This window comes from Physcomitrium patens, chromosome 16 (assembly GCF_059467195.1).
Source record: "Physcomitrium patens ecotype Gransden chromosome 16, ASM5946719v1, whole genome shotgun sequence".
NCBI lineage: Eukaryota > Viridiplantae > Streptophyta > Bryopsida > Funariales > Funariaceae > Physcomitrium > Physcomitrium patens.
In genome coordinates, this window is record NC_143425.1 from 15,865,756 (window position 1) to 15,932,948 (window position 67,193).

At 33.0% G+C, this 67,193-nt stretch overlaps 4 protein-coding genes across 22 annotated transcripts in view; 2 read left to right on the forward strand and 2 right to left on the reverse strand.

Annotated features, from left to right (window-relative positions):
• LOC112293365 (uncharacterized) overlaps positions 1 to 1,229 on the forward strand; it is a 1,342-nt gene extending 113 nt beyond the window's left edge. Inside the window, exons 1-4 of the mRNA XM_024542671.3 lie at positions 1 to 88; positions 215 to 276; positions 447 to 516; positions 756 to 1,229. The exon at positions 1 to 88 is cut by the window's left edge and continues 113 nt beyond it. Coding sequence (XP_024398439.1) covers positions 58 to 88; positions 215 to 276; positions 447 to 516; positions 756 to 928 — 336 coding nt within the window. The 5' untranslated portion in view covers positions 1 to 57 and the 3' untranslated portion in view covers positions 929 to 1,229. The remainder of the gene's footprint in view (positions 89 to 214; positions 277 to 446; positions 517 to 755) is intronic.
• A 13,393-nt stretch (positions 1,230 to 14,622) lies between these two features.
• Positions 14,623 to 28,900, forward strand: LOC112293106 (uncharacterized). Of its 13 annotated transcripts, none has more exons than XM_090243504.1 (22): positions 14,623 to 15,092; positions 16,068 to 16,198; positions 16,358 to 16,557; positions 16,673 to 17,070; positions 17,186 to 17,672; positions 17,855 to 18,032; positions 18,204 to 18,246; positions 18,483 to 18,623; positions 19,039 to 19,202; positions 19,309 to 20,865; positions 21,224 to 21,400; positions 21,560 to 21,644; positions 22,099 to 22,422; positions 22,655 to 22,915; positions 23,135 to 23,245; positions 23,462 to 24,421; positions 24,763 to 25,719; positions 26,302 to 26,403; positions 26,658 to 26,850; positions 27,120 to 27,287; positions 27,532 to 27,702; positions 27,847 to 28,900. In XM_090243504.1, the coding sequence occupies exons 3-22, from the start codon at positions 16,380 to 16,382 to the stop codon at positions 28,356 to 28,358; spliced, it is 7,167 nt and encodes a 2,388-aa protein (XP_090099630.1). In that variant the 5' UTR covers positions 14,623 to 15,092; positions 16,068 to 16,198; positions 16,358 to 16,379; the 3' UTR covers positions 28,359 to 28,900. The 13 variants fall into 13 exon arrangements, with proteins under 13 accessions (XP_090099630.1, XP_090099631.1, XP_090099629.1 ...); XM_090243503.1 differs by having other exon boundaries at positions 14,674 to 15,092; positions 16,081 to 16,198; positions 18,486 to 18,623; positions 21,209 to 21,400; XM_090243502.1 differs by having other exon boundaries at positions 14,952 to 15,092; positions 18,486 to 18,623; positions 21,209 to 21,400.
• An 8,002-nt stretch (positions 28,901 to 36,902) lies between these two features.
• On the reverse strand, positions 36,903 to 40,685 carry LOC112293198 (uncharacterized). The gene is made up of 9 exons (XM_024542365.3): positions 40,521 to 40,685; positions 39,607 to 39,702; positions 39,347 to 39,430; positions 38,907 to 39,004; positions 38,601 to 38,741; positions 38,184 to 38,446; positions 37,840 to 38,095; positions 37,350 to 37,560; positions 36,903 to 37,084 (listed from the first exon to the last, which is right to left on the reverse strand). The coding sequence occupies exons 1-9, from the start codon at positions 40,554 to 40,556 to the stop codon at positions 36,980 to 36,982; spliced, it is 1,290 nt and encodes a 429-aa protein (XP_024398133.3). The 5' UTR covers positions 40,557 to 40,685; the 3' UTR covers positions 36,903 to 36,979.
• A 1,657-nt stretch (positions 40,686 to 42,342) lies between these two features.
• Positions 42,343 to 49,614, reverse strand: LOC112293882 (uncharacterized). Of its 7 annotated transcripts, none has more exons than XM_090243509.1 (10): positions 49,187 to 49,614; positions 48,059 to 48,381; positions 47,640 to 47,743; positions 47,283 to 47,435; positions 46,696 to 47,093; positions 46,278 to 46,521; positions 43,938 to 46,105; positions 43,340 to 43,759; positions 42,887 to 43,158; positions 42,343 to 42,739 (listed from the first exon to the last, which is right to left on the reverse strand). In XM_090243509.1, exons 2-10 carry the CDS (start codon positions 48,238 to 48,240, stop codon positions 42,700 to 42,702), a joined length of 3,981 nt encoding a protein of 1,326 aa, XP_090099635.1. In that variant the 5' UTR covers positions 48,241 to 48,381; positions 49,187 to 49,614; the 3' UTR covers positions 42,343 to 42,699. The 7 variants fall into 7 exon arrangements, with proteins under 7 accessions (XP_090099635.1, XP_090099633.1, XP_024399592.1 ...); XM_090243507.1 differs by having other exon boundaries at positions 47,283 to 47,453; XM_024543824.3 differs by having other exon boundaries at positions 47,274 to 47,453.
• Positions 49,615 to 67,193: the final 17,579 nt, after the last annotated feature.

A 67,193-nucleotide genomic window follows, 5' to 3' on the forward strand; every position in this document is an offset into this window, starting at 1 on the left:
CGCTGCCGTGCTGCCGGTCTTTGGGTTTGTTTGTTGTTGTTGTCCACCAGGAGCAACATGGGCGCCTGGGTGAAGCTCGCCATCCTGTGTGAGTCATGGCTTTGATGTTGTCATGGATTATGCATCGGATCTGTTCTGAAAGAGCCTTTGTGATGGAGGAGAATGGTGATGTAAAAATTCAATGGAAAACTCACTGCCGCTTTTCTGGGTCCAGGTCTCATGGTTAATTTCATGGTCGCGGCGTCCATCTCCGTAGAAACTCCCGACAACGATAAGGTGACTACCCAATTTTGAGGCGTTCGTTTTTCCAGGATTGGAAATCATGGGAGTGATGGGTCCATGATCAGTGCAGTGCTCTTGATTGTGTTCTAAAATGGGAAAGAGTGCTTACTTCTGTATTTATCAACAGGGGTTGTGTTAACCGTGTGTGGAATTTGACGGTGCAGGTGTGTGGTCCACGACTACTCAGAACAGAAGCTCCACAGGCAAACCCACGACGAGCTGTCTATCGGCCAGGTAAGGACCAATCAGACTCATGTTGGTTTAGCTTATCTTTTTCGAATGCGTGAATTTCGCGGGGTATCTTCTGTGGTACCTGACTGCAGGGTAAAATTACCGAGCCAAATATTAGATGTCGAACCAAGGGTTTGCATATAACTATAAGTTCCATCGAGTGTGGGTTTAGCATATGTAAGCGTTTGTTACTTAATTATGCCATATCAGTGGATAGACTATCTGGATGCTTCGGGCTGCAGGCTGTTCCGTTGGACCCGTGTGCCCTCCAAACAACACCATCGTATGCGAGAATGATGCTGAGACAGGAGAAACTGGTGGATGTATATGCACTTTAGTGCACATCTGCCACCCAGAAAGAAAAAATTGCACCTACTACGTCAACGGCATGGCTGAGACGACTTGCGGCTTTTGAAGCCGACGTCACTGAAACTTGACAATGCTTTGCCATTTCAACGATGAACTCACCGATATCTTTCCTTGCTGATATTCTGAAGAGAAACTCAACTCTCTCCAGCTGAAAATATTTGGTTGAAATACATATTTGTTGAGGAGGGATGTTACCCTCACTCTCTGTATAGGAAGCTTGTAGAGTTCATTGGCTTATTTCTGCTGAATTCTGCCCATAAATGTGTATTTTTTAAACAAGACTATCCAAGATCATGCAATAAATTCTGTGAACATAAGCAAACGAGCTGCTTTCAAAGCACAGAAAAGCATCGCACTCTTTTCCATGAACCTTGTATGGCATGATATATGAGCCTGTGACTGCATGGTCAACTGGGTGGTCAAAGCATGAGGATGACTAGGCTGATGTGTGAAGCCAACAGCAAAAGAGTTCAGTGGTGACCATCTTCTACCCAGATGTGATGATTGAAGTCTCACATTGAAGATCTATGGTCTATCTACTCTGAGATGCCAAGTCAGCTGTAGCCACCTTTTCAACACCCTTCCATAACAACACAAGCATCAAAGCAAGAAAACTTGAGACATAAACAGGAAAAGCAACAAAAGCCACATACATCATATTCTATCTCCACTTCAGAGTGGTCACCAAGCTTCTGCAGCTAAAAACATTCTCCACAGCTAAGGCAGCACACAGTGGGTTTGAAAGAATCCTGGATTGCATTGACTAGAGGCTGAACTGAAATCTACAAGGGCTTCTTATTCATTGTAATTATGGCTCTGCATCACTTTGAGTGGTTATCAAATCAGTGTTGCAAGCTCAGGATTACTGCTGCAGTGGCATACAAAACTTGCTAACTGTTGTTGCTTACCTGATTTCTTATTTAATGTGGCTCTATGAATAACAGTTTAGTAACTTGCATTGTAACTTACCTTGATAACTTCTTATTGTTGCTGGCATACACATGTAAAAGTTATAGCTTATTTTTTTTCCACATTATATGTTATATATAATTATGTAGTAACTTCAATGCATGTCTCTAAGCAGCATATCCCATCAAGTCCTCATTGAGCCTATCTTTCAAACAATCCATGGATCACGTGGATTGTGGATTACTAGCAATACATTGTGGATCAGTAGCAAGAAATTGTAGATCAGGGATAATGGGCTTGATGGGTTCTGTACCATGTAACCTAAATTTTATTCATAAGAACTAAATTTAATAAATTTGAATATAAACTATTGATTTAATATTTTCAAATTTCATAAACAATAAAACTTCACTCATCTATATAGTATTATATAGTATGCTATATTATCTTAATATAGCAGTTTTAGGATATGAATAATAAAAAAATTATATCATATGCATGCTTGTGTGTTCAACACAAAATCAGTGTTATTTATTTTGTGAGTTACCAATAATTTACTACTGGATTTGTAAATAATATTGTAAACATATTGATCCTTTCATGGAAAATATATGTATATGTATATATGTATATATATATATATATATATATATATTTCTGAAAAGTTTTTTTTACCTTTAATCTTCACTTGTTATAATGTTGAATAAACACAGTCTGTTGGAATTGGTAGCTAGGAAAATATGCAGTTTGCAAATTGTGGTTAGAGAGTGTATTTATCTTTTCATTTAAAGATTGAAATAAGTACTTGTGATACAACAAGATTAGTGCCTAACATGGTGCTTTAAAACAAATTGTGTCTCTTTTAAATTGCTTACTTATATTTACAAGATTCATTTCTTTCAGCACAAGTGTATAAAACAATTCTTCTTTTTTAATCTTCTTTTTTAAAATAATAATGATAAAAACTTACAATATAAAATTATTTGATTAATATGTATATATACATACATATACCAAAAATTATTATACCAATAACTTATACAAAAGAATCAATACTAAATTTAGTTATTTAAATATAATAAAATTTATTACGAAATATCTATCTTAATAAAATATCAATTATTAATGATATGCATCTTATATATAAATATATATATATATATATATATATATATTTATATAATATGAGAGTATATACAATTATTTTATCTTGTATTTTTTTTTGCATTAATATTTTATTTTTTTATTTATTTTAAGAGAATTTTTGTTGTTATATTAACACAATATTTTAAAGAACTATTATTTCTTCTACTTCCATACAAATAATTTTGATTATGTCAACTATCAAATATAGATATTTAATTCAATGTACAATTTTTTTTAAATAATATAATTTTCTTAAAAAAAATTAAAATTAATTTATAATAATATTTATAATTAGTGATTATTACTTTATTATTTTTATCGACTTTATATAAAAAAGATGTTTGTCTCTCTAAACAAATCACTGATTGGTTGATGTTAGCATTGTTTAAATTTATGATTGGCATTACATAAAATTAGTTTAAAATCTCGTATAAAATTAGTGATTCAATATGCACTTTAATTTCACCATTTTTTTGAAGCCAATCCAAAGAAGTGGAGTTCATAAAATTTCACTATTTTTTAAAGCAAAATCCAAATAAGTAGTGTTTATAGAAAAAAATTATTATTAGTTTATTTTATTTTATATTTTTATGCTCTTTGTATCAAAGGCATGGAAGATTGGGAGGATGGAGGAGAGGGAGAATTGTGACTATATTCTATGACTACTTTACAGTTCTCTACTTCTTGCATTTTATAGTAGTTCCATTACTTTGGCTATTCTAGAACTCTATATGCAATTTGATCAATGATCAATAATTGTAGAAGTCATGATCAATAAGTTTATGTCATGAATTCTCTTGCATTGCATTCTTACAAAGTATATATCATACTACCTCCATTCATCTATTTTTTAACTTCCAAACATGATGATTGCAAAGATAAAATAAAATAAAAATAATAATAGTTTTTTATAGAAAGGTGGAAAAATAGAATACTACAATGTGGTTAAGACAAGAACATAATAAAGATAAATAAACAACTGAGAATTCTCTCATAGCAAGATGACAAAATAGAAATAACTTCATATATATATATATATTAAAAAAGAAACTCAAATGGCTATTGCCAAAAGCCAAGAAAACTACAGACCCTTGTAACTAGACAAGAAGCAAGAAAGGAGTTGATAAGAGTGAAGAAGGCTTCACTCATGTCTCTATATATACTATCTAACTAGAGGCTACGTGGCAACGTTCTGTAGGACCTCCAATATGTGTTGACTTTGTACGACACATGCATTGACTTACAAGGCAAGTTTTTCTATGTGTGGCCTACATAGTTAGCTTGGTCTTCAAGCTAATAACATGTGTGGCACATGGCCAACTTGTTGACCATGTTTCTAATCAAAAAGTCAATTAAAGACACCTATAAAGTCAAAGCAGCGTCTAGGAAGCTTCTAGGAAGCTACTATATCAAAAACTATAAAATTAACTTATTTTTACATACTTTTACTTATTTCTATGTATTTATACATGTAATTATTGATGTATATGTGTATGTCCGTGACAATACCCCCCCTTCTAGGGACGAGTTCCACGAGGAGCGGTAATCATAAGTTGAGGAAATCTATGATGCGACAAATTGTATTTGCCACATATTCTGATCTTCGTTCTCTTCGAAGATGATTGATAGGGCCTCTCAACCATCGGTAGTGTCTCCATACTAAGGCGGAAAGACCACCCAATTATCTGATTATTGTTGAGGCCTTCATAACTTCCTTCAAATAAAACAATAAGAACACTGTCAAGAGTTGTTCCTACTTCTAGTAAAATTACCAAACATTGTCAATTCCTTCTAAGGTCGTGATACCAAACGTATTATATTTTACCATCTATTTGAAGAAGAACATATCATTCTTAAAGACCTTCATCTCGATTGCGTCGTCTTGAAGTTTGAGACAATCATAATGTCTCGTCTAGTAAGTTAGCAAATAAAGGCTCTTCAATTGAATCCGTTGGTTGTTGGTTCTATATCTCCTGAGCATCACAACTACAAAGAAGCTACAAAAAAGGATTGAAAGTAGAATGATATCTTGCCTGGATCTTGTTTCTTTTATAAAGAAGGTTTTCATCTTGATTTTGATGGATGTCGTCAATAAAAAGCCTCCACCGCCTTTACAACATTTATAAGATTCTTTATTAGCTTCCATGTGCGTTCACTACTATCATATCCGCACCAATGGACAAGATATTCTAATTTATTTTGGCGTCGCCTTGAATCTAAGACTTCTACCACTTCAAACTCTTTATTATTGTCCACTTCTATAGGATGAGGTAGAACTTGTCTTCTTTTTGGTATGTCCACTATCTTGTATGATTCAAGAAAAAACACATAGAATAGTGGATGGATTTTTATTAACTTCGATAGATTTAAACGATATACAAGTGGATTGATTTGTGCAGAAATAGAAAATGGTTCAAGCCTTTGATAGTCCAACTTGTCACAAGGACGAGTGGTCTTGATATTGCGACGAAGTAACCATACCTTATCACCCATGTAGAATGGTGGTTGTTCGTTTTGATAGACATCTGCATTGACTTTTTGTTGTTCTTGAGCTTCTTTTAACTACGCCTTCATTATTGCATGAAGCTTTGACAAATAAATTGCCAAATCTTTCGCAGCAAGATTATCAACTTTTGAAAAGTCAAAAGTATCAATTTGTGGATGATAACCATAATTAGCAAAGAAAGGTGTTTGTTTTGTAGAAGAATGTACCGTGTTATTGTAACCAACTCTACCAATGGCAAAAGAGTTATCCAATCATCTTGTTGGTAGTTAATGGTACATCTTAAATACTGCTCCAAAATTTGATTAACACGCTCCATTTATCCATCAGTTTGAGGATGGAATGTCGAACATAGTTTTATATCCACTTTTAGAATCTTAAAAAGAATCCGCTAAAATCTTGATACAAATTGAGTTCCCCTATCTAATATAATATCCTTGGATAATCCATGATAGCGATAGATATTGTCAAGAAAAAACTTAGCTGTTTCTTCACCTAAGATAAAATTTATATATAGTACAAAATGTGCCATCTTGATAAAATGATCTACTGTCACGAATATAGAGTCATAAGAACCTGAGATTCGAAGATCCGTGATGAAATCCATAGAAATAGAAGACCATGGTTGTTTTGGAATAGATAATGGCTGAAGAAGTCCGTAAGATCAATGACGAGGAGTTTTTGATTTCGAGCAAACATCATAAGATTATACAAAATCTTTAACTGCTTTCCACATTTGGGGCCACTAAAAGTCCCTAGATATTAGTTCCACAGTTTTATTGTATCCAAAATATCTTGCTCCTGAAAAGTCATGACGAGCTTGAAGAATATGTAATCGCGCTTCACCTTCTAGAACATATAGACATCCCTCAAAATATAGTAGATTCTTCTTGAATTCAAACTTGGAAGTATCATGAGACTTTGAAGGATTTTCTTTAATATCACGAATAAGAGGATCAGAAGACATACTTGACTGAACTTGCTTAATGAAAGTTGAATCAATAGTTAGTATTGATCTCGACTACTGAAAATTTTTTGGAATAAAAAGCTATTAGATGAAATTTATCATCTATTCCCATTTGTGACAATATGGCAGTCAAAGCAAAGTCTGATGCATCTATTTCCATAAAAAATGGCTTAGAAAAATCGACGCGATACAAGATTGGTGCAAAAACAAAGGTTCTCTTCAAAGCTTCAAATGCTACTTCTGCTTCTTGATTCCATTGAAGTTTGTCTTTGCAAGTCAAACATGTAAGTGGAGCTCTAACTTAAGAGAAGTCTTTGATGAAGATCCGATAGTAGTTGGCAAATCTCAAAAAGCATTGGACATTTCTTACCGTTTTTGGAATCTTCCAATCCATAATAGTTTGAACTTTCTTAGGATCCATCATAAGTCCATCATTTGAAATGATGTATCCTAAGAAGTCGACTTGAATAGTGTGGAATACACACTTTTCTATCTTGGCATAGAGTCTCGCATCTCTTAGTTTTTGTAATACATGACGAACCTGAAGTACATATTTTTCTATGTTCTTAGAATAGATTAAGATGTCGTCTAGATAACAAACAAAAAATCATTTAAAAACTCTTGAAAGACATCATTCATTAGATGTTGGAATAATGTTGGTGCATTTTTAAGTCCGAAAGGCATGACATTGTATTCAAAATATTCATACCTTGTTCGAAACGCAATCTTCCATTCATCTCCTTCTTTGATGCATACCAAATTGTATGCTCTCCATAGATCTATTTTTATATAAATCTTAGCTTCATTCAACTGATCAAGAAGTCCAGATATCAAAGGTAGCGGGTACTTGTTTTAAATACTGATTTTGTTGAGTCCTCGATAATCAACACACATCCGCAATGATCCATCTTTTTTCTTTACAAATAAAATTGGAGCTCTTGTTGGAGATTTGGAATGGCGTATGAAGTTCTTGGCCAAATTCTCTTCAATATACTCCTTGAGTTCAGCCAACTCATTTTGAGATAAATTGTAAATTGATCCAAATAGCGGTTGTGCTCCTTCTTGAAGGTCAATTGAGTAGTCATAGGAAGGATGTTCTGGAAGAGTATCCATATTTTTTTTCTCAAATACATCTTGAAAATCTTGATATTGGCTTGGAATGCTACTTGAAGTCTTTCCACCAGTAGAAACAAATGTGGCATAAATGACACAAGGTGATCTTTCTTTTGCAGTATGGAAGAAAGCACTTGCACCTACAAATATAGGTTGAATTATACTAGACTTATGACTTTCTACTTGATTAACTACATTCTTAGTTCTACTTTCAAAAAATTCAAGACTACAAGAAGTTCAATCTATTTTAGGGTTATATTTTTTTAGCCATGATAAACTTAAAATGACTAGATTAGAAGGAGATCTAATGATATTAAATATTATAAAGCTACTATGACTATTAGTTGCTATTTCTATAGGAAGGATTTCATGAGTAACATCTCCTGAAGACAACGGACGACCATCTAGGACTTCTACATGAACATGTTTAGTTTTCTTTTACTAAAAATATGCTATGTCTTTTAGCAAATTTTTCATCTAAGAAACAAGTTGAGGCTCCTGAGTCTAGCAAGGCAGAGGCTTTGAGATGTTTAGGTCCTAAAATAATATCTATCGTAAAACATGGAGAGGATTCTGAGGAGAGGATAGGACCTTCACTAGGCGTTGTACAAAGTTCCAGCCGCACGGTCTCTATTGTAACTGGATAAATTTATTTTCTGACATGCTATCTTCTTTCATTACCGTACTCCTCATTTTATGGTTGTGTTGCTTCTTTGGACAATATTGAGTAGTGTGCTTAGGTTTTCCACAATATAAGTACACTCCTTCTTGATGACGACGAGTCTTTTCTTGTTCAATAAGAGGTTTGAAATGTACTGCATCAGTTTGTATATCCTCTACTTCCGAATGTATGTGTTGAAGAGATGTTGGTATTGCTATTGAATTATAATTACGTTGAGGTCCACTTGTACGGTTCTCAAATCGAAATTCAAAAAGATGATTGTCACACTTCGCAACAAAGTTAATTGCTTGACGCAATGTTTGAAGATCAGATAAGTTCAACATTAATTTTTTACTTCATATTGTAATCCGTAGAGAAATTAGCTAATAAGTGCAGCATCATCCCACTTGATATCATTTACAAGTTATCAAAATTGTGAAGCATACAATGTTATTGATCGATTGCCTTGTCAAAAAATATGGATCTTATTGGTTGCAACACGAATTGTATCATATTCTCCATACATGGATCAAAACTCTGCCAGAAAAGCCTCTAGATTATTCAATATTGGATCTCGTTGTTCAAGAAAAGATGGAAACCATGATAGTACTGAACTTGAAAGAAGCGTATCAATGAATCTAACTTGCGATCTTGGAGTTGGATAGCTTTGGGGTTGAAGTTCAATCACAAGTTGTACTTGATTGATAAATCCTCTAAACTTTGTTCTGGTACCATCAAACTTCTCAGGTAGGACAATTCTTAGTTCTCTAACATTGGAAGAGCGTTCTACCATAGGAGAAGGAACATGATTTAATGCAGATGTTGAAGTAGCTCCAATCATTTCAATATCTTCACTTCCTGCCAATCTTGTTACTCCTTGTGGTGGTAAATTGAGTTGATGCATTGCAAGCATTAACTCCCTCAATTGCTCTTGCATTTGTGCAATTGCACTCTTCATTTCAACGAGTTCTGCCATGATAACACTTAAAAAAGAGGAGATGTCTAATATCACTCAAGACAAATAGAAGAGAGAACTTGAGAATAAAGAAAATACTAAGGACAATATCAGTTTAGAAGAAGGTAATTTGCAACTTCTAATATGCTTGTGTCTTATCAAGAAAAAGGGATAATGCACTCTTAATCAAGATTAGACAAAGCTCTGATATTATAGGTGTATTCTTGTCAATCTGTCAAGGTCAAGAACATAATAAAGACAAATAAACAAGTGAGACTTCTCTCATAGAAAGATGACAAAATAGAAATAACTTGATATATATATTAAGAAAGAAATTGGAATGGCTATTGCCAAAAGCCAAGAAAACTTCAGATCCTTGAAATTAGACTAGAAAGTAAGAAAGGAGTTGACAAGAGTGAAGAAGGCTTTACTCTTGTCTCTATATATACTATCTAACTAGAGGCTACGTGGCGACGTTCTATAGGACCTCCAATATGTGTTGACTTTGTAGGACACATGCCTTGACTTACAAGGCAAGTTTTTCTACGTGTGGGCCATATAGTTAGCTTGGTCTTCAAGCTAACAATATGTGTGGCACATGGCAAACTTGTTGACCACGTTTCAAATCCAGAAAGTCAATTAAAGACACCTATAAAGTGAAAGCAGTATCTATGAAGCTTTTAAGAAGCTATTATAGCAAATATTATAGAATTAACTTAATTTTACCTATTTATACCTGTAATTACTAGCTTACATGCATACGTCCATGATTAAATCTCTTGGTTATATTCAAATTTTTATTTTGTTTTCAAAATTTTTATAAATATTAGAAAAAATGTACAATTCAAAAAGAAATTATTGATGTTTTAAGATTGACATCAAGATTGCAAATTGAAGACAACTAATACTTAATGGATTAGGAGTTTTTTTCCTTAATTTTTAAGTTTGATGTTTTTTTAAATTATGCTTATTTTCAACTAATAGATTTTAAATTATAAATTTTTAAAATAAATATTAAAAATTATAATAATAATAATAATAATAATTAAGTTTTTTAATTTGTTATAGAATTTATTTAAGATTTAAATCGAGTTTATTAGATGTACTTAAGATTTGATTACAATTCAAATATGATTTTAAAATAATTTTAGAATTTATTCATAATATTTGTATGATTCTATTAAGATTTTAAAGGATAGGTTAAGATTTCTTTGAAGTTTCTATTGATTGGTTGAGATTTCTTTAAAATTTTATTTGGATTTTTGGAGATTGTTGAAGGTTTATTAGAAGTAAATTGAAGTATTCAAATATATTTTTATGGTTTTTTCTAAGGTTAATAGATATATTTAGTTTAATTAAAGTCTTACTTATATTATTTAAAATTATCATATAGATATTTTTAAATATATAATATAATATTTTATTCTAAATATAAATTCAAAGTAAAATAAAATCTTTCTACAACTAGATGCAAAGTGCATTTTTAGGCCGATTTTTGAATAATTAAATCATGATTTTTATACATTACAAACATTTTTATTAATTTATTCCAAAGCTTTAATATTGTATATGGATTCTTGTTAATTTGTCAAAGATAAAAACTCAAAGAATGTAATTAAATATTAAAATGTATATTAAATAGAAATAAATATATGGAAATAAGGAAGTTTGTATATTTAAGAAAAAATTGGAATGGCTGTTGCCAAAGACTTTAAAATTAAAGACTTTTGAAACCAAATTAAAAGCAAGAATGGAATTTACAAGAATAACAAAGGTCTCACTCTTGCTTCTATATATACAATTTAACTAGGAGCTATGTGGTAACATTCTATATGACCTTTAATACATGTCAAACTAACAAGATACATGTTTAAATTGAAAAGAAAAATTTCTATATATATGCTATATGGCCAATTTATTAGCCAAGTTTTCAACTTATCAATCACCATAAGTACATATAAAATTCAATATTTTTCTACCCAATTTCTTTTATATATATATATATATATATATATATATATATATCAATGATATAAAGATCTTATTAGCTAATACAATATAAAATTTTAAATAAAATATTTTGATAGAACTGTTAAATATAAAATTCTACTCAACATTTTGATATTTGGTATATTAAAGCCGAGTTCTTTAGAAAAATAGAAAGTAGTGAAAGAATTCAAAGAAATACTTAAAAAACTCAAAGATCCAATTTTCATATTACAAGTTATCTTGCTTTTGCTAGAAGAGAAATAAATATTAGAGATTAAGATTTTAGAAGGATTAAGAATAATAATTCTATTAGAATAAGACCTAAAAGTTACAATTACCTCAATAATCCAAATTTTTCTTAAAGTTGATGGATTGGTTAAATATTTGAGCATGAAGTTTGAATACCTTCCAATAATATCCTTTAAAATAATTAAATTATAAAAGATGAAAGACTAGAATATCACTTAAAGATGATATAATATTAAATTGCAATGACTATAATTAAAGGCAAGAAGACTAGAAAGTCTTGAAACAAGACAAGGACTAAAAAGGCATTGATAAGAATGAAGAAGGCTTCACTCTTATTTCCATATATACTATCTAACTAGAAGCTACATTGTTATAGTATGTATCTTCTTGTTTGAAAATGCACTAAGTATCTAGCTATGGAAGATAAGTAAAAATACAACAACAAATCCTACTAATCTAGAAGAGTCTTAAATAAAATTTAATAATCTTCAAAAACCTTCATCAAACTTTAACCAATGTATATTTTTTTTAAAGAATTAAAAAAAAAAAAAAAAAAAAAAAAAAAAAAAACACAAAGAAACTATAAATGAATCTAAAAAAAATAAAAAAATAAAAAAATCATACAAAACTAATAATAATCTTAAAGAAATATTTTAAAAATTAAAATTAATATTAAAATTAAAAAGAATCCTAAAAAATATAAAAATAAAAATCTTAAATTAATCCAAAATAAATTAAAATCAAATTTTAAATAAAATTTTAATAAATCTTAACAAAATCTTAGATCAAATCATAATTAAATCCTAATTAAAATCCTAATAAATTTTCATCAAAATCTAGATCAAATCCTAATAAAATCTTAATAAAATCCTAGGTCAAATCTTAATGAAATCCTAAATTTTAACCAAATCTTAAACCAAAATCTAATAAAATCCTGAATTCTTATTCTAGATCAAATCCTAATAAAATCCTATAAAAATCCAATCTAAATCTTAATTAATTATTATAGTTTTTTGAAACCTTAATAAATACTTAATTAAATTTTTGATCTTCACTAAAATTTTATTGACTTCAATCAACAAGCAATTGCTAAGCATATAAAATTTGAGAAGAATTGGTCATATCAATTACAAGAAAAGCTTCCAAAACCTCTTGGTTATTGGCCGCCTACCTTCTTCGACTTGAATATTGATCTTTTAACAAAGATTTATCCTTGTTAAACTAATCAATTGCTTCAAAAATTGAATTGTATGAAGGTATTTAAGTCTTAATTTCTTTCACAAATTTTTGCTTCAATCAAACTAGAAAATATTGTTAGATTGCAAAACCCCTTCCTAATCCTAAATATCAATTATCTAAGACCATAATTCAAAAAAACTAAAAATATTTTAATTTATCAAAATCTAAATCTATTGAGTAAATTACTAACTTTACAAATCCGTCAAAATCTCAATAATAATCCAAATGACATGAAATCAACTCTCAAAAATTTCTTGTTTTCTAGTCTTCCTCTCTAATTGACAAAAAAAACCTTCGAATTTTTGTAGGTATGTGATTTTGTGCTTTGGAGTTTGATTTCAATATAGGTTTATAATTAGTCTTCTCCAAATATCAATTTTTGATAATTTGAAGTAATATTTTTTTAAACCTATTATTGATTATTTTTTAAAAGATACCTATATTATTTATTTATCTCATTTACTTTGATATGAGATATTTGTAACCTTACAAAGTAAATAGAAGCTCCTTCTATAAAAAACAACATTAAGACTAAATTTTTTATTACCTTCTTATCATTTATCCTTATTTTTCTACTACATCTTTCTATTGGGCTATTCTATAATAACATCTATATTTTTATTTTTCACCATATAGTCGGGTTACTACACAATAACGTCACAACATCTTGTAGAATCTCCAATATATATCTGATTTCAAAGACAAGTGTCTTAACTTGCAAAACAAGTTTTATATATGTGCGCTATATAGTAAGCTTGTAATATAAGCTTCTAATACATGCAACACATAGCTAATTTGTTGGCCAAGTTTCTAACCTACCAACCAATTATAAACACGTGTAAAGTCAAAGTTACATCTATGAAGCTTCTAAGAAGATTTTCTATAAGTAAATACTATGATATATATATACATATATATATATATATATACATATATATATATATATATATATATATATATTTTTGACATTTATACATCTATAATAAGTACAAGTCTATTTAGAAGCTATAAAAGAAACAATATATTTTTTTAAAAAAAGATGATAAGATTAAAGATGACTTTATTCTTGTTTTTATTTACATTAGCTATAAAATCATAATCTATCATTTTAATTTATATTTAACAAAGTATTTTTTATAAAAATTTATATAAAAATTTAAATTTAAATTATTTGGTCATTTAAAAAAATTCTTAAAAGAACCTATATTTAAATCATTTTAACCAAATAAATGAAGAATTTTCAAAGAAGGTTTCTAATAAGAATTATATACCAAATTATTGAAAATATTTTATAAGATATTTCTTTAACATAATTGATTGTTAAACTATTTATTTGAAATTTCAAGAATATTATTGAAACTTTCTAAAATTTTATATAAGGCTTAAAAAAGATCTAAAGGATTTTGCATGTAGGAATAGTTATATATTGCATATGAAATGATTCCAATAATTACTTTATCAACTTCCATAATCTTAACAATTGCTTTAGTTGACATTTGAGCCACTTCTATTTATGACCACCTTTTGCTTGTAAACAATCAAAAATAAAAAATGAAGTTGAATATTCAATTAACTAAAAAGAAAATCAATTATTATAATCATGTAATGCACATAGTATTTGCAAGATTAAGAGTTCAAACAACTTATACTTGATTTTAAAACTAAACCATACTTCATTTGGAAAAGCAATACAAAAACTACAAAAAATATGGCTGCATGAAACTCATTTTATTGACTTAGCACACACAACCAACGAAATTAAAACTTGTTCACCCAATGGAATGAAAGTGTGTCTACATAACCCTACCAAAACTATATTCTCCTCCCCACATCAATAATAGCGGCTGGCTTTAATAACAAGCAATTGGGCCTTTCACCTTCTCTTACACACTCACTCACACATGGCATGAGGCCCAAGCCCGTTGCCCTAGTCGGCAGAGCTCCACGCCCACTGTTCGCAATACTATATGGGCAGGGATCGTGCATCGCATTGCATAGCATAGCATCGTGACTGATACTTTCGACGAACAAGTGAACAAAGACTCCCTCACTCACTCACTCGCTTGAGACTCGGTGCCCCTGCATCCCTAGACTCGCCATCGCAGATTTGCACCTAGCTTGACCGCGCTTGATGCGGGACTTGAACTGCTGCTTCCAAATTTCCTTAGGGTATAGCTCCATTTGCCAGGTGCCCCGGACTCGTCGTAGACATTGTGGAGTTTGGTAGGGAATCAATTCGCTTGCGTGCGGATGCATAAGCGGCGTTTAGTTGTTGTGGTGTTTCCCCATTCATCCGCTTAGTTGGTGTTATTTCAGGCGGCGAACCATTTCATCGGTTGGGCTTTGTTTTGTAGCGCGCGCTGTGACGGTCGTAAAATTTTGTTACATGTTAGGACGTTGATTGTCTCTCTTGTGGCGCCTTTTGGGAGCAACTTTGAAGGAGGCCCGAGCGGTTGTGAATGCGGTGATGGTGTTCCAGGTACTCGCGCTGCGATTATGTAGATTTTGGGGTGCTTTGGGATGGGGTGGTGGAGGAATGCGGGTAGTTGGTGCGTTGAAATTGTGGCAAATTTGGTTTTAGGGTTATAAAGTATAGGTGAGGAAAGAGAAGGTTTCTTTTGAGGGATGTGCGGACAAGCGAGAATGACGTTGTTTTTTCTTGAGAGAAGGTTTTCTGGGTTAGGGCACTGAACCGGGCTTTTCAGGTTGCTTCTTTATCAAGTGTTAGGACTGTCTATTGTTTCCTTTTAGCATCTTGAATTTTTCCTTGTGAAGTTTTCGTCCAGTGGTTTGATCCCTACTGTGAGAGCCTTTTCTGTGTGAAAATTGCATCCTTTGGGTTGGGTAATCCTCATCATGGCAGTCCTGGTAGATTCTGGAGGGGCAAGTCTTTGTAGGGGACCGACGTGGCTGTTTTTTTGTTATCTCTCAAGTTCCTCATGTGTGGACCTTCTCACTAAGCATACGCCTGTGCGCATCATGAAGACGCACATCGAAATTCTCTTGTCGGTTTGTTCCGTGTTATTTAAATTTCCAATATTGAACTGGGCGTCGATCCTAATATTAGACCTATCCTTTTAGGAAGAAACGCTACCATCTGGTGGCGATATTAATCCATTTTGTTGCAATTGTACTAATTAGTTGCGCATACCCTTGACTTTCTTGCTCCGGGATTGCATGAGAGTCTGAAGTTTGAAGAGTGTCTTTTCATATTGCATAATTAGAGCAGCCTATTTATGTCCTTATTCTCTTCTCCTCTATCCATGGAGTGCAATTCGAAGTCATTTGTTGCTCAATTCGGCAGCGTTATTCTTTGACATTGTCCGAGATTGTCAAAGAGCAACGTTGTCGAATTGAGGAGCCGAACGATACAGTGTACATATTTGATAAAATATTTTATAGTTAGAACGCGTTGTTGTGTTTGCTTCGACTGAGTGAAATGCATTTATCAAAGTGGCTGATGGCAGGTGGACATACAGCCTTTCATTTCTTTGGAGTGATGTCTGCCAGCTTCTTCTGGACTTCCGAACACGTGGAGACCAATTAACCCTATCATCTTCTGCAGAATATGCAATGTCCGATAATGTATGGTTAGAGCCTTTGTATTCCCCGGCGTCTGCTATTTTCTGCCTGGTGCTGCTTGCCAATCTTGTCGATATTTTCTGCATGTTTTCATACGGTAGGCTAGTATCCGTGTTGAGAGTTTGAAAGTTCAGATTTTCTTGATCATTTGTTGTTCTACAGGTGTCACGTAATGCGTGATTAGATGGATCTCGTAAATCCGTCGAAGTCCCGCGGCGGTCTAAATATCTTTCAGTATGGGGTGGGGGAGCTGCGGATTGGAGAGTTAGGGGACCAAGATGAAGAGGTGGACATTGATGACGACGATACTGATACCGGTTCTCATGCCGAGTTGAGCCACAAAAATGACACATCTTTGGCAGGTAGTTATCTGATGGTTCAGTTCTCGTAGTCACAAAGGTAAAGGCGTGCCTGTATGTTGCATATGATTTCAGCTCTTAATTGGTGGTTTCTCATGCATATGTAATCCGATTTCAGGTGTCAGTGTGGGGGAGAGTGAAGCTAAGTCGATGGCTGTGGGTATACCTACCGTTCGGGATGGTCTTGATGTGGTATCGAGTTCTTCGTCACGTGAACGGAGAGAGCTTGAAACTGCCAGATCATCAGCGGTTCGCCGATCCATCGCTATCGGTGCTTCTTTGCCTCAGCCGATTGTAGGAGTAGATAGCTCACCTAAATCCCCAAATGAGCTCAGTCCTAAGGCGTCTGAGAAGAGGACATCTAAGCGGCCAAATGCAAGAGAATTTCGGAGGCAGTTGTCAGCTAAAATTAGTACTGTTCGAATACAGTCAAGCGTTGCCCCGTTAGACAGTGTTGGCAAGTCCGTGGATAAGACAGATGAACGGGGAAAATTGAGTCGCGACAAAGATGAGCAGGTTTGTGTTTATTTTGAGGTTGACTAAGTCTACTTAAATTGCTGTATGAGCTACTATTTTTGTTTATTTTAGATTTGAGACTCATGGGCACACTATCTTTCTAAATTCGTTGCAGACCAACTTGAAAAGAAAGGAGTTGGAATCTAAGTCATCAACTTTACCACATGCTAAGCGTGTCAAGTTGCATGACGATCCTAGTGACTTAAGTGCAATGCCTTCAAAGAAAAATGAGGCTGAAGAGGCTCACTCTAGTTATGTCTCTTCGACCTTGAGTAAAGAAGTTTCGCAATCAAAGAGGAAAGCAAGGCTGACGAATGAAAGAGAGGATAAGGAGAAGGCCATGAAGAGCAATAGTAAGGGTACAGAGAAACGTTATCGGAAGGTTATTTCTGAGATTGAAGCAGAAAAGGAAATATCTGAGCAAAATGATCCTCAAGGAATAGAAAGCTTCAAACGTGATGGGAAGGGAGAGGAATCTCCAGGCGTAAAGCTTACTGAAGATTCTTCCTCGAATAAAGGTACTCGCGCTAATAATCTAGTGGAGGTGAGGCCCGCACCTAGTGAGGAAAATACCTTGGAGAATCAACTTCCGCCACCTGCAGGTAATGTTCTAATTGTTTTTATTTTATTTTATTTTATTTTATTATTTTTTAACTTTTTTTATACTTTATTTGATACTAGTATGTTTTTTTCTGCCAATTTTTTTTTGTCTATGGGAGATTCAAGGCATATATCTCAAGAATCGATAATATGTTTTTTGTAATAGATGTATCTTCATTTGCAGGTGAGAATGAACCTGTATCCTTTCGAAGTGCATTTCCCATGCACGCTAAGAAGAAGGCGAACGCTCAAACATCTGGCTGCAGCAAATCACATAAAAGGAGTGGGCGTGCGGCTCACAGTACAGATGAAAACATTCTTAATGCATGGGTCGCTTGTACAAAGTGCAGAAAAAGACGGAAGTAAATATCGCTTTGCTCTTGGTTGACATGTGTATCCTCTTCGATTAACGTTGTCTGGAACTTGCTATGTTTCTCAAGCATGATGAACATGAGTCTCTTGATTTCAACTTCATTCTTGGACAGGGATAATCCAGACGCAAATTTACAAAAATCAACTTGTTTTTGTGATAGGAGTACTCAAGATTCTAAGCATGCGAATTCCTTAGCACCTCAGGTACAGAGCACTTTTTTGGAGGATTCTGTATGTGCATGTGGGCATACGCTGGTCTCTAAGACGTGTCGGGCTCATTTTCTGCAATGCATGTGATTATTTTACTTGATTGTTTGATGACCTTGTTATATTTTCTTGTTCTTATATTTGAACCTCAGAATGTGAATTTCTTAATTTGAAATCTTCCTTGGTGGTCGAAGCGTATGTTCTTAGTTGTGAATTTTTTTTCATATACACAGCAGCATGATCAATTTCAAAAAGTGGAGGAGGTGTCTGCTGATGATAAGAACACATTACCAGAAAGAGAAGTTCCGACAGAGAAAGCAGAGTCGTTCAATCAGACCATCCAGATCGCTCAACGAAATATGGTTTGGGTCAAGGTACTTGCTGCTAAATAAATGCAAATTGCATCATTGTACCTTTGAAGCTATTTTCTTTTTCTTCAGAAATTGTGCGTGTGCGTGCAAGTTCTTGAGATTCGTTTTCGTTTTGTATGTTGATGATTTCGAGTTTTAATTCACTTAGTGTGTGAACTTTTTTGTCTTTCAGCGTAGATATTGTAGAATGGACATGATGTTAGCAGCGTGCGTGTGATACACACACACACACACACACAAACAAATATAAAGAAATTAAGACTATTTTTTAACGTTGTTTTATACTCATAAATGTAGGCTACGATAATTGTTTCTGTATTTTAGGTCCTGACCTTCGTGCCAATTTTATTTTTTATTTTTTTTTATTGACTTTTGTGCTGGGAAATGAAGTCTAGTCTAACCGGCCATTCTGTAACAGTTACAGGTAGATGGCAAGAATTGCCGGTGGCCGGGTTTGATAGTGTCAGAAGTTCCTCCAGCTATTCAGAAGAAACTTGGCGAATCTGTTGATACAGTAGTGAAAACTGTGCGACTTTTTCACCCTCGAAAAGATTTGGATGAATACCAGGTTGTGAGACGAAGGTGCGACGTTTATACAAGTAGTGTTGTCTTCCAAAGTCCACTGTTAGCTGAATCTCTCCTTGTTTCAAGAAGCTGACGATGGTTGATTGGTGTAATCTGTTCACAGCTCGATGCAGCCTTTTCATATCATTCCAAACTACAAGGACGGCAATTCTGATCCCGACTTTCAAGCCGCAGTTGCTGAGGCTGACGCATATTTTACTCAACCATCCATTTTGAAGGATGAATTTTCTCAACATGATATTGTCGACGATGATGGGTCCAAGCTTGATGTTAGTGATGCGGATGTTGGGTGTCTTGGAAAGGATGTACCTCATAATCAGATAGAATCCAACGAACCTAATTTACAGGTCGTTGAGATGTCTCGAGACAATCCTCATTGTTGCCAGCTGAATAGTGATAAGATGTCACTCGAAACACTTGAGTATGGAGGATTCATCGAAGTTCCAACTGAACAAGAAAGAAATGATCATTATCCTGAAGCCGGAAACATGTATTGTATTAGTGATCCTCAATGCAGTCATTTTGATGACGAGAAGGGTAGAGCAGTACTCGAAGATCAGGAAGTTATCCAACTTCCGAGTGCACGTATAGATTCCCCTGATGTTGTACATGGAATCGTCCCAAGAAATAACAGTGGTTCTCCACAATTTAGTCAAATCGAAGGTGATGAAGAAAGGATAAAGCTCCATGACGTGGAAGTTATCGAAGCTCCAATTAATCAGGAGATCGATGGAGCTTTTTCCGAGGCTGTTAATGAGTCTGGTTCAAGTTCTAAAAGAGATGATCCTCAATGCAGTCCGCCCCAAGCTGATGCGGAGAATCCAACTCTTGAAATTAAGGAAGTTGAGCTGGGAAAAGGTGAAGGTAGAAATTTGTTAAAACAAACTGATAAAAAAAATGAAAGTTCAAGTAATACTGAAACTGAGGTGGGAAGAACTGGAATACTTCTTACTGATGCAAGAACACCGGATGATGTGGAGATGAGTGAGAGAGCTAAAACTTCTGAGGCTTCTGGTTTGGAGGAGGCGTATGGGTACCTTGTGTTAGAATTGGAAATATCCTCTACAAGGAGGTTGTCTGCATATGATGACAGCACCCAGGTACTCTATTTTCAAGATGGTTCTGCAGTCAATATTGACGCCGAATCGCTTGGAAAGGCCTTTAACAAGAAATCTGTAGGACTGACGCTTCATGAATGCATTCATGAAGTTGGCAGAATGGCTATCAGAAGAAGATTTCCCAAAGGTGCCAGATCTTCAAATGGTCTCAAATACGATGCTTTAGACCGGAATGACGACTTTGCAAAGCGGCTCCGAGATACATGGGTGCGAGAGTACCAGGACGAACCCATGCCTACATATTTGAAGACTCGATTTGTGGCTGGGTGTGTACTGGAGGAAAGAGGTGAACCTGTGAACTGGGCGTCTGAGCTCACTCGCACTATTAGGTCGGAATTGAAAGAAATTAATATGAAGACTCGCAAAAGTTTGAGTCCCAGCGTTCTCAGGACAATTTTTCACTTGCTTGAAAATCAAGTTGATCAGGCACCTGTAGCAGCTGCATCTGTGCCGATTTTCAAAGCCGCGAAAGAAGAGAAGCAAGCGTACCTCACTGCTTACGATGGCTGCTGTCAAAAATGCAAGTGTGGAGGCGAGCTCTTGTAAGGAATCTGGTCACTGCTTTGTATTTTAGCCGGTTCAATGTCCGATTTCGTGTTTATGAAGAAAAGACGAGATCCATATATTATTATTTTGGCTTTTGTTTTTGGGCGATCATTTTTTTTTTTTTTCTTTTTCGCAAATTCGTGCTTTGTGAGGTTAAGTTCATTTTAAGGCATTGGAACTTTTGTGTCATTTCTACATGTCACAATTGAAGAACAAGCGTGATCTATTTGTATTCTAATGCCCTCTCCGCATTGGATTCTTGCTTCTGTGTTAAAATCTGTCTTTGGTCAATATTTTACGTTGGCATTACGTGATAAGATTGATGGAGCTCTCCTGCAGCTGTTGTGATAACAGAGATTGCAGAAAGACTTATCATTTAAAGTGCTTGAAACCCTCTCTTGAGGAAGTGCCGTCCACTTCCTTCATCTGTCCTAGTTGCTCAGAAGAAGTTTCCGGGCCTTGTGATAATTCAATCATCACTCGTTCTGTAGTGGAGGACGATATCTTACTGCATGTAGATGATGTATCTAGGTACCGCTGTTACTCTTGTTCGCTGTATGCGTGAAATTCTCACTGATTTTATGAACAGGAAACTAGTTTCTTTCATTTCGAAATTGTAAATGGTTAGCACTCTTGTTTTAAGAGTTTTATAATGTTGATTTGTTATTTTATTGGACATCTCAACATCAGGCAGAGACCTCTAGGCGTGGGTGAATCAACCACCTCTGACAAGATTTGCGCGTCATCCGGTGTCAACTCGAGGATGAACTTGGAGGTGGGTATACTGACCAAAAAAGCTGTTGGTGAGCTTTCTAGTAGTAAAAGTCATGAGAATAACTGCATGTTTAATGTTAACACCCCTGCTAATACCGTCACTATTTGTGAGGATGATGGTGGTGAATGATGTTTTCTTATTAGCTTTCAGTTCCTCTGCTCATGTAAATGAGCACGCTGTCTTTGTTGGTGGTTTTGGTACCTGTGGAATGGTTGTCAGGCACGAGATGAGAAGGGAAGGAATTATCAGGTGTTCTGTAACGTTGGTCTGTTGTAGATCTAGAGTGAAAACGGTTGTCAATTGTCACACGGTGGAGGGCACATTTTTTTCTTTCTTTATTGACTACAGATTTGTCTGTAGGTTCATTTGATACTCTCATACATTTGTTGTCTTTCATGAGAAGTTTAGTTGTGCAAAGTTTTCAACGTCAAGTAAGGTGCTGCTTTGTCTGCAGGAGAATATGCCAGTCAAAGGGCAGACAGGCAAGAAACACACAAGTGACGAAGAAGTTGCCATGGTTCCTGCTGTCTACACAAAGGATCAACAGTCAATTGATAATGAAATAAAACGACAACAATTAAGAAGCGACGAAGAGCAAGGTGTCGTCTCAGGATCATCTTCTCCAGTGATTCTTCAAGAATCGATTCCTTCTCAACCAAGCAATCTGGCTAGTCACAGCACTTTACCTATCATTTCTACCCAAGTCGATCAAGCATTGCCCTCTGATAGGGACCAACGGCATGAAACCAATGATAGCAGTCTGTTGCTAAGTACAGAGGTAAAGTTGTAGCATTTGCTGTGAATGTGAAGGAAACATAAATTTACCTTTTAATTTACGGTTTCAGTTTTTCGACGACTCCATATATAGTTCTGTTAGTTGCAAGACTGTACCTCCTGGTGGTGTATCGTTCAAATATGCTGGGTCTGCTTATCCCTTTGTGGTTTTCATTGACTAGCTTCGATAATTCTTTGAACTTAACGTGGCCTGCTTTGGTTTTTCTTATGTTTAGGTGTTGGAACCAACACATAGATTATTAGAACGTGACAATGCCTCCGACCAAAATGCTGGATCAGAAGTAAACCGTGACTCCAGGGGCAACATCTCACAATCTGTTGCACCAAATATTCCTGTGAATTCTGGTATGGGTATTATAGCTCCTATGGAAAAGTCAGGTGCTGCTGAAGGTAGTCGGCAGAAGGTAGCTATTCGAGATTACCACGAAAGATTAATGAAACACCTTTCAACTATTTGCTCAATTCTTGAGCTTCCCGTATGTTTCTTGCCTCCTTACTGTGTTCTTCCGTTTTCATAATTTTTTCATGAGTGCTTGAATTAAGTGTCTATGTTGATACTAATACCTGTCAGTTATTCATGTGGGTATTGATATTTTCTCATTTGATAAACATAATTTATTTTTGATGTCAGATTGAGTTTTCCTTCTTTTAGTACTCGTGTTTTCTAGTAATCAGATTTAATTTACTTCTCACAGGGATCAGTTAGTGAACGTGTAGATGCGTTGTTTAAGCACGTATTACAGTCCCAGAAGAACCTGCGCAAACCTCGTCCGCCACATGAGTTTATTGCGATTGAACTCGCAGTGGTACATACGATCACCTTGTTGTTCAATGTTGAAGCTTTTTCCCTATCTATGGATAGTTTTTTATTTAGTAAGAAACTCGTTCTTCTTTAATAAAATTTTGATCTTGTTGAAAATTTTGGTAGATTCGTACTGAAATTTTCGCGTACTGATATATTCGCCAGAGCAGGATACGTTGTATGATTTTGATATTAATCACATAATGAGATTGGGTCATAGGTTTGGTTGGCTGCCGATCAACTGAATTATGCAATTGATAAGTCGAGATCTATCACCAAGGTAGAGGAGGAATTCTGCGTAAGTTACGAAAATCGTCCGCAATTGGAAGGTCCTGTGTACAACAAGGTGCGGGATATTTGCGCAAGTTTCAAGCAGCAGCCAGCTCCCGCAGTGTTCACATCTGTTACATCAGAACCTGGTTTGGAACTTGAAATAATTCCTGCTAGAACCGCTGTAAATCACCCTTTCGAAACAGAGACTCCACCTCCTAGTGATGTATTCGTCCAGTCTACTGAAGGAGCGGAACCCACTACAACCGTGCCAGACCGCCCACTTTCAGTCGCTCAAGAGGAAGCTCAATGTGTTGAAACGGATGTACCATTATCAGATGTCCTCTCTTCAGCATCGCCATTAGTCCCTGTAACTCCGCCTGCAGATAATTCTCCAGCCGTAGAAGAATCTCAAGTGGCTCACCAAGGAAGCGATTCTCATGCAGCTCATGTGGTAGGTGAATTTCGTGTAGATGAAGCGAACGAGGAAGTTGTCCTTGTTGAGGCGGACCCTCGCTTTGTCTCTGAAGAACTTTCAGATGCACTTATTGACCACAATAGGTTAACTGTCTCTGAACCTGTTGGCACGGGGTTGTTAAGCGCTCCCATGGTGGAGCAAGGCTTAAGCTGGGTCCATGTTGACCCTCCTTCTAATGCGACTGTTACAGACGAACAAGACGCAATGCTGGATGATGTCACACCAGCAGGAGTTTCATCCTCTACTATAGAAGTCTTTGAAGCAGTAGGTTCTGGATGTTTGGGTAATTCACAATCTCACACAGATTCACTGCAAAATGGACACGCGGATGTGATTTCTAAAACACTGGGCGCCCATGCTGTGGGAGTAACTGCAAGTCCACTGTCGCAATCGCATGTGCAATTACCCTCCTCACTCTCGACTCAACCTCAGGTGAGGACTTGTTTTGATTATAGATAAATCATTTTTCTACTTAGATGCTTCGTAACGCTTGTGGTTGTAATAGTCCGCTGCATTACTTTGTTACACTGGATTATCTGTGGGTTGAAGATTTGTTCTTTTAGTGTCAAATCTGGTAACTGGAGCTTGTGATCTATTCATATGAAGTTGGAAAATAACAACTAGGGAAATGTTTGGAGTTCGTATTGTCGGCACTCAATGAATTATGTATCTTTTTAATCATAACTTGTTTCCCCCCGCCCCACTTTCCTTCTTTCTCTGTACAGAGCCTGTAATATTACTGAAGTTAACGTTGTTTTTCAACTTTATTTTAGGTCGTTTCAACAGAGCATGTGCATCGAACTAGACTAAATGCACAAGCTACAGCTGATACTCGTGCTCGTCTTAGGAAACAATCTTCGGCCGATGTCGTGTTTGTTACCCGTGCCCAGACAGTAGAGATGGGGCTAATTATGTCAAGGCTCAAAGGTCTCGAAAAAAGAATTGATGACGAGAGGAGAAGGCTCAGCGGTGGTACAATTGCAAACACTGCACAGTTGATTGCTGCAAACAACGAGTTGCATAAAGTGGATAGGAGGTCGTGGACGCGAGGTGAACAGGAGTTGAAGAGCCTGGAAGCTCGGCAACGTGCTGACCGTGACAAACTCAAAGATTTATACAAGCAACTTGAAGATCTGACAGTAAATGGTGTGTGTTCAGACGAGATCGAGTTGGAAATTAAGAGGCTGAGGGACTTTTACTCACAATTCCCCTCGTCTCCCGTTCAGCTGAGATCTTCTTTGGACCGACCTCCAGCTGAGAGATCTGTACCGTATATCTTATCAGGCACACCTGTGACTGAAGGCTTATCAACGAGGCTGGTGCAGGTGGATGGTCGCTCGGATGCTGGTGAATTGTTAATTTCAGGTAATCCAGCTGATAATCAACGGAGACATGTTGCCCTCTTTTCATCATCAGCTACTACAATACCTACGTCTATTCCACAAAATCGAGGTCGTTTAATGCAGGCCGTGACAGGCGAGGCAGCATCGAGTAGCCCGCGGCCTGCACCAGCGACGATTTCAACAGCTGCTGTGCACCCCAGTAGTGTGCAACTTCGTGGGCACCCGCAAAGAAGTAATACACCTGTACATTTTGGTCCAACGCCTAACCTGCAAAGAAGAGCAACTCTAGTAAGCAGAAGTTTAACTACTCCAGCGACTGTTCCTATTGTACCTCTTGGAATTGGAACTATGGCAAGACCCTCTACACCAGCTTCAGCAGCGCCTATGGTATGCATCCGAGCATCCACACTATACTTTTGTTCTCACCCTTTACGCAACCATTCAGGAACTAACAATGCTAGAACCTGGTAATGATAAGTAAACTTATTTTTGGTACTTGAAACGGTTATCACTTCCCTCTTTGTCGGCAACATCTTTATCCTCATCCTGTGTCCTTGCAACTTCATTGAACCGTCCAGAATATCTCAATTTTAAGAAATGTCATGTTCTGTTGTGAAGGTGTGCCTAATTAGAGTAAATTCGCTATGTGGAGTCTCTACTTAGGTCTCAATGCATGGCATTGGATTCGCAAATACCGCTTAATTCATTGTTATGCTCATGTTAATTCATACCAAAGTACTTCGTTAAGGGATTACGATAATTCACTACTTAGGAAGACAAAAGTTGCATTCTACATTACGGTCTTGTTAATTGTGTGCTTTCAAGCTATTGTTTCCGTTCGGAGTCAATATTAAATCATATTATGGAAAGGTTGAGAACTTGGGATCTCAAACGCTGTATTACTATCGAACAAGTCTCCTTTTCAACAACACTCATGTAGATAACAAAGTCTGGTGTTCCGGCACGCAGACTGGGAATGCGACTGGCCAGGTGTATCAGGATGTGCTGACAAAGGAGAAAGAGAAGCTGAATAAAGAGTTGGAGAAGACTAAGAATGCATATGAATTAGAGGTAACAACTTATCGCTCTCCCCTAGAAATTTGATTTTGAGTTCAGATGAAGTAAATGAACAGTAAGATTAACTGTCCAGTTGGATAGTGTCAATGAGGATTTGGGTTGCTTTTCATGTTGAAGGCGCGCAACCATCAACTTCAACCACTACAGTCTTAGCATCTGCTTTCACTCATTTTGTGCAGTGAGGTTGGGTCACTTCTATTGAGAACACAATTATAATTATCCCCTCCAAAATTTGTGTATTATGACAGTCACAACGGATAAAAGCAGAGTACGACAAAGAAGCAGAATTATTACATAAAAAGTACGAAACTCTACTTGTTGAGCAACATCGTGCTTTCACCAAGAGGCAGCAACAAGTACAGCAGAACATTATTAAAGTGGAATGGAATCGACAGTTGGCAGAGACTCTCAAGCTTCGCGAAGAACTTTCCGCTCGTGCAGGTAGGCACATGTTTATGTAAAATAATGTTTTTCGCTATTGCTTGTAATTTCTGCAGTTTTGTAGTAAGCAAATACACACATATTTTTATGCAGATTATTTTTCATTTCATTGCAGTGTCTTTCTTTTAATGCATTTTTGACTTGTAGTCTTTGCCTTTTATTGTCTACGAATTTATAGCTGTCTCGCTGTGCATAAAGCGTGGTGTATATTGTATGAACACATCATGTTAATGGTTGAGCGCTATCAATATGGATTGTGTCTCTTTCAGCGGTTTTTGCAGGGCTCTCTTTACAGACATTTGTGCAACCAATCGCAAATCAGCAATCTCCTTCACAAGTGTCTGGAAGGCAACCATCTGGTGGAGCTGTTGTGCCTCCTGTGCGTGTTAATATTTCTCGAGGCACCACTAACACTGGTAACTCGGGCATTTTGTCTGGTATGGTTCATCAATTTAGGTTGAAAGTTTTTATTTTTCGCTTTCCAACTTTTGGATAGTCTGAACATTACTGCTTCGCAAAGCTGAGGCTGCAGCAACTACTTCTTTTCATTGGATTCGTTGGAGATCTCACATGACCTGCTTATTATTATCATGATTTTTTGAAAATTTAAATCATGAGCAGCTGCATCCTTCAGGATACACTTGTTATGAATGACATTATCATATTTTGGCTGGAGAACAGGTATTTCTAGTATGCCCATGCAATTTCCGGGAACTTCCAGTACTCGTATGTCTAGTGTTCCTTTACATCAGACTCCAAGACATGGGTTACCACCAACCGCTCAAAATGAGCAGCCACAATCAACAATAGCTGAAGCTATGACAGTATTAGCAGCAGCCAGTGCGAATATAGGTATTTAAAGGAAGCCTTCATGAAGGTCGCCACGCCTTGTAATCCCAAGTTAAAAGCTGTTGGTTCAGATTTAAACATTTATTGAAATGCAGGAGAGACCGGTTTTTTTTTCTAATGGATTATATTTGCTTACTTTCGTTGCAGGAAATAATGTTGCTGTGGTGTCCCGAGACCATCAGGAAAATATCTCGTTGCCCTCTCCAAATATAAATACGAATGCTGATGAGTTGCCTCCACCACCAACATCAGGATCACCACTTCAAGTAGTGGCACCTACTGTGTCTCCTGCTTTTCAAGATCCAATATTGTCCATTATTCGTAATAGTGCAGCGCCTGTAAATCTTGTCGCTGCAGAAAATTCTTCAAGTGCTCTGGGAAATTTCACCACCCCGGTCACTTCCACTACTAGGACTGAATCTTATACACCTATGAATCCTTCAGTGATTGGATTGCAACATCAGGTACCAAGTTCACAAGCAGCTCCCGACCTGCCTCAAGCCCATCGCGGAGCAGCTACAGAAGATAGTTTTGGACCAGTCTCGAATCAAACGACTGGTCACATCCATCATGGAACACAAGAACGGGTGGCAGCCTCTGTTGCAGTCACTGAAACTCCTCACAGCTTAATCTACTTGTCAGATTCTGATGATGAGTAAATCAGATGTGTTTATACCAGTTAAGCGGAAGATCCACACGTTTCTGTATGCGAGGATTACACAATCTAGACATTGATTGCCATACCAAAGACATCAGGCAAGGGTTCAAAGCTACGACCAGTTTCAAATTCAAATTTCTGAAGGTGTTGCGCTTCACCCACGCAGCACCTGGCGATACAAGTTCATATTTGGAACTGCCCAACTAGAATGGTTGTGAGAGCTATCAATTCCGTTAGTTCTCACTCAACAAAGAATAACCAATCAAGCTGTGCAGGTTTCACTATGTTCCAAAGACAATTCAGCCAAACCATCACACAACCTGGCTCGTTACTTATCCTCTGCACACCTAAAAGTAGCGAACATCTTCTTTGTTTGCCGATACATGAAACCTTATATGGGTTCCCTTGGAGCTCTACTCCAGTGACGTCTTGTAGATTAATCATTCACTGTACGTGACTTCATGCCAACGTATTTGTACCAAAGCTGCAATATTGTAGGCGAATTTGTAATTCCATCAAAGCTTCTCATTTCTTTCTTGCGAATTTGACATCTAAACCAAAGTAATATTTGCGATTTTGGATCTTGAACAAATTGAGTTCTTGTCCATCAGTCTAGAGATTTGTTTGTGACCAAGCATAACGTTTGCAGCTGCTAGTATCAAGATCAATTCAAGGCACATATAGTTTTACAATTTCAATATAATTTTTTGAGGGAACATTCAACAATATCATATTAAAGAGTTGTGATTAAGGTTTCTTTGAATTTTCGTGTTTTTAGGAAATTATTTTTTATCTTAATTGAATATCTGTTTAAAGTTCTTATACTTTAGCCAAGTAAAATTAAAAGTACTTTCTAGAATTTTATTAAAATTAATGAAATAGTAGTAGTAGGATAACACCACTGAAATTTGATATTATTGGAAATCTTATCAAAATTAAATCTGGAGACAAAAAATAAATAATAAAAAATAAATTGAAGTGCTTGTTACTGAAAACTAATTATAATAAAGATAAAAAAAATATGTCAACAAACTTGTAGTTTGGAAAAATCCTACTTTGAAAATTACAAATAGAAACATGAGTTTTATGTTCTTATTACTTAATTAAAAATTATATCAACCTCTTTACAATTTTTTAGTACATCTTATAATAAATAAGATATAAAAAGAAGAAATAATCAATTATAGAGTTCTATTTTGTTAAATGAGTATTTATATATATTATTAATTCTTATTAGACATTATGTAAATGATTAATAACTGCAACTGTATTGTGGACAATAGTGAATACATTATTAAATAGTTGCCATGGCCATGGTGGGTTTTGTAGTCACAGTTGTCATAGCTATCATGTAGCCTAACAAAGAAAATATTTATATATTAATAGTTAGACTAAATGTTAGTGTATTTGCACTAAAAATTCCACATTATTAAACCATGGACTTATGTCATGTAAGAACTTAAGGAAAAAATTTACTTTTAAACAATTAATTTACTTGAATCCTTGATGGTTGAAAGGTGAGCTCATTAATATCAACGTTGGATGCTGTAGATTTCTCATTCAACAAGTTGATTGGTTTGTGAGGATTTTATTTCATTTTATTTATTAATTAATTTATTGTTTAGCAAAATATAATCTTTTTATCACCTTTAAATAGGTATTAGTATTTATAAAGCAATTTTATTTTTGTTAGCTTAGAGGAAGCAACAATAGAAGAAGAGAAATTACAATTTAATTCTTTAAGAAGAGAAACTCTTAGTTTCTAGTTACAAGCTATAGTTTATAATTTGCTCCCTCCCTACAAGCAATCTACACACAACAATGTTATGAGACATGGCAGCAATTATGGCAAGGCCTACTAATAACAAGACAAGACTAACAATCATGACAAGGCTAAATTATTAGAAAGCAGGGTTTTATAGAATTTAAGAAGCGATTTTTTGTTTTTTTATCTTACTTTTGAATATAAATTTGTTAAAATTGCCTTGAATTTCTTAACTTAAAAAGTTTTTAGGCGTGTTGGTAGCACAATAATGCTTCTAGCCAAATCTTTTTTTTGAATTATTTGAGAGTTTCATAGAATTTCTATAAATGTTTTTAAAAAAATAATATGAAAGTAAGTCTAACTTAGATCTCATTTCTATTCGTGTTCTACCTTTTTTTTATTTTTCATTTTTTACTTAATACATATTTCTTACAAGATGACATTTGACATCTATAAAAGATTCTTTTTTCTTCATTAATAAAGATTTATGGAAGGTTATTTGTAGAAAGTAAAAAAAATCTATTAAATCACCTATAGAGCAAGCAAAGTTAGAAAAATAGGAGGATATAAACCAAAAGGTATTATTTGCAATTTGCCTACAACTTACAAAGACAAATATTTTGACCACAAATAAGGCAAAAAGCAAAAAGGTAATTTAATTGGGTTTGGAAGCCACATCTAAGGTAAAAAATTATTGACCCTATTATACTTAATTTTCAAGTTTTGGACCATAAAAATAAGTGAAGTTTTTATTATCAAACATATATGCTAGTTATAAAAAATAATTAAGCAACTTTCTTCAATTGGCAAGAAGATTTTTAAAACACACTTTATTATGGTATTATTAGAAAATTTTAAGTGAGCCAATGTTATGATTTATATTATTTTTTTGTAAATAATTATATAAAACTATAAAACATTTGTAAAATTTTGGTCATAAAATAAGACAACAATGTAAAACTTTTATACCTTATTTTAATCTTTTATAATTGTATACAATGTACTACAAAAGATCTTATTTCTTTCTTTTTATTTTTGTATCAAAAGGAGCTGTAAGCTAATATTTGTGGATTCCTTTGGAATTTCCAAAGAAATAATTGATCATATGTTAAGCAAGCCTGCCATAATATACACACATATAAATGTATGTATATATATCTAAAAAAATATATAAAATAAGATTTAAATTCTATTATAAATATATATATATATATATATAAATTTAAAAAATATTTAAAATATTATATTTTGGTTTAATTTCTTATAATAGTATAAATTATGCTAAAAGAAATAATATCAAGATTGAATATACATTAACATTCTTCTATATAATAAATTCTTTCATTATGTATACAAAGAAGCAAAATCAAAATTACCATCGATCTTATTAAATTATTTTTGGATTCTAATACTAAATTAATATTTTCTTATATTATATTATTAGAAATAAGTAATTTTATTATAATCTTCTTTTATATATTTAAGATTTTAAAAATACATTATCTTAAAGTTTTCTAAAATTTTATTTACTAATATATATATATATATATATATATATATATTTGGATTTATATCCATATACAATATATTTTTTTTAAATCTTTTATAAGTCTAAGTTAGTATACAATATAAAGTTGTCTAATTTGTTTAGTTATAATAGCAAACTGAAGCTATAACTAACTTTTTAAGTTGTCTTTCATGTGAGGTTTTTTTGATCATTATAGAATAATATCAAGCTTAAAGACCATTAATTATCTAAAGTTTTCAAGGTATACGATTATTCAATTTATTTAGAAATGATGACAAACATATATATCACCTCAAATCTAAGATAGTCAAAGATGTAAGATTGCCCAATTTATTTGATAATGATATTCCATTAGAACACCGCTACATATTTAAGGTACTTAAAGATGTGAGGTTGCCCAATCTATTTGGCAAAGATGTCAAGATTGAGCATTTATATATTATAAAGGTTGTCAAAGATGTTAGATTATCTAATTTGCTTGGCAATGATATCAAACATGAACACCCACGTATATTAAGATTATTCAAAGCAAAAAAGCTACCAATTGATTTTAGTATTTTTTTCAAATTATAGCAACCATCATAATAGATTTTTTTTAACAATGTTAAAACCTCTTTTTATTTGATAGTTAAATCAAATTTAAACATCCTTTAAGATTAAATTCTAATAATATAGTTATTTTAAAAAATAATTTTAGAAACTGTTATATAAAAGTATAATTCCTTAATTGTAAGATATTCAAAGTCTTAAATTTCTTCCAAATATCTTTGTTATTTAGCATATGCAATACTTTGTCTATTACCTCTTCTTAAACTTTATATACAATTCATAGGTTTAGTAGATAAAAATTTAAATTAAGAAAACATCTTGTCAACTTACAAACATCTCTAGTCTATTTATACCATCTTTTTATGTGAGTATATCATTATTATAGTTTAACAATCAAAGTATTGAATTACAATAACTTCTAATTTCACCTAAAATATTGCTATTTAGATTGTAGTAACCTAATTCTTTCAATCATAAAAAACATAAGTTTGTTTAGAATGTTGAATTAGTAGTCTATTTTATAAAAATACAAATTTTATAGCAATATAACTAAATAAATCAGTAATAACTTTGCATCAACATACATCTTAATAACAAAATAACATCTAAATGATATGAAAATGTTTCATATCTATATATCAAATATTAATTTTTTATTATTGTTAGTTCTATAAATACCAATTGAATAATAATTAAATAAATTATCTTTTCTTAAATGTTATCACATAGCTCCACCTTTACATTTCAAATTTGTATGTTCTTATATTTGATTTTAGTTTCAAAAATATTTTTATCCATATCTTGTAGTTGATCATGCACTCTTATAATTCTATCTTTGGCTACTTTTACTAATGTTTGGATTAATAATGTATCTAATGTGTATTCCACATCTTCTTCTAACATCTTTTCTTTAATATTGGTCCATATGGGCAATGCTCTTTCTTTTACTGTATCTTTTGGATACACATCAAAAAAAAAAAAAAAAAAAAAAAAAAATGCAATCAAAAACATATTATTTTCTTCTACTTTAAAGTTATCAAAATTTACTATTAATGTATCCAAAACCTTTTGTTTACTATTATTAATTTTTTTATATTGACTTTTGTTTTAGTCAAGAATGATTTTGACATTTCTTGACCTTCTTTCGAATCATTAGGTTTTCTTTTTCTTTTTCTTTAACTTTAAATTATTTTAAAATGCTACAAGATATTTTATAACAATCACTGTTACTTTCAATGCATTTAATAAAGCAAAGGCATCATACATATAATTCATGTTATTCAATGTAGTCTTTGTTATTATAATCTTGTCAATTCTACCAATTCCAATAAGATACAATGTCTTTATTTTACTTGGATAAAGTTGTGATATCTGCAATTAGTATTGCTATCTATCCAATATTTATTCTTTATGTAGGTCAATCTAAAATAAGAAGTTAAATAATAAATTAATGAAAATATATAAAAATTGATATATAAAATATATATTATATGATAAATTATTTTTTTTAATTTAAAATTTTATTTTAAATGTAACTATCATTATAATATATACATATGTATATAAAAAATAATATAAAATCAATCAAATCTATTTAATACCTTTTTATCTCATTTTTAAATATATATAGTATTAATAGAAATCTATTATAAATTTATTATGATTTCATATTTTGATGATGCTCTTCTTTAAATACACCAATATATGGTAATTTTATCATAAAAACTTTAGATATATATTTTTTCTTTAACACAATTAATTTCTTAGAAATATTTACAAAGTTTGGCTATTGCAAAGGATTCTAATGTTCTTGAATGAGCTCACTTAATTCATTACAATTTGAAAGTAACTCTTATCTTTCATCTTTCTTTATTCTTTCAAATAGATATATATATATATATATATATAAATATTATCAATTTTATTTTTTTATTTTTAAAGAATCTTAAAACATACCATTGCAATAAGTCTAAGCTATTTCATCACCTTTGATTTCATCATAAGTTATAATATTCAATATAACATATGTATTATCCTTGATGTAAGTCATCAAGATGTCAAATCTTTTTGTAATATGTTTAACATTCTTTTATAGATTTGTACATCAATTTCTATTGATTACGTCATCTTTTTTCAATAAGACTTTTATTATTGCAAAATGAGCTCGAAATTTTTTCTAAATATCTCATTAAGTATCTTCCAAGCTTAATATTGTATCAATTTTATTGAAGTAATCATTGATTTGTTCCATCTTAATTATGTATATTTGCTTCCAAATGCATGGTAGAAACCTTTTAACCAAAATGTATTTCTTGAATAGCTCCAAAATATATGCAATAATAACTTTCTTCCAATAATTTTAACTTTATCTTATTACAATACATTTACCATTACATGTTGGATTTACATTGTTATTTAAAGTATTTGTTTTCTGCTATTGTTATCATATTGATACATATATTTCCATATCCTACATACTGAACATGGAATCTTAAAAATACACCTTCAATCTTACATAATTTTAAAATTAATGCTTAATTATTACATATACTTTTTCTAATTTATCAATCATAATATAATAAAATGTACAAAGCTTTTTAGTATTATAAGTTATTCTTCAATCTTTATCATAGATTAAATTTGTAATAATCAATATTCTTAAAGTTTTTATGAATAAGGTATACAAGTAAAAAAATTAGTCAGGTTCAAACATGGATCACTATTTACAATTTTGTTTCTTCTTTTTGTCTTAAAGATTTTTATATTTTATTTCTTTTAAGAAAATTAAAAAAATTACTAGTAACTCAAAATCCTCAATTAGATTTTTTGACATTACTTCTTCCATCATACATTAATTCTAAAAAAAATTACCATAATTTATTATTATACATCATCAAATTTATGTTCTTCCAATTCATACTATCTTCTCAATACTTAATCAAATTTGGATAATCTTGAGATATAAAAACCCTCCACCTTAACAAACCCTAAGAAATTCTTGATGACTATTAACATGTAGGTGAATTGCATATGAACCTTGAAGTAACCAATCCAAACCCTAAAAAAACCCTAACAATCCTTAAAAAAAAACACTTCTAAATTCCACCTCTACCCAACATTACTAAATCCTTGAAACCCCACCCACCAAATCTTAACAAGCATATATTCTAATCCTAAAAAAATTATAATAATCAATTAAATATGATAAACATAACCACAATCATAAGCATAATGACCTTACCAACCCACACATACAAACTATGTTTTTTTTTTTTTTTTTTCTGTTTTTTTTCTTTTTTTTTACTTTTGTTGGTTTCAACGCCTTCTTTTGTTGGTTGACAAACTAAAACCTTCGCCTGCTTCCTTGATTCCCTCTCTTCACTCCAGCAGCCGATCCATTCACCTCAATATTCCTATCTTGATTATTATTTATTTTTTTGTTTTTATTTTTTTGTTTTGTTTGGAACCAAAATTTAAGCCACTTCAACAACACAAACATTCACGGCAATTCAACAGTTGAGCTCTCAGAACTACTCCTCCGAAGTTACGTGATTCAAACTGCGCAGGCAGTGGACCACCCAACAGTTCGTTCGTTGCCAAAATTCGTCTTGTATTCGATTTCGATGACCCTAAGCTTGTCGGCTTACCCAAGGAATTCCACCGCAAGATTCACTCATACAAGAAATTGATCCTAGAAAATCCAAAACCCTCCAACAATGAACCGACTCACAACCGATGACGTATTTCAACTGTATTAGGCACTCGTACAAATCCTAACGAGGCTCTGGAGAAGAACCAGCAGCGTTCACATCAAGGGCTCAACGCAGTAAGCACACGCAGCAATTCTCGACATTCAAATCACAACATTCAACTTGTGCAATGTATGGATTCAATTCTGATCCAACGAATACATCCACAGTACAACTAGAATCATGTATGCAGGGCCTTCCAAATTACACAAGAAGCACTCATATAGATCTCAAAAGGTTTCTGGGCCATTGCTCAGTACTTGCCTACCACCTGCACAATCTTCTGAACTACCCCTCTATTCCAATCTTGCACCAACGACAAAAGCATTAAAAGAAACTCAGAATCGCGTCCTCCAAAGGCATCACCATAACATTCCAAAGCCCCAACAGGCGATGTGTACTAACCTGTCATTTTTTGCCATCGAAGTTCTCACCTACATCTTCATTGAAAAATTACCAGATCTTGTCCGAGGCTTTACGGGCCAGCAAGTTCTTGACGGTTTTTGAGCCGCTTTGCTGCTGCCACATTCTCGAGATGAAACCACTCGTGAGAATCATGCCCGTGCTGCTTGGAGTTCCAACATGGACGAGCATGATCAAGAGAGAGGTGATGCAATACGTGTATTATATTGTATGCACTGTTGTGAGAAAGTCCTCCAAAGCAATCTGAAGTTTCTAGATGAAGACCATATTTTTGCATCCTTTTTGACAAGTGGATGAAATTGTTGAAAAGGTTTCCAATTGAAGATCGAAATATGGTACAAAATATGCAATTCGACGGGGTCGGGGATGTAAGAATTTGACGCACAGCGTATACAGAAATGTGCCTGCCATCGTACAAAATGTAAGATGCAAGCAGAGCGATGACATACTCAACCGTCCAACCACTTCAAAAAGTACATTGACCTCCATTGATCAATTGTCAGAAGACATCAACTGCAACTTCAAGAGACGAAGTGTGAAGCAGAAAAATCTGTATTAAATAGTGATATTCATTTGGCTCTCCTAGAACAAGAATGTGCAGCCGTTAACTAGCTAGTAACTTCTGCTTGTACAATGGTGCCTTCTACAATGATGCTCCAATCTGTTCTCTCTCCAGCTATCATGGCACGTTCTGGAGCCCTTTGTAAGCAGCTCTGTCACCCACAAGCCGATCAATATTAGGATCACCAAGCTTTCCTGACTTTGGGTCACATTTCCTAAAATGTAGTGTGCAATGTGACGTAATGAGACCATAACTCCAGCAAAAGTTCAAGTACACCAAAAAAGTAGGTTTCCGAATCAATTCAAAACCACAGCTCCTAAAGAATTCAAAGTTCACCCAATTCATTAAATCATAAACAGCACATTTATGTAAATAAAACCTTCCACTGAAAATACACTTTGAAAACTGTAGAGTACCTGAGCACAAGAGTAAACAACAAGTGTTGACCACTCCCAATCATCAGGTCCATATGTTGAAGGGGGGAGGTCTTTGTAGGCCTGCTGCAAAAAGTAGAGGACTGGAGGCATCAACTGCATTTCATACACGCGAGGTCCTCCACATGCGCCACATGTACCTGGTTCATCATGAGCATCTGTGGCCCACAGCGGCCGGCCACCAAAGCAGTATCTGCAGCAACCCCATTTCAATATCAATATCCAATTGCATCATACTTTGAGTGCTCTGACGAATGAATTTTTGACAGAGGCATCAGCAACTACTCTAGTGCCTTAACAAATAACTAAGCCTGCGCAGTCGACTAAAGCACAGCCTAAACAACCAAGCGCAAGGTAAAATCACATAAAAATAAATGTAAACAGACTGAAGAAGAGAAAAAAACGGCCAAATCAAGAGACTACGTCAGGTGAACGTCCAATTAAAAGTATGGTGAAGTAGAAAGAACCGTACCTGAAACACTGCTCTGGACTTAAATCCAACTTTTTCTTAAACTTGAGATATGTTCGATCAGCAGATAACGCACGCTCAGGCTCATACTCCTCCCCTTCCCAGAGTTCCCCAACGCCTTCGACGATGCCGTAAGGATCTTCTATGTCATCCAAAGGATCGTCCGCCTCTCCGTCTGCCTGATTATCACTCCTAGAGGTGGCACTTTCATAAGGAGTAGATTCTTCACTCTGGGTGTAGATGTAGAAGCATGGAAGTACTGCACCAACGCATTGAGTGCATCAATAATCCCTACAAATGAACTAAAGACTCAACGCAAAGAAGAAGAAAGAAGTTAATGTTCGTACATGGCAAAGAGCTGTGGGATGAGCGATTTGAAGTCGCAGCTTCCCCTGAAGCTGAGCCAGTGTCCCTGTGGTGACCCCGCTGATGGTGGTGGTGGTGATGGTAATGATGTTGATTTCTCGATCCTGCAGCCGCATAACCAGCCTCCAGTAACGAGGTCTGCAGTTCCTGCATGTTCATGGATTCGGATTGATCATCCCCAACATATCCATCCCACGAGTTCTCACCAAACCAATCAATGCTGAGTGATGCGTCCTCGCCCCACCTGTGTACCACATAACATGAGGAGATTCAGAACCCAAAATACAATAAAAAAAAAAGAGCATAAAAGCCAAAATACCAGAGATTGCTGAAAGATTGGCCATGACAAGGAGACGCTCGCTTCAAGGAAAAAGATCACAAGTGCACCAAATCTATACCCATGATTGTCCAGAGGCACTTCGCTCAATTCACTTTGGGGTCCACTTGATGCAGTACTAGAACCGGCTGCACTCTCTGTTTGGTCCTGCTGGGATGAGTTTTCACTGGGAACATCTTTCTGAAATCGAATTGTACGCCAGCTGTGCAGAATCCAAATCGTGAGAAGTCCGTGAGGCAATAAACCTCTAACGCTTCCCTAAAGCCATGTTCAAGTTGGAAAGGTAAGACTGAAAAACCACACAATATGTTTCATTCCATGTATGATAACGAAGAAATACACCAACATAATGACCTCAACTAAATACCTGCTGCGATCAACGCCACAACTCGCAGACGGACATCCTAAAATAAAGAGGGACCGCTCCTCAAGCTTTGATCCGTACAGCGTAAGAGGTGCATATATCTGCGATGATTAACCACGCTTAGAAACCAGCACGTTCACGGCTTTTACTGCTACCAGAAAATACATTCGTTAACTATCGCCAGGATTAGCGACTGAATGTATTAAAGTGTTGAATGGAAAACCCTAAAGTTTATAACCAACAGAAATGCGATCTCAAATGAACCATGCTCTGCTTTTACCAAAAAGCTGCAGGCAGAAAGAAAAAGGAAACCGAAGTCCAAATTAACTTGCCTATCGATCAATTCTATTGACATGATATTATATAAATGAGGCTGCCTAATATGTACGTGACAGGAGAGTGAGAATTTCACAGATGCGAATAGAGGAACACATGGTCAGAACCTGTGCAACGAGCCCCAAGTAGCCATCACAAACACCACACTTGAGTAACTCATCGTTGACATCCTGAAGAGGGACTGGCCAATCCTGCACATACCCAACGAGTTCAAACATAGTGAGACATCGCCAGATACACAATCGTGTACTCAAAAGAAGCACAACCAACTTCGGCATTCAAATGGCACCTTTCCAGCTTCGTTAGGCGTTGCATACGAGAAAATATTTTTGTAATCAACAGGTTGAAAAAAATGGTAAAAATGTACCGGTTGACCTCCTATTTTGGTTGTGTAATGGTCGGCAGGTTCGTTAGTCTCCTCGGCCCATGCCCCAGGCAAACCAAGTAAAACCTCCTTGTCATCCTGGGCGGTTCGAGACAGGGCGGGCTATCAGTTCACTTAGTTTTGCAAGTATCAAGGACTTTCAAATTCCACACAGGCCGATACTGCATTACTCCTCTAAATAACCCATCAAGTTTTAGCCGTTCTAAAATTTTGTCAGACGTTCTGTAAAGCATTGAGATGATTGCACCCTCCAGTTTACCAATTCGCATCCATCCGCTGCAACTTATAAAACTGTAATCCTTTCTTTCAACAAGTTTCCAGAACATTAAAGAAGTTAATGCGTACTCTAACGCAAGCTTTATTGCAGGTGATGCATTGCGGTTGATGAACACAAAACCCCGAACCAGCACCAGAAACAACCAAAACAAACTGAAAAAAAGCGAGAATTGCAAAGACATCAAAACCATCCCATGACAGAATGTAACCAGAGGCTACGATCAGGTGAACAGACAGCCCCACTTCATCACACCAAATGTTACAAGCTCCGAAAGAACACACGAAAATTAGGTCAGAAACCACTGCGCCTCAAAACTCCCGTTTCCCTCAAAATCAAATGTCAGGGAAAACCTTCGTCAATCTCAAGTGATCGTAACGATGACATGAACACCAATACACCACATCTACATCAGTAAAATGCATCTGCACGCCAAATGTTTCTCATACTATTATTTTTTCTAAAAAAATAACAATAATAACAACAAACGGCCACCTTATAAAACTCCTGATATGGTAATCCCATATGACCCCAATTCATTCATGAAACAAAAGAGGAAATGAAGAAAAAGTGCGATGCAGCGAAGGGAGAGGATTGTGGGAAAGGAGAGCGGGGGTAGTACCGGATCCACCAAGTCAGAGGGCAAGGGTTTGCCCATGGAGATGGGAAAGCGGTGAGCAAAACAACGCCGGAAACAGAATATGGGCACAACAGCGAAGCGAAGGGGAGCACAAGGCAGCAAGGCAACAAAGCCCTGCCCTTTGGGTTCTAGCCAAGACCCCCTTCCGTCACCAAGTCCCGCTTTGATTCCAAGACTCCCTTCGCTTCCAAGTCCCGCCCGGTCAGCACGCAGATGCTGCAGCGTCCACACGGCCTGGCATGGGTCATGCTGCATTTCAAATTATAGAGTTAATTGTTTTCAGTAAAATTAAAATATAATATAATTTAATTTAATTTAATAATAACCATGTGGATTTTAAAATTTCACAAATTGTTGTTAGTTTTCAAATATGACTCTTCAATTAATATATGTGTGTATGCAAATTTATGTCCTGGATAAATAAGGGTGGAAAATATGTTCTCTTCGTCAAGATACTTGAAATTATACGAATATAAATGATCCAAAGTAGATAATAATTACATATGTCAATATCACAAGTGACAATGAATACCAAGGATAATTTCTTAGCATTTTTCTAATTGAGTTCTTTTGAACACTGCTTAAAGATACTGATAATTACAAGTAATCTTTAATAATTAAAAAAAAGTTGGTTAAGGATTTTTATGTATAGATTTTATCTTCATTGGAATCTACATCTGTTAGTATTTATTCTGACACAAATTTAAAAATAATAAATTGTGTACATTTACCACCAAATAAAGAAGTAAATAAGTCGAAAATTCAATATGAATTTAGAATCTAAGCATGAATAAAATATTTATATGTTATGAGAGCTAAAATAAGTTTAAGAAAAATTAAAACCCAAACAAAAAATAAATAAATAAATATATATTCAAAATTGGTGATAGGAGCTACTACTTCCATCAAATGATAAAAAGTACAAAAAAACACTATGTTTTCATGTTAATGTGATACAAACACACTTATAACAACAACAATTATAGTAAAGAAAATAATTATAACGAGATAACATAAATACTTGACAGATGGGAATTTCAAGATAACGAAAAGGAACCATTTTCGGTTCGAGAAAAAAATAATAATAAATAAATAAATAAATGTAAAAAGCAGTAAGAGCATTCAAATGCCATCACCATGAACTAATGTTTATTCCCGAAACATGTGATAGTAAAGACATGTAACAGCAACACAAAATCTGTGGAAATTGTTGTAACTGATCTCAAAGGCACAAGCATTCAATCCAGCAAAAGTTTTGGTTGCTGGTGATTACGAACACATATCTGCAGACACCCAGATTGGAGTTTTCTTTTTAGGAAGATAGCCAATTGTTCCCTAATTTTCCATGTCCACTTACCCAAAGTGATACCACAGCAACTGGAAGCTATTGTGAGCTGTAGTAAGCCATTCGATACAGCCCTTGGTGAGCTTGACCACACACGTTTCATTAGAGTTGAGTAGCCTGATGGTCTCATGTTTTGTTTTACTACTCGTATCATTCTGTTTCTACGGCAGCCTTATGTAAGAAGAATACATTTTGATTGTCTCCAACCATGTAAGCCATCTTCAGCAAGCCTAACCTCAAAAGCCCAAGTCTTTGGTTGAAGTCTCGGTAAGTTTGTCTACATGAAGACATGTCTTTCAACACGAAACGGTTCAAAGAGCACTATGCTATTGCTCTTCTGGACTTCATTAGCATACTTTCAAAGAAACGGTTCATTGCTCTGTTTCGCAAATTCATTCACGAAGAATGAAAATAGCATGAAGATGAATCCAGCTGCTACCCGGCGTACGGGTCAGCACAATCATTCACAAGGCTACCAGGCTCAATAACCACCATCGCAATAGATGGCAAACAGATCCATGGAGCCGGCTTTTCATTTCAGGTGGGCAATCACGATAATGACTTAACAAAGACATCCAATGCGCCGCACCATGGGTTTCTCTGAGATACCCATGTCAAGTGTAATTATGGCATTAAAAAGCTTAACCAGTGTGCGTCATGCGCAGAGGGACGATAATCTAATGACTACAAAAAAATCTGCAACTTCTGTACCTGTTGATCACTTCTTGCGAGTGCGATTCGCATCTACTAACTTGTTCATCTGGGACAATGAACAGTTCGAGGCACTCAATTAAATGCCATTCTAATTTAAAAGGACTACAGATACTGAAGTACAAGATCCGCGCTGGCATGATATCTGCAGGTGATGGACATCATCAGCATCATTGAAGAAAAATCAAGATGAGAGGCTTGCTGGAACATTGTTATATACAGCACCGGCAGCAGGAGAAAGCAAACAGCAAGCACTTCCAAAAAGTCATCGACACGTGATTGAAGAAAATACCTTTTAGGATCTTTCCAGAGCAAGTCGTAGATGACCTTCCTCAATCTCCCCCTTGACAGCCTGCGAATACCCCACTTACTGTACAAACGATACCGATCTCGCATACTTGCATTTGTTGCTATATTTATGTAAATAGCATCTCTTTGCTGCTTGATAAGCTCTTTATGTGACTCTCTGGTCTCCAGTTTCTCCAACAGCCTCTCGATGTTCTCAATCTCCCACGCTGCTGATTGTGAGCTGGTGGGCTCTGGCTTCTCGAATGCTAGCTTAACCTTTCATTACCAGATGAACTGTAAGTTTTTTGAAAATGTTCTGATCACTCACCACTGAGACTAACAGTTCCAAGCCTTCAAGACAAACTCCAGAAGCAAAGTAATCAACAATAATCTCTAATTGGTAAGACACGATTTCGTGTTACTTAGTCTCGCAACATGAACAAGAACAACTGATTACCTCGTGGCGGAGTAAATTAGGATTCGTCATCAAGCTCTTGTATTTGAGGGATCTTGTCACAAGGTCCATACACTCCTCATCCCATACTTTGCACAGATCATGCAAGGACGGTCCACGACTCTCGAGACGCCTTAATCCATCATCCGTCATCATTCCACAATCAGAAATCAACCCGCAATCCCAAGCAGATCCAGTGCTTTTCCTAAAATTGCAATCAGATTCTTCTGCAAGAAACAGAGGACCAGAAAGATTCTCTGGTCCCCAAGAATGCTGAATGCCCCTACGATCAACCATGTCTTCATAATTAACCTTGAAACAAGAGTATTGAGGACTATAAGAGTTCAAACAATCATCTCCAACCCTGGGTGTTGACGATTCCTGGTTAGTGAACAGTGTCCTAGCACGCTTTCCAGACCCTCCCTGCAGTATGGACAAGACAAATCATCAGCTAAATTTCTAGTTTGAAATTCTTGATGGCTATCTGGTCAGGTCATCTCTCAAGGTAGAGGTTGAATCACGCAAGCATGTCCATGCATCTCACAAAAACGACAGCATGACGCTTTGATTCGAAACATGACGGTGAGATCTTTTCCAGTACCTTCTCGACCTCAGCCAACGAGTCCTTCCCCGGATGCAAGGTTCGTGAAGATGTAACACTTTCAGTATCAGAGCCAAATTTGCCTTGAATTTTTGAATACGGACTCTGAAGAAAATGTTTTTTTGAAACCGACGAAGCGCTGGATCTGTCAAGATTACAAAGTGCGGCAGAGCTTGAAGCATGCGGCGAAACATTTAAGCACTGATCATCAGGAGTAACGGGGCTGGTGTGAAGCAATCTATCACAGAGATTTCTCTTTCCAAGTAACGGACCTTTTTCCTCTGGTGGCGTGAAATGTGTATCACCATCGTATCTTATCTGGTCGAAGGAGATTCGCCTACTTCTTGAAGGCAGAGTAGGTTTTGATATGCCAATTGCTTCACAAGACCTTGAAATCGGGTGATTAGACCGCTGTACTTTGGGTTTGATAAAGCTACTATAGTGGTTACTGAAGTCGGTGAGGTACCGATCCATGGTAAGACAATTGACGACAGGCTCTCCCAATTGTACAAACGACATTCGTTTAGGGGAGTCGTCAGCGGCTGCTACATCCCATACCACAGAGGAGGCATAAAAGATGTCAGACGAGAGGTCGCTACCTTGATGTTGCGGTGTATGCTTCGTAGCAACGACGTTACCATCTACAGCCTTATCACAAAAGTTGCCTTCGTCCGCAAATGCAGTCAGCTGAGGAGTTCCTGGATCCTGCTGCTTAATGATTGAGACTTCACTTAATGACCTCTTTGAATCCCTTCTTGGAGAAGATTCGAAGCCATTCGCACCATTGTCAAGTTTTTGCTCCACAGGCTGCAAAAACTCGGTCACTGTACTCAGGCGTCTTTTACTGTAACTTCGTGAGTCTTTAGAAGCTGGAGAATCATCCAGTTCTTCGTAAATCTCGAGAAGCTCCTTGCCATCAAGAACATTCTCTGCCCCTTGGCTAGGAGATGTAGCTGGCTGTAAAACTTCCGGGCCATGTTCATCCTTCAAACAAAAATCAAGCTTCCTTGCTGATTCAAAGGAGAAAATGCTGCTAACGAAAGTCTCATCGTTAGCTGTATTAACTGTTTTAGTTTGAAATGATCGGACCGATCTGGTCATATAGAAGTCATTGGCAGACTCACAAGAGCTGGCCAGTGACCTTGAGTCGTCTGATGGACCCATAACAGGATCTGGGCAGCCTAGCATAAGTTTGTTAAGCTCATCTAGGAGTTCATTTTCTAAAGCAGGTGGAACTGAAACGTATGAACCCAAACCACAGCTCTTTGAAGGCGCGATGGCAGATGGAGCCCATCTGAAACTATCGACATCATCTTTAGAAAATGCTTTATCTCTCCAGCGAGATGGATCAGTGATCTTGGGGGATATTTGAAAGGTGGGCTCGTCTATAATGGGAGTTTTCACAGCACATTCCTTGATTGGGTGAAAAGTTAAAACGTTGAGGTCAGGCTCCTCGGGAATGCACATCAGTGCCCGACAAGAGGATGACGTCATCTTCTGACCTATCAAACCATGTTGGGACTTGGAATTCGGATTCGAAGGAGAAGTGAAAGAAACGTTTGTCACCATAGAAGTGCCCCAGCAGCTTTCAGGCGTATCCGACACATCAAGGTCAATAAACCACTCGTTTGGGAGATGGAGTCTATCCTCTTTAAATCCCCCGCAAGGCGATATTTCAACAAAGAAATTGGACTTCTCACCTTCACAGGTAGGAGAAGCCCAGTCCTTGGTTGGGGAGTGTGGAAGCTCAAATAAGTCTAAGAGACTAGAATGTTTTATATCTGGTTCTGCTGGGGAAGATTCACCAGCTTCCCGCTTGTGGGACGTCCAATCTTTCATGGGTGTAGGAGGCAATGATCCATCTATGCTAATTTTAGCAAAAGCGAGTTCCTTCGCAGGTGAAGAGGCAGGAACGTCCAGAGCGCACATATCAAATAGCCACGGATTCAGAAGTGGGTCTAGATTTTTACAACCATTCTCCTCCTGTAATTGGCTGCAGATCCTGGAAGGGTTGACAAAGTCACTGTCTCTGGAGTCATACTCTGAGCAGGGCAAAAAACTCAAAAACTCGGAGAAAATTTCATCTTCTTGTATGGCTGAAATATTATCCTCGTAAAGTCGTTTGACTGCAAATCCAGCCGCCTTCAGATTTCTCTGAGACTCTTTCTCTGCAAAGCCAGGGAGCAAGGTAAGCTCTTAATCAACATCAACACGTTCGAATTTACGACTATAATCATCGATGCACAGTACATTCTGGATGTCCAATCACGATTCTTCCTCGACCATTCTCTTTGATATTACAAAAACACATGTAATAGTTGCCGGGTATTGCAGTATAACCAATTGAGTTCTTGCATGGTGATTCGTAAGGGGTTCCCGGATCAAGCTCGTCAGATTCGTTGATTTCTCCATCGACCTCGGAGTTCACGCAATCTGCAAAATCCATTTCCTTCTTGGTGCTATCTATTACGACGGCAATTGAACTTGATAGCCTCTTTTCTTCTCGCCATCGTCTTTGCATTGTGAGAGTGGCATGTCTGAGGCACCGGTATTGGTTTGTGGCCAAATACATGCGCCATTGAGCCTGCGCGACATTAAACAAGAGAAAGATGAGAAGACGTACAGACACCCACACAGGATCAAGCCTTTCGCCTTTGACACAGTTGTCAAAAGACCTGGTGTTTAAGTCTTGAAATTCATGATTCAAGAGACTACCTGTAGAAATGGCCTCAAAAGTACTTAGGATGGTTACACAAACCTGAATCCTAATTGCTGCATTTTCCATCTTGGCTGAAAAGTAAAAACTCGAGGAGCCCAAATGTAAAGCACCTCGAGGTAATCCTCGACCAGACGTCCTCTCTTTTGAAAGATGCCATTTAAATCTGATTAGTGATCTACGGAGTACAAGGGGTGAAAGCTGAATCAAGTTAGAAGCCTTCGAAGGAGTTCGAGTCATGGCTTCAATCCGTCTACACCCTTGATGAGTGGCCCCTGCTCTATGAAGTCTCCCTTTGCCAGACTTCTTAACTTTGCTCTTGCGTAAAGTAGTAGACGTCTTACCTCCTTTCCTAGTCGAGGAAAAAGATGAATCGCTGATTCTAGCTGGCATCGAAATCCCTCGTATTTTATCCGAAGGTTTAGACACCTTCACCCCATCTGCATATTTTCATGATACGCCTGTTAAACGGTCGCAGACTTGCTTTGTAACAAATGTTATCAGCGTGTGATCATTTACATACTAAGCAAGCCCATTGCTTCACGTCTGGAGAGAACAACGTGCAAATCACAGACAGGATGCCTTAACAGCGGGAAGAAACTGGTTCAGTTCATGCTTGCCTGACTTACAAAACTGATGACATCCTAAAATCATTCGGGATGATCGAGAAGCTTGAATGCTACTATAGTGACTGTAAGCATCAGAATTCAAATTCTGAAGACGAGGCGAAAATTTTCTCCAGTAATACATAGTCTTCTCCCTTGCAGCCCCTCTTCGCTCTCCTGATACCAAGCAACGAACTGAGAAACGGGACCTCCATGTTATAATGAATTTCAGGGATTAAACATCCAAAATTTTCAATTCGCTTCATCGACTTCTTAATAGCAACTTGAAAACAACAGGGCACGATAGCGAAAGAAAATTCAGCGACTACTGCTGTCAAGAGAAAGCTGTAGCTCCAATAGTTTTTTTTTTATTTTTTTTACCATTGTGGGTCTTAGAAGGACTCTCCCAATCTTTCTTCACCAGCGTATCCTTACAGTATTTTGACAAGTAAGCCAGTACAGTTTTATCTGCGTGGTACAAATCTCTGCTTCAAAAAGCACGATAGTTTAGATACTTGTATCACTAACCAATTGAATTTGCGCACCACAACCCGCAATCCTGCTTTGGAATTTCATATCCTTAACTAGCACATAACCTTCCGTGCTTCTTTAGTTCACTACATCCTTTTACCGCTGGAGAGCAGCAACTTAAAATGGATAGTCTTCAAAATCGTGACCAAGGGCAACTATTTGAAATTAGCTGTCCCTGAACACAAGAAAACTGATACACAGAGGGACTTGAAGATACGTTCGACAAAACACACAGGCTAAATCGGAACTGGAAATGGAAGGTTTGACACCTGCAGTGCGACCGAGCGAATAATTTGTGGTGCTTCCAAGTGTCTGCGTGATACGCTTCCGGACTCCGCAGGAGTACAATGCTGTTCAGAAACTTCTTGTGATTTTTCACCTCTCCTTGCAAATTTAACCCGGCAATCCTATTCTTCTCCCACGCATTCTGAAATTTCCTGCGTGCATGCATGTTTCCCTTCAGGCTGGCACGTCCACATGCCTTCTGTTTCTTCCAAAACCCCTGAAAAACGTTTCGGTAAGCTTAACTTAATCCTTTCTGAGGACTGCGCTTGCCAATTTTTGATACGCACGAAGCATCACACGCCATCCTCTGCTGAAGTCGCCCAACCATCAAAGCGGGTCAAACGCTGAATACAACTTTACATTTCCAGTCCCTTCTATGCTTCTGAGGAACTGAGACACTTAACGCGAGCTAGGGGTTGACCAAGTCAGGTAGAAGACAAGGCAATTCCCTGGTGAATTAGAGCAAGCAAGTATAAAACATTCGAGTACCCTCGACAGCCTACACCAACGCCGATCGATGATGTACATACTCAACACTAACCGGAAACCAATCAATTTATGGCGTCGAAAGGGTTGAGAAGACGCTCTCAACTCACTCCAACTTACATTGGCAATCTCAGCTGTCTCAGACGCGAAAAATGAAACTCAGAAGTCAATGAGTGAAGATGAAAAAATGCAGCCAAAAAATGAACTACTGTCCTATGTACCTCAAGAGGTGCTTTGTTAGGGATCGAATTCCCTACGTGGAGATTCAGCTGAATTTTAACCAAGATATACTCATTAATGAGCTGCTAGTTGTAGATAGAGAAAAGGTGGGAAGAAGCTTAAATCAGTTGAGACACAGAATTTGAAAGTCTCAGCATACAACCGAGAAGAAGACGACCTGCTACTAGAAAAAATGAAGGAATCTGAAAGACAACATCACGAACGGATCGAGGTGGAGTTCAACAGGACAGGCAACCTAACATTCAACCTCCCAACAGCTGGAAAGAAAGGCACACTGCAACAGACGCCAGCGAAATTGCACTTGCTCGGAAGATCGATATCCAACCAAACCAAAAATCCACAGCGTCAATCGGAACGAATTCCGGAATGCCAAAGCCTAACAGAACCTGAGAGGGCAGAAATCAGCTGCAAACTCCACACCATTCTCCCACCATCCCAATTGGCCTGCGCACTGAACCTCTCACATGTACCTCCGTACTCAGGATCGCAAGCCTACCACATGACCATCGCCAGTGCAAAGCACGATAAAGAGGCGTCACGCTGAAAATGGTGCTCGGAATCAATCAACTAGGAAGAACTGCAGCTTTTCGAGAAGAAAAACCCATGGCACCACGATCTCCGGAGAGTGGTTACTAATAGGAGAAAAGGGACGCCGAGCTAGTTAGGGACATGAAGGAAGTATTTCCACTGTTCAATCCACTGAATTCTTTTTGGTCATTAAAGCTTCGGCTGCGGTGATTGGAGATGGAGATCAGAGGCTGCAAGAAGAAGAAGAAAGCTGCGGCCGAATTCGGAAACATGCGAAGATCATGCTCGAGCTTGCTTTGAGCCATAGCCACGCTCCACTCTCTTCTCCCTTCTCCCCTCTCCCTCACCTCGCTGAAGGCCTTCGTTCCATGGTGGTGGAGCCCGCCTTCTGTTCGTCCGCTTCTCTGTTCGTCCGTTCCCCTTAAATGTACTTATGTAAAATAAATCGACAAAAACAACGAAATCATTGCTTCATTAGTTTGTAAACTAGTTAAACTGAGAGAATCTCCCTCAGTAAGGAAATTACATGTTGTTTGGGGCATGATAATCTGAGAGCCAACTGTTGTCATCGTCCTACAAACAAATTTCATATGAACAAAACCATTGCATTATTTTAGTACATGAACGATGCATTTTTATTAAGATCTATGTTAATGCATGTTTCAACCTATGTGTATGTAATTATTGCATATTGTACGTTAGGAGATGACTATGCCTACAAGTCTACTTTGACGCATAGTAGTTCATACGTCTTGTGAAAGTCCCCTACTTTGTAAAGAAAATTCTGTTTTGGAAGCTTTGGCTTTTGGGTACAATATATATATATATATATATATATATATATATATTCAATATGTTATGATATATGCATTTCAATATATATATAATGACATAAGCCATACAAAAAACACAAAAATTATAACCGTATTCTTATGTAAATTATATATGTATCGTTATTTTAGTAAATATGGTATTTTAAATTTAAAACTTACAAAACAGTAAATTTTATAAACTCTTGTCAAAATACAACTAAAACCTAACTTAAATATATCTCACAACTTTAACTATGTTATCTTTTCTAATACAATTTTATTTGTGTACAAGAAATTCTACATGTTTTTGAAAGTTACAAAAATAATAAAATGAAAAGAAATCTTAAATGTTTAATATTATTCTTATAGCTTTTTTTTATTGATTTATCTAAACTATAGTTTCTTTTAATAATATTATTCTAAGAAACATGTATCACTAAACTAATGATATTTCAATATTTTTTAGTTTTATTTATTTATTTCAATTATATATATATATATATATATACATATTATATCATCTTAATTTTATATCTTTTTTAAATTCTTAGAAGTAAAGTTTATTTTAAGGTATGTCTTCCTTTAAAATACCTCTTTTATATACTCTTTTATAAAATTTATTTTAAAATATAATTATTTGTGGTAATTTAATTATTAGTTAAATTACAAATTACAATACTTGAATCACGTCCACATCATTTCCAAATTGTCATTTAACTAAACAATATCGAACACGCAGCATAAACTAAAAATTACTCACGCATGTACAAAAAAATCTGGACAATGGTACTCAACACATTGAAAACAAAAAGACAAAAGTAAACTAATGGCTTTTTAAACAATTCGACGGCGTGATTCCGTTCATAACCCCGTTGGATGTTTTCCCATCGGGACAACGATAATCGTTGATGGCGGCGTCAACCGCATCCATCCGATGGACGAATGAAAGTTCGGCGTAGTGGGCCTGTTCAGTGGGCCGGTGGGGCATGTGACTGTGGGGAAGAGAGCGTAGAAACCGAGGATGATGGGGGCGGTGTCGGAATCACTAACACACTGCTGCCTTGTCTTCTAATCCACCACAATCTCGCGTGGACGCTCAAGGGGATTCATTCTGGTGTGGCTAGATCGCATCGCAGCCATGGATGCTGCGATTGGATGCAACATTACGCGAAAAATATATATTTCCCCATGTGGCGAACTTGGCAGTGGGCATGAATAAGTGTGCGACGCAGGCACTGGGTAGAATCGGGTGCGTTAGGTAGAGTTGGAGGGTCGCAGATGATGATGCAAGGATGCCATCAGGCGTTGCTGCAACTTGGCCACGAGCAATACCGTGCCCTTGATGGTGCTAAGTTTTGTCGCGGTACCCTCCACCTGCAGGTCGCTCCAGTAGTTGCAGATAGAAGCTGCAGGCGGCAGTCACTGGGTACCGTCTCGATCAAAGCACTGGTCATACTAGTTGCCGTCAAGTTCATGCTATTCCTGACTTGTTCTTTTTGGGCATGGAGTTCAGAGCAATGGTTCTGCCGGATCAAATATTCGGCGATGGTTCTGTGGCAGCTCTCTGCGCTTGTTCAGAACCGCTCTCGTCTTACAGCTTCCGATTCAGGCCTTTGAAGGGATCAGCTGTGGCGGCTCGGATTATCCTCGTGACCTTGTTAAATAGCCCCTCGGAATTGCATGAACTTTACGCTTCTGCTTCGAATACTGAACTCTGCCGGTGCATATTTCAGATTGAGGTTTGTCCTAAGTTTTGGCTAACAGTACCCCTTTAAGCCTTGTTACCGTTTCGGGTTTCTGCCAGTGACCTCTGATCGACATTCAACATCAGTCTGGCTCCTCCCCTCTCTAATGATAATTCAAAGTTATTTGAATTGAATTAGAGTGCTTATTGAAGGTGTACACGATTCCAGCTGAGTGTAGGTGCCCTGCCTAGTGCCCACAGCTACTGCGCCACAAAAAGTTATTATTCAAATAACGCCAACTGTACCATTAAAAGCTAAAACCAGCCTTGAAGAAACGACTTCAAACCTGGCCTCCCCTCTTTATCACACAATCTGATTCTCTCATCCTTCCTTACGAACAGCTTTTTCAGTGATCCAGCTAGTTTATATTTCCTATGCCGTTCCCATTAAGAATCTTGATGAAACATATGGTGGACTTCCCTGGTCCTCTGCTCATTTGCATTCGAAAATAGTTGTGATCACACCCCGTTCCCAATTTGGATTAGGAGTTGAAGAGGTGGGTCTACGTCGAAGTGAATCTAGGTTAAGCACAAAAATGGACAGATCATGTCGCATTTTTTTGCACGATTTAGCATATTTTGAATAAGTATGGAAAGGTGTTGTAAAATCTGAACGCCATTCCCTGCAGCACTCTTGTGCCCACTCATCGAGAATCCGACCGCTGGTTTTATAAAAGAATATAATATAAAAAAAACTACTGAATTAGCTCTACGTTCATCTGCTACTCACTCTGGCAATCTTGTATTCATTCCATGTAAGGTAATGAGACTTCCCATAATGTCATAATCGTTCGCATATAATGCAACTGTTTGCAAACTGATGCGTCCTCACCATCTAATTGCAAGTAATTAAAGTATATTTTATACTTCAGAGATATTGACGTTACAACACTGAACATTTAAATATTAATTAAATAATAAGCGTTTTTTGTTTGTTTTTCCTCAAGAGTAACTCCTCCATTGATTTGAGTGGTATGACTGGTATCTGTATACACAAGACAGGGGATAGGGTTTGGAACGCATTGTGCCAAGTGATAGCACTTGCCGAGATCTCTCATGGATACTGTTTATAAGATGTTTTTGTGGCCTTGTGTGATTCTTCTTTCAACAACAAAGGCTTGTTGAAAAAATATATATAAAACTACATGATATTTATACACTAAGAAAGAGAGCATAAATTTTACATTTATGAATAGAAACTCTTTATTTTTGGTCTCAAAAAAATAGTCATTTTTACAATGTAGGTTTTCAGCTTGTAAACATTAAAAATTGATCATTAAAATTTACTCACAGTCCACAAGTTTGTATAGATTTAAGTATTCTAGTCATTTTAAATAAATAAATAAATAAATAAATAATGTTTAATGCATAAAATGAACATGATTTTAGTGTAAATATTTGAATTAAGTAAATTGAACCAAATTAGATAACAAAATCGGCTCTTGAAGTGACATCATAAAATTTTATTCTAAAACTTTTAAAAAAACTATTATAATTGCAATCAAATGTTCATTTTTATCTAAAATATGTATGTTCTGATTTTTTTGTATATTTTCAATTATAATATTTATATTTTCATCTAGATATATTTGTAATAAAATTAAACCAAAACAGTTCAGAAAAGAGCTATTTTTATTGTATTATGCAATATTATTATTTTATTCATATTATCATCTAACATTTCTTTAATGATGAATATTTAATGTTTGATTGTATAAATAAAAACATAAGTATTTATTTTCAAATTTATTATTAAATGATTTTTATTTTTTACCACGTTTCTAAAAATAATTAATATTGATATTAAGAAAATTGTGTATTTTGGTTGGTTAGTTTTGTGAAACAAACTCTATTAAGAGTCTCTCTATTTTAGTCTCTCCATTTTATTTTGTTATCACTAAAATAAATGATTATATTTTTTTAAGGTTTTTGACAAGATAAAATAATATAAGACAAAAAAAAATTGGTTTTTAAAAACTATATAGTCACTTATTTTTTAAGTAAAATTAATGAACATACATTATGTGAAATTGTAAAAAATTATTTAAGATCATTTGTATTTGATAGAAGCATAAATTGTAGTTTGGAATTATATAACTAGTCCATTTAGAACCGAAAAGGACATGTTGAAGAAAGAAAGAAAGAAGAGAAGAAGATTTAATCTAATTACTTATTAATTTAAAGTCTAAATAGAGCTATTATATACTTTTTTTTTAGTGGATTTAAATTCCTTGTTATTGTTAATTTTTTTTTTTATTGTTATTTTTTATTTACATTTTAATTTTATAAATATTTTTTTTAAGATTCTATATTATTTATTATTATTATTTTTTTTTTATCTCTTTTAAGATTTTTAATATTTTGATTTTTTTTTGATATAAAGCTTAGTAGTAGATCACCATATTACTAATTTTGTTAATTGATTCAACTTAATTTTTCAAGATTAATCAAATCAAGAGAAAAATGATCTTGAAAATGTTATTTATTCTTATCCATTTTTTTAAAAAAAGCCAATAATTCCCAAATTAAAACAAAGACAAATATGTCAAGTATATTAGAATTACTTGTGTTTGATTATTAAAATATAAAATAACTAGCATACAAAATATAATACATAAAATGAATAAAAAAATAAAATTATTATTTGTATATGTAAGTCAATTGTATAAAGTTTATTAATTCAAATAAAATTTAAGAAATTTAATGACTAATAATAAATTAGATGTATTATAGAAGCCTAGATTAGTTATGATAAATTAGACAAGTAATAAAAAAATTAGATTTAAAAAGTGGATTGAAATATGTTTAAGATTTTTAATTGTAATATGTAAAAGAAATCGGCTCTTCATTAGTCTTTTATAATTGGAATACTTCAAAGCTTATAAGAGAATAATTTTAAATTGATCCATTAAGAGAGTTGATAGCCATTTCGGATTTTTCAATTAAAACTTCCAATGATTTTTACTACAAATTAAAATAAATTAATATGACATATCAACACAACTACTTGATAAAGACAATAAAATTCTGAAATTAAAACTTCAAAGTAAAGGGATAAAAAAATCCAAAGTTTCTACACATTAAAATAGATCAATTGAAAAATTAGAGAAATAATATTTTTAAAGAAAAAGAAGATTACACTTGTAGATATGTGGTACAAATGTATTTATTTATATTAAATCAGTGGCATAGTCATCAATAACTAAAAGACATATTTTAAATATTATAATTGATATTTTTGTAAAAAAAACACACACACACATACATAATCTTTAATATAATGATTAAACAACTAAACAACCACTTTAAATTTAAATTATTAAAATATTTTTGGACTTGGTTTGAAAATTATACAAATGGTATTGATAGAAGAAGATAATTGGATATAATGACTACAACTTATTATAGCTTTAAAAGAAAGTAATACTATCTTTATAGAAAAATTATTAATGATAAAAATATTAAATACTATTATAATAAAAAATAAAGAAGAAGAAAATAAACTTATTATTAGATACATGGCTTAAATCACAAAAATAGCTAAAATTATCAAGACTATTAAAACTAAGTGTGCTCAAAGTGTTACCTTTGGTACAAATTGTATTCTTGTTTTTATTTGTCATAAGTATCTAATAACTCTATAGTAATAAATAATTCACCTTCAATTTTTGACTTCTTTGAAATAATTCATTGAGTATATAGTGGCAGGATTTGGTGCTATCAAAGGAAAATAATAATATTAATAATAATAATTTTTTTAATAAAATTAAAGAAATACTTAAATTTTTCTTTTATTGATTTAAAAATTTTTATTTAGAATTTAGAATTGTGATTATTAAGTGGTAATTGGTGTCATTGTATATTTAGATATAATATATAAACTATTGAGATAGAACTTGTTTTTATTTATTATTAGTACATGAGTTTTAAAATATTCTAGGTGATATCTTTGTAATAGTAGAATAATATAAGCAATTCATTTTTCTTGAAATTAAATAAAAATCTAATCATAATATTTATTACAACTTGCTTTTAAAATAATAATTAATGGTTCTAATCAAGAATATCATACTTTCAAATCTACAAAATAAATAGGTGTAGAAACAAATATCAAAGTAAATAATAAGTTTTATATGAAATATCAGAAGAAGTAGGCTATAAAAAAAAGAAAAAAGAAAAAGAAAAAAGAAAAAAGAAAATCAATATTAACATACGATTTTTTAAAAAAAATTAGGCATTATACAATTAAAATACACTAATGCACCTTGTACTTAGACATGGCACAAAAAATTTAGTAGTAGTTTAACCATCCATAGTTAAAACCTCAATTGTTTTAGTGTAATTTAATTTTTTAAAATGATATTAGATTATATTATAGAAAAAAAAAATATATATATATATATATATATATATATATATATATATAAATAAATAAATAAAAACAAGAATTTTCAGACGTTTTAGTTTTTTTTATCTTTTTTTTTTGCTACATTAATTAAATTTGTTTTTGCACATTTTTTATTTTAAAATATTTTTTTAGTTTTCTACATTCATAATATGGTAAATTTGAGTAAAATACATCAAAAAAAGTATTTTTAGAAGTTAATATTTTACAAAAATAAAAAAACATAGCCAAAGAAATTCTCTTAGATCCAATATTAATTATTCAATTGATTAGAGATAGAAATCAAAGGAGAAATATAGACTTAAAGGTTCATAAAATATTTTCATTTTTAGTATCAGAATGAAGCCAAAATCATAATATTTTTTTAAAAAATATATCTACTTTTAGTAGTTATGTATGCAAAAATTCTTAAGATTTTTTAAATAGTGTTCTCACACCTTTAAGAGATTATGACTCTTAATGTTATAAATGCACTATAGGATTCATAAGTAAAGTTAATATGTGTTTTTATGAAGTATATATGTATGTAATTTATAAACTTAAACATAATTGTTGCAATAAAATTAGATAAAGTAAACATACATATTTGACATTTTGCTTAGTTAAATTTTATTAGTAAACTTAAAAAAGAATACTTTAATTGTGACTTATACAAAGAAAAATATTCTTAAGCTATAGTACAATAAATTTAATTTTTATTAATCTTATTCAATGGTTTAAGTCATTTTATTAATATTTTTCATATTATTTAAATCCTTTCATTTATTTATTTGTTGTAATAGTTGTAAAAGTTATATATTTTATAAAAATATACATTAAATTTATTTATAAATCCTAAAATAGTAAATAATATATTTATTTTTATAAAAAAATAACTTATTTAAGATTAATTAGTAAATCCAAAGGCTAAAAATATTAAATTTGAAAAATTATATACATTTTTAAAAGAATCTTTATTTCTAACTTTATATTTCAATAATGAGCCTTTATGTATTTAAAAACATATTATTAAAATATATATATATATTTTTTAATGATTTTACACTTTTAACTATTATATTGATTATCTTCATATTAGATAATTATAGTAATGTAAAATAAGATAATGACATGTTTTATCTTATTTGCTAAAAATATATGGATGATTGATCAATTTTTCTAATTAAAACTTGGAATTTGGTGTAGATGAGAAATTATTTTAAAATAATCATTAGTTAATATAGATTCAAAGAATAACTTTATATGATCTAAATTGTATTGATCATAGATAGCAATCTATATAGAAAGTTGTAAGATTTACAAATAAATAAAAATAAAATTTAAAATTGTATATTTCTAAAAGTAGCTATTATAAATTATGACATTGAGTTATAAGTGAGGATTTTGTTTTTGGATCATTCATAAACATATCATAAGATGCCAAATATGCTCTTACTATTTAAAAAAATTTAGTTTGTAAATTAAGCTAGAAGCATTATCAAAACATTCTAAAGAACTAATAGTAATAATATACTCAGATTTTATCGTTTTAATAAAATTAGAGTTTTGAAAAAATATTTATAAGTTAAAAAAAGATATTTTTGACTCAATATAAGAACTTTGTGTGCATGTTTGCATTAATCATTATATAATGTCTCAAGATTCCTTAAATATTTATGAGTTGATAGAAAAAGTACATTAAGAAATTAAATGTGTATTATAAAAATATAATCTATTATTTAATAATCATAATAATTGTAATTTATTTATTATATATATATATATATATTTTTCTTAATAAGCATCTCATGCATTCTAAAATCCTTAGTAAATATTCTATTAAGAAAAATACATAGTATTGTCAACAATGATGAAAAAACTACATTCAATAGTAGACATAGATGACTTATAAGCTTATGTTAAAGTACCAAATAATTAAGTTAAATATTTTAAAAAAAACCACACAAATAAACATAAGAAACTTAATTATAGAATAAATATTTTTGAAGATTTTTTAAAATTTGAAGCAGAATTTACAAACATAAAATTAATTATTTAAGACTTATTCTTATCTTATTTAGCAAGACAAAGCTCTATCAATATATAGATAGAATTTAAATAGAATCTATCTATCTATCTATCTATCTATCTATCTATCTATCTATATATATATATAATTATGATATTCTTTTAGAGATGATAAAACTTATCTTAGTAGAAAGTTTTATATCAAAATGAATAAAGATAATAAAATATGAAAAAACAAGTAACAAGAAGGCCACAAGGAAACTTTCTAAGAGTTATCTCATTTGCAAGTTAAATGATTAGAATGTAAGAGGCTTCTATAGTTGCTTTTTAGATATAAGGAAATTTTAGAAGAAGTTTTTACATCAATATGGTGTTTTAAAGTTACAAATGGATCTAATCTAAATAATAAAAGATTTTTTTGATGTATTTTTAAAACAAATATATAATTTAAAAAATTATTTTGTGGTTTTTCGTTTTTAGTTTTTAATTTAATTTAATTTAATTTATTTAAATAGTATAAGTATCTATAACACTAGTTGAAATGTAATTATTTAATATTCAATTAAATAGATATTTTTCGGTTATTTTTTATTTATTTTTATATATATAAATTTGGTAGAAATAAAATATATAAATATATTTATTTTGATTGTATCCTATTTTATATAAATATTTTATAATAATATAATAAGTATATTATAAAATAGTAGTTAAAAGATTTTGTAGTATTTTCAAGGCTTTAAAAGTATGTAATAACTTCAAAAGTTATGTTAATGGTTTTAATTATATTTAGTTTTTTTAGAATAAAATAATATATAAGTAATTAATTAAATAAGTAAAGATTATAGTAAATAATTTAAGAATCTTTGTTATAAAGGGCTTTTATAAAAATAAGTTTAATAAAAAAGAATTTTTTATATATGCCCATGTCATTTATTGATATTTTTTTTGACTCTTTACTTGTAATTCATTGCAATTTCTATTGCAACTACCATTTTTGCTTATTTTTGGATAACTTTAGTCATTGATATGCTTGTTTTGTTTATTTAGCTTTATAGGATATTATTACACTCTTTTGTTAAGATATGTATACATCTTTATTAATCTAATAATTGTATAATACTCACTTAGACTACCTCATTATAACTAGGTGTTAAATAAGACAAAGAAAATCTAGTTATACTAGTGTTGGAATAAGAGCTTTTTGTATATAAGATGTCAATTGAACTTAGTATTAGCTCTGCAGCTATTAGTTGAATTTGCAAAATACATACTCTAAGATATTACATTATTAATGAATGTCAACCATAGATTTTGCTTAACATTGAAAAGCGGAAAGTCCTACATAATATTACAATATACAAGGTGGATATTGTGATTGAAGTTTTTACAAGCCTTGCTTTGATGCCATTATGGTTGTATATATTAATACAATATATAACTTCTTCAAAGAAAATGGATTATAAGTGGCACCAAACACCAAGAAGTTATTACTATCACATTGTCATCTTTAAGTATGTTCAAACTTTGCTAATTAATATAAGTATTAGACTATTGAAGATTGATAAAAGGTTGTATACTTCAACTAGACTAAGATTAACCAACTAAGCTTAAATGGAGAATTTTGGTGTTGGAAGCAAAAATAAAAAGTGTTATCTATCTATTCTTACTATGAAAAATTGTAACAAAGTATGATATGGATTAAATGAAAAAATTAAAATAATTTTTAGATCACTATAATTATAAAAATCAAAGAAATTAATATGTTACATTTGATAATTAAAAAAAAAGAATAGAAAATATAAAAAGTATTTCAATTTATCGAGGACATGAACTTCAAAGAAAGAAAATTTTAATAGACTATTATATTACTTAAAAATACTAAAAAATCACTCAAAGATTGTAATATATTGAACTAGAAAAGCTATTGTCAAGGACAAGAAGATTAAAAGGTCTTGAAATAAGACTAAGGACTGGAAAGACATTGAAAAGAGTGAAGAAGGCTTTATTTTTGCCTCCATATATACTATCCAACTATGAGCTACATGAAAATGTTCAATAAGATCTCCAATACATGTTTAATTTTTGAGACATATGCCTTAACTTGCAAGACATGTTTCTTAAATGTATACCACATTGTTAGCTTGTACAACAAATTATCTATACATGTGGCACATAACTAACTTGTTGGTCATGTTTCTAATCTGTTAATTAGTAATAAATATATATAATATCAAATATATATATCTATAAATATTCTAAGAAGCTTTACTATAAGATAATATCTAACAAACTTACATTTATTTTCTACCTACTACTTCTTATCTAGATAAACATATGTATATCCATAATATCATTTTTTCTCTCCCTTCTAGAAATGAGTTCCACAAAGCTCAATTATCATACATTAAAGAAATCTAAGATGTGGCAAATTGTATTTTCTATATATTCTAATCTTTATTTTTTTTGAAGTTGGTTGATAGGTCCTCTTAGCCATCGATAATGTCTAATTCTAGGATGCAAAGACCATCTTGTTGTTTGATTGTTGTTGAGGCCTTTGTAATTCTTTCAAATAAAATATTTGTGAGACGATTAGGAGTCATTTCTACCTCTAATTAAATCACCAAATATTGAGAATCTCTTCAAAGGTTGTGGTATCAAATATATTGTAACTTGCCATTTATTCCAAATAAAAATTGTTGTTTTTGAAGTTCTTCATTTTGATTACGTCATCCTGAAGGTTGTAAAAATTGCAATATCTTATCTGATAAGTTAACAAATGATAGTATTTTAGTTGAATTTTTTAGTTGTTACTTTTCTACCTCTTTGGTCCTACAAATATACACAAACTACAAATAAAGATAGAAGATAAAATGCAATCTTTTCTAAATTGTATTTCATTTACAACAAAAATTTGCTATTCTTTATCTTGATTTTAATGGATGTCGTCAATAAAAGGTATCAATTTTTTTTGTTGCATTTGCAAGATGTTTTTTTGGCTCCCATATACATTTATTAATATCATATCTGTATCAATGAATAAGATATTTCAATCTATTTTGGTGCTGCCTTGAATCTAAGACTCCTTCTACCTTAATTCTTTAATTATTATCCACTTCTATAGGAAGATGTGGCATTTTTCTTTTTTTTAAGATATTCATTATATTATATGGCTTAAAAAGATATACATTATCATGTGATAATATAACTATATAATAAAAAATTAAAATATGGATGTTATTATTAAAGAATCTAACAAAAAGATATAGTAAAAGAATAAGAATAAAAGATAAAAAGGTAATAAAAGATTTAGTCTTAATGTTGTTTTTTTATAGAAGAAACTTCCATTTATTTTGTAGAAGTATAAATGAGCCAAATCAAAGTAAATAAGATAAGAAATTAGTATAAACATATTTAAAAAATAATTAATAATAGAATAAAGAAAAACTTATCTCAAATTATCAAAAATTGATATCCAAAGAAGATTAGTTATTAACCTTGGTTGAAATCAAATCTTAAGGCATAAAACTATGCCTATATGGCAACTTTGGAGTTCTTTGGTAGGTTAAAGAATAAACTTTTAGAGAAAACTTGAGGAAAGATTTTTGGACCTTAATTTTATGTCAATTGAATCAATATTGAGTTTTTGAGGGATTTTCAAACTTAATGATATTCTTGGTTGGTTTTGATTTTGAAAAATAAAAATTTGTTTACAAATTTAAGGGTTTCTTGAATTTTGTAGTATATGTATAAGTAAATTTTGGATAGTATATTGGTGTGCTAGTTGTAAATGTGTGTCTAAATTTTGATGTCAATCAATTTATTAGATCAAAGTGTGTGATGGTTTTTGTGGATTGAGGTCTCAAAAATTGGAGTTTGAAGATTAGTGAGTGATTTTAAGATCTTTAGTAATCTATCAATTGGATTCAAGTGAATTTTTTTTGTATGAATACTAGACCTAATTTCGACCATTTATGTGAATTTTGAGAGCAATTCAATGGTTTAAGAAGGAGGTATTGGTGCTAGAAGTTTAGAATATAGGTTGAAATAAGAAGCTGTTTTATACCTGATTAGATTATCTTGAATTTTTTTCAACTAGTAAGTACAATTGACTTCATCTTTCTTGTGCTTATTTTTAATTAAGATATTAAGAACTGTACAAATTTTGAGTTGATATCAATGGTTTGATCATTAGTTGTTGAGGTTTAATTTTGCTATAGAATTTGGTTTAGGATTTGTTTACAATTTGATTAGGGCTTAGGATTTAGGCTAGAATTTTGTTAGGATTAGGGTTTGCTTAGAATTTGGTTTAGAACTTGACTAGTAATTGATTAGGATTTATTTAGGATTTAAGATTTCATTAGCATTTGACCTAGGATTTGATTAAGGTTTAATTACGATTTTAATTAGGATTTGATTTAGGAATTGATAAAGATTATATTATATTTTTAATTTTTAATTTTTTAAAATATTTTTAATTTTTTAAAATATTTTTAATTTTTTTAATTTTTTTTATTTCTAGCATTTCTTTAAAATTATTTTTATTTTTTTAAAGGTTTATTTTTATATATTTTAAAGATTTTTTGTTATTTTTCTTTGAGATTAGTTTAAAACTTCTTTGTATTTCTTTTATAACTTCTTTTAAATTTTTTTTAAACTAATTAATATTTGATTAAGATTATCATAGTTTATTTAAAATTTATTTAATATTTTATTAGACTTAGTAGGATTATTATTACATTTCTACTTACTTTCTACATCTAGGTGCCTAGTACATTTTCAAGCAAGAATACATGTAATAAAACAATGTAGAATATGGGATAGATCTTTATAAAACTCAATTGATGTAATTGATAAGAAACTAGATTGATTTTTTTATAAATAGAAAGTGATATAAGCATATAATAATCCAATTTGTCACAAGGTGATTAATCTTGGTATTTTGACAAAATAATCATATCTTATTACCAACATAGAATTGAGGTTATTTCTTACAATAGGCATTCTTGTTAATCTTTTGTCATTCTTGAGCTTCTTTTAATTATGCCTTCATTGTATATGTAGCTCAAATGAATAATTTTCCAAACCTTTTATTGCAAGATTATTAACTTTTAAAGAGTTAAAAGGATGAAGTCATAAATGATAATCATATTTAGCAAAGAAAAGTATTTTTTGAATAGAAGAATGTATCATGTTATTATAAGAAAACTTTGCTAATGATAAAATAGTTGTTCAATCATCTTGTTGGTAGTTGATGATAAACTTCAAATATTGCTCCAAAACTTGGTTTATGTACTTTGTTTGTGGATTGATTTGAGAATAAAAAGTCAAAGATAGGTTTATGTCCACTTTTAAAATCTTGAAAAGGATTCTCTAAAATCTTGATACAAATTAACTCTCTTTATTCAATATACTATCCTTAGACAATCTATGATAGCAATAGATATTGTCTAGAAAAAAACTTAACTATTTCTTCACTAATAATAAATTTTGTATATGATAAAAAATATGTAATTTTAATAAAATGACCTACAATCACAAATACAGAATCACATAAATCTAAGATAAGAAGATCTATGATAAAACCCATAGAAACAAAAGATCATAGTTGTTTTAAAATAATTAATGGCTAAAAAAATCCATCAAGTCAATAATAAGAATTTTTTAATCTTAAATAAATATCACATAATTATATAAAGTCTTTGACTACTTTTTAAACTTAAAGCCACTAAATTTTTTTAAATATAATCTCTTAAGTCTTATTGCATCCAAAATGTCTAGTTGTTGAAATTTTATGACAAACTTAAAGATTGTATAGTCATACTTTATTTTTTGGAAAATATAATTATTCTTTGAAATAAAATAGATTATTTTTGAATTCAAACCTAAAAGTCTTATAAGTCTTAAAAGAATTATTCTTTATATTATAAAAAAAAGATTAAAAGACATACTCAATTGAACTTATTTGAGAAAGGTTGAATCAAAAATTTATGTTAATTGCATTGTTCAAAGATAAAAATGCTTTGGCTTTAAAAAAAAAATTATTCTTTTTTAATTAAAAGTTGCATCTTCTTTTTCGGATGTAAGATAAAAATGTCTAGAAACGGTAATTAATAATCTTTATTATTTTTTGGATCAATAAGTGATCTTAAAATCAAATCTTGATAAAAACATGCTCCAACAGACTTGACAATGATTCAAAATGTATATTTCTATGAGATACTTGAGGTTCTTGTGAGCTATATACATGGTGACTAGATTAAAAATGCCTTCTAGGTTATAATGCCATTGTAATCCAAAATTGCAAGAAGTTCTTTGTTATAGATCTTGTAATTGATCTTTGCTATTAAAAATTTCTTGGAATAAAAAGCTATCAGGTAGAATTTGTTATCTACTTTGATTTGCAACAATACTATATCTACAACAAAGTTTGATGCAACTATTTTCATAAAGAATACCTTCTAAAAGTGGATGTGATAAAAGATTGGTTCAAAAATAAATTCTATCTTTAAAGATTCAAAAGATGCTTCAACTTCATTATTCCACTTTAGTTTGTCTTTATAGGTCAAATATAAAAAAGAGACAAAACTTGAGAAACATTTTTGATGAAGATTCAATAATAATTTGTAAATTCTAAAAAAATATTGCACATTTTTTATTATTTTTAGGATCTTCCAATTTGTAAGTCTAATTTTTTTTAAGATACATCATAAAATCATCATTTAAAATTATATATCATAAAAATTAATTTAAGTAATGTAAAATATATACTTTTCTATCTTAGCATATAATCTTAGATTTTTAAGTTTTGATAGCAAGCAATAAACATGTAGTTCATGTTCTTCTGTATTCTTAAAAAAAGTTGAAATTAACATTTAGATAATAGATGACAAAATCATCATGAAACTCACAAAAAATATCATTTATTAGATATTAAAATATAATTAGTATATTTGTGAGTTTAAAAGGCATGATATTATATTTGAAATGTCCATATCTAATTCAAAATACAGCCTTATGTTTATTTCTTTCTTTGATGTATATTAGGTTGTATGTTCTTTATAAATCTATTTTTGTATGAATTATTGTTTAATTGAGTTGATCAAGAAGTCTTGAAATCAAAGATAGAAGATACCTATTCTTAATGGTGATCTTGTTGAGTCTTCAATAGTCCATTTACATCCAAAAAGATCTATCTTTTTTCTTTACAAACAAGATGGAAGCTTTTGCTAAAGATTTAAAATTATCATAGCTTGAGTACCATATTAGGTTATTTTTAATCGAAGGTTGAAAATTGAAGATCCTTAGAAAAAAAATTATAGGTATAAAATGAGTGTTTATTATTAGTGATATATTTGAAAGATGATAAGTGACTTTAGATTATTATAGCTTAGTCAAATTTCATTGTTTACTTTTATAAGATATTGTATTTTGTTTGAATATATCATGAAGCTTCAATCTTTACAACATTTATATGAAATGAAGATCTTGATATAAGTAATGATGTTGTTGGATTACTTGATTTAAATGCATCAAAAGTTACTTGTATATGTTATTTAATTGATTAATATATTTAAAAATAGAATTCAAAATACTTTTATAGTTAATAGAGGTATTACAACTCATATTTGATATTAAACATAATACAACAACAAAAATAAGTTTTGATAGCTACTACTATATTAACATATGGAATATACCTCTTAGATAGTAAAAAAAAAAAAAAAAAAAAAAAAAAAACTTTATTAAGTTTTTCATATTGAAGCTATTACAAGTAGATTAATAAGTGATTTTTTTTAAAGGCTCAATATGATAGAAAATAGCTATCTAGATTCAGTGATTTATTTTATTATTTTATTATTTTATTTTTTTATTACTAGTCTTTTTAAGCATTAGGTACGGTTTCATCTTTCTTTTTAGATTCTAAGGTTGCATTGCTTGCCATTCCATATTTCATTCTTGTCTTATTAAAAAGAAATAAAAAATACTTCTAATATGATCTTAAAGATATATAAATTATATATTTTAAGGTCTTATTATTCAAGCATACTAAATAAAATAAAAAATACGAATACCAATTGCAAGTATTAAAGATCACCATACTTTCTAAAAATTTACCAATGACAATACTATTGACTTGGGCTTATATTCTTTCTATAGCACTAAAGAAGACTTAAGTTAAAAATATCTCACAATACTAGCTTCTTATAATATAATAAAATATTTTTTCTTTAAGCAGGTTGTAAATCTTTTATGCAATAGCAATCATAATTATTTTTTATAAATTAGTATCAAGAAAAATCATCCAAATCAAGCAATTTTTAAAAATAGAAAAAAAGAAAGAAAGAGAAGAAATGAAGGGAAGAAAGAAGAAAGTCAAGACAAGGAATGTAGGCTATCAATGCAAACAAGGGAGTTGAGATATGAAAAAGAAAATGAGGAACAAGACTATTGAAAATTAAAATAAAAAATAGACTAAATTAGTTATGAAATAGTAAGAAAGTATATGGCTTTAACAACTTTTTTTTTTCTCTATGTCTTTCTCTCTCTTTATATATATATATGTGTAAAATTTGAAGAGAGATAAAGCAACAAGCTAAATTAAAAGAAATAAATTTATCTTTAATTAGCTACATCTATCATTATTTTTATTTAAAGTAAAATAAAAGTTTATAGATTTACAAGGCCTTAATAGTACATGTAATTCATTTCTACCTCAAAAAAAGATCTTTATATTTAAAATCATTTAATATTATTATGGAGTTTGTATTATTTTCATCAATTTTTTTTTCTATACTTGAGACTATTTAATATTTTTACAAAGTTTGTATACACTTCTAAAATTGAACGAATTAAATGTATTCTATACAAATGAGACATAATGCCCATTGTATTTG

Coding starts and splice junctions, on each gene's coding strand:
- LOC112293106 (XM_090243496.1), top strand. CDS start 16,380: ATGGATCTCGTAAATCCGTCGAAGTCCCGCGGCGGTCTAAATATCTTT. Junction 18,033..18,155: donor AAGTGCAGAAAAAGACGGAA/GTAAATATCGCT, acceptor ATTCTTGGACAG/GGATAATCCAGACGCAAATT. Junction 27,288..27,531: donor TAACTCGGGCATTTTGTCTG/GTATGGTTCATC, acceptor GCTGGAGAACAG/GTATTTCTAGTATGCCCATG.
- LOC112293198 (XM_024542365.3), bottom strand. CDS start 40,556: ATGGGCAAACCCTTGCCCTCTGACTTGGTGGATCCG. Junction 38,742..38,906: donor TGTGGCGTTGATCGCAGCAG/GTATTTAGTTGA, acceptor GATTCTGCACAG/CTGGCGTACAATTCGATTTC. Junction 38,447..38,600: donor GTGCCTCTGGACAATCATGG/GTATAGATTTGG, acceptor TGTGGTACACAG/GTGGGGCGAGGACGCATCAC.
- LOC112293882 (XM_024543824.3), bottom strand. CDS start 48,240: ATGCATGCACGCAGGAAATTTCAGAATGCGTGGGAGAAGAATAGGATT. Junction 47,744..48,058: donor TTCGCTCGGTCGCACTGCAG/GTGTCAAACCTT, acceptor TTTTTGAAGCAG/AGATTTGTACCACGCAGATA. Junction 43,159..43,339: donor CTAATTTACTCCGCCACGAG/GTAATCAGTTGT, acceptor TGGTAATGAAAG/GTTAAGCTAGCATTCGAGAA.